Source organism: Emys orbicularis, chromosome 6 (genome assembly GCF_028017835.1).
Source record: "Emys orbicularis isolate rEmyOrb1 chromosome 6, rEmyOrb1.hap1, whole genome shotgun sequence".
Classification (NCBI taxonomy): Eukaryota; Metazoa; Chordata; order Testudines; family Emydidae; genus Emys; species Emys orbicularis.
Window position 1 is genome coordinate 48,406,681 of NC_088688.1, and position 72,089 is coordinate 48,478,769.

Here is a 72,089-nt window from a genome sequence, read left to right on the forward strand (position 1 = left end):
ACGGCTTTAAAGCTGGCCTTGTGGACATCCTCCTTCTCAAACTAGTTATGCAAAACAGGAAGGAATTATAAATGTTTAAAAACACATGCCCTGTTAATTCAGTTACATGCCAAACAGTAAGAGCATTCAGCTGTCACTTCCCAGACTCCTTCCCAAAAACATAGCGTTGCGGAACTGGAGAAGTACAATGCACTGTGAGGACATGTTTTAACATTAAATTTAAAAACCACATTTCTGCTTTTTCTTTCTTTTTTTGTATCTTTTACTCGCTCTCCTTAATTCCGTGTTCGTTTTTCTCTCCCATCCTTTGCAGTTTTTCTCTCTCTTTCTTTCACTGAATAAATAAAGATGTATCTGTAGTGCTTTTGCTTTTGTTTTTAATTACATAGCCCAGATCTCTATCAACTCCTAGGAGAGAGAGATGAAGAGACTGTTTGGTATGGAGTCCCCATAATCCAACTTTAAACCTGACCTAATAGTTCCTTTCCCCCAGCACCTTACACCTACCCCACCAATTCTCAAATACAGCAAACACTGCCTCCAAAAATCCTTACAACCCTTTACCCTAGATGTCTCCACAGTTTAAATGGCTTCTTAAATGCCCCCAGAGATGCTCAGTGGGCATTAGGTGGCTGCTACCCCCCCCCCCCCCTACACACACACACACCCTCACTCTGCAGGGAGTGGATCGGGGACTAAGGGAAAGCTCTTTGCCTCTCTAATCCTGACAGGGGCTGCTGAGAGGCAGAAAACCAACCCACACCCTGCTAGACAGAAGCAGAACAGAAAAAGCCTACTGCAGGGTGCAAAGTAAAGGCCCACAAGGCACCCATGTGGTCACAGCTCCCACCCCCAAAAAATGTATAGGAGGAGCATGGAGATCTAGCTCCCCTGAAGATTCTGGAGAGGGCATTGTGGACACCCCAAAATACCTTAAAGGCAAATACCTGTTGGGAGAAGGGTATTGCTAGAACCTGAGGGGTTTGGTATAAGAGCAGGGTGTTGATCCAGGCAACTAGAAAAGGACTTGAGAGTCCTTTCAAAAGCTGCTATTATTAGTATTAACTTTTGACAGAGGTTTTGGACAGAGGGGCCATGTGGGAGGGGAAAATGGAGCAGAGAAGGGAAAAGCTAATATCCATCAGCTGCTTGATATTCAGAAACATGTAAATGACCAAACAGCACTACATAGTCTCACCATTAAATGTATTCTTTGCTTTGCTCATCCCTACCTCCTATAGACACTCTACCGCTTGCTCTTTTCTAGTCATTCTTCTTCCCTCACACCTCCCCTCAGTATCTCGCTCTGTTTTTCTTCTTCCCATTTCTCTCTCCTTATCCCCCACTGAGTCTGTCTCCTGCCAAAAACACAGCCATTAATATAACAATGCCAAAAAAACACAACAAAAACCAGTCTAAAGCAGTACAGGACAATAAAATTGTGACATTTGACAGTTATTGTGGTATGGTTCAAGTTAAAACATGCATAGATTTTTACTGTTAAATAAACCCATCAAACCACCTTAATTTAATATACAAAATATTTTTAAAAATACAGTTCCCCTCTTTCCTGCATTATTTCTATGCTATATCTTACCACTTGTTCAATTCTCCTAGCCTGCAACAACATTTCATGGATTAACCCCATCAGATCTAACATAAAATGCAGACTGAGGGTGGAGTCCAGGCCCTATTGAAATTAATAGGAGATGGCCACATCTGGAGATGGGACATTGCAGGTGGCCAGAGCTCTGAGGTGGCATTGAGCATTCTCACTCTCTCAGCTGTGGGTGGGGGAAGCTCTGAACTGGTGTTAAGCCCACAGAACTGGCTCCTTAGACAGCTGCCTCTAGGTTCAGTGTAGATCAGTGGTTCTCAACCTATTTACCATCGTGGGCCACATATGCAGCTCTCTATGTGATATGTGGGCCGCATCCACACAATATATAGTCTACCTCTATGGCTCTGAGGAAGTCACATGGGCCGCAGCTGTGTGCTGATTGGGCTGCAAGTGGCCCACAGGCCACCGTTGAGAACCATTGGGTAGATGGTGTGCTGGTGGAGGGACAGAGCATATCAAGGGTGAAAAGGGGTAAGTCAGTTGCAGGGCAGAGCACAGATCTACCAATTACCTGCTGCTGTTCAGTCCCTTGAAGACCACACGCAGCTGGTGTAACCAGAGCAGGAACCAGAACAGATGTGGCTTCAAAATTAGTGAGCCATAATCGCTCCCTGATGGCTCACGCCATCCTGTGCTAAGATCCAGTCCAATAACTGGTTTTGCTTAACAAAACAGAATGTGATCATGTGGACACTATCATTTTACATACCTGTACAGTATTATTATTTATGCAGGGCATGTAGACTTATTCCAGAATATGAATCTGGTCTATGCACAAAGGCACCCTAGTCACATACACACAAACTATTATTTTTGCCAACATACTCTTAATTCCCTTGATAAACTTCTACATTCCTGGGACAGGGAGGCAATACATGGATGCAACATATGCATGCTAAAGTTACTGAACTGACAGCATCTCTCACAATTGTGATTTGCGATACTGATGATTAGAGAATGAATTATTATTAGAGATTATTAAAAATATTGAGCCAGAATGACAGGTTTCAGAGTAGCAGCCGTGTTAGTCTGTATCCGCAAAAATAACAGGAGTACTTGTGGCACCTTAGAGACTAACAAATTTATTAGAGCATAAGCTTTCGTGGGCTACAACCCACTTCTTCGGATGCATATAGGATGCTATATGCATCCGAAGAAGTGGGTTGTAGCCCACGAAAGCTTATGCTCTAATAAATTTGTTAGTCTCTAAGGTGCCACAAGTACTCCTGTTATTTTTATTTGAGCCAGAATGTTATCTCTGGCATCTGTGGATTTACACCAGTGTAGAATCAGACCCATTCCCTCTACTGCCCCACATAAAAAAACAAGGTGGCTCTTATCTCTGTAGCAAGGTCTGTTAAGTTTGCACACTGGTTGTTTGAGTATCGACAATCTGAGTTATCTGTTCCATTTATGCTACTGTACCTTATTGCAAATTGAAACAGCCTGGCTATTTCTGGCTGGAACCCCAGCTCTCATTGGCTGAGCTAACTGACTCTTTGCCCACTTCCTTCTTGTTCTGCTTTGTATTATCAAATGTTTGCACTTCGTTACTGTAGCTTTTCCGAAACTTGGAAATTTTCCTCACTGTTTTGCTTGTATTTGATTGTGTTATTGGCTGCTGGGCTTACCTAGCTATATCTTTAATCTATCTTCGGGAACTATAATGCATCCATCCCCATAGTATCTAGACATTTCTTTACGTGTGTTTCATTTAATCTTCACTCATTTAAGTTAATTGTATCAATTCTTTTCAAGATTTCTATTTCCGCTTACATTGCTGGAAGGTCCTAGAATATCACAGGTGGATACAAGGACCTAAATACAATAGAAGAGTCTGATAGTTTTCCTTCTGAATAACACAAATTTGGCTGACTGCGCCTTTTGGTTGTAGCCATGCGGTGCTGCTCATTAAAGTTAGTTGTCCTGCTTCTTTTAGAGAAACTGTCTGACATCTGTCTGTCTGCTATATATTTGGATCTATGATAGTATTGTAGCATATAGATCAATCACTTTTGGAAGAGTGAAAACTGCTAACAATTTCTTACCTATATCCAACAAGACCTGGTCTTCATTTTCACTTGAGGGAACCACAGGATCTCTGAAAGGCTAGAAAAAGGAAATTTGAGCTAGATTTTTAAGATGAATGGTCAAGTTTGAACTTCATTACAAACAGTGCTTGGTGCTTCCAGAATTCTCTTAAAATCTTTTCAGCACCATTTGTTCATTTCATTTATTTCAATAAATACGGAAAATAAAGAACTGCCTACCCCAGGCTTTATGAACCTTTAATGCTGTTATGAGCTGGGTGAAACCTTGTTATGGGTTGAGTTAAAAACCTTGTTCTAACTCAGTGATTCTCAAACTTTTGTACTGGTGACCCCTTTCACATAGCAAGCCTCTGAGTGTGACCCCCATTATAAATTAAAAACACTTTTTAATATATTTAACACCATTATAAATGCTGGAGGCAAAGCGGGGTTTGGGGTGGAGGCTGACAGCTCGTGACACACCCCCCCATAATAACCTAACGACTCCCTGAGGGGTCCCGATCCCCAGTTTGAGAACCCCTGTTCTAACTGATGTGTGAAAATGCCCTTCATTTAAGATAGCTGTAAGAGACAGTTAAGGGACCACACCTAAAACAAGGCCTAATAGAATCTACTCAGAAATGGGCAGGAGGCTCCACTGAGTATCATGACCAGGTGCATGCGTGCAAGCCAAGTCAGAACACCCAGAAACTGAGAAGAGATGGAATAGTGAGGGAGGCAGAGGCAAAAAGCAAGAAAGCCAAGCAGTGGCCTGTGAGCAGAGTGTGACCCTGGAAACAGCAAGAGACAGAACTTTTGGGTCTAAGGAGCTTGGGGCTGTAAAATAAGACATTACACTCCTTTTGTTCTTGCTTCCCCCTGCATTCAGAAAAGCAGGACTTTGTACATCCCTTGGAAATAACTGCATCAAAGAGAATACCAGACTCCACCAACTGGAACATCCCCTGAACTTCGACTAGCAAGCTGAGGTGAAAAGAGGCAACCATACATTAAAAATACAATTGCCTAAAAGATAAAACTAGCAGCCTCTCCTCCAAACAAAAAATAACCAATGAGAGATAAAAATCAAACCCAGACAATACCCCACCTCTCCACAAGCACTAATGTTCGTGGCGACCCTCCCTCCTCAAGAGCTCAGGCTTTATTGTGCCTTGAAGGGTCAACAAATACAGACAGTTTTGGAGCAGAGTGGGATAAAAGTTTAAAACGAGAGGGTTCCAGCTCAAAGATCTCTAATGACCAAAGCTGTGAACTTATCATATAGGGAGAGGCAGTCTCAGGCTATTTACAGCTTTATAGGTCAGAACTAATGCCTCTAACTCTGTCCAGAAATCAACCGGCAGCCAATGCAGATGAGGGATCACTAGTGTCACATGCTCCCAGCAACATAGGTGGGTTGCTGCATTCTGCCTCAACTTCAGGTTCCAGGTTGATTTAACATGTAGCCGTATGTAGCTGCAGTAATCTAATCTGAAGGTGACAAAGGCATGGATTATGGTAGTATGGTCTGTGTCCACAAAAAATGGTCAGCCTCCTGGCCAGACGTAGAAAATCAACAAGGCCTGCTACACAGAATCATCATAGAACTGGAAGGGACCTCGAGAGGTCATCTAGTCTAGTCCCCCGCACTCAAAGAAGGACTAAGTATTATAATCATCTATACCCAACTGTAGCTCCAACACCACCCCCAGATTGCAAATTCTATTGACAAACGACAGGCACAGGCCCTAATGAAAGGGGAAGATATTATTCCACCCATATCTTCCAGTTGCTTCTCAACCTACAAATATCACTTCAACCTTGTACATTCTGAGCCTCAGCCAGCTAGCGCTCGTCCACACCCAAATCTCAATTTTGTAAACTAGAAAAAGTAAAACTGAGACCAAGGATGTCTAAGGGCACAACCTGATACATACATATAAAGCATGATATAAAACAGACATCAAATACAGCTGACTAATCAAAATGGGATTACATGCAAGCATCATAGCTTCTCTTTCTGCTATCAAGTGTAAAACATCCTATTTTACGTTAAATTCATGTAAAAATAATTCCAAGCAGGATCAATATTTTTTATGCCAGAATTTCTCATGGTCAGTCTCTAACAGGCTCTGTGTATGATCCTGCAAATATTGCTAATGAGCGTTTCCCCATGTTATCTCCCAGGCTCAAGATTACCTAAAATATAACCTCACCTTCCTGGACTTCCACTGCCTCCTCAGCTCCACTCCTCGTGAACAATGGAACTCTCTATCTCAAGGAGGAAGCTAGTGCATGTAGGAGATGGGGCTTCACCTCAGCTGGTCCCAAGCTGTAGAACACACTCCCATAGGAATGACCACAATCATCATGACTTTCCAATTCAGATGTAAGCCTCATTTCTTTGACCTGGCTTTCCAGCCCACCAACACATGACAGATTCATTGAAGTAAATCATAAACATACATATACATAACTTTTCCCTGGGGCAGGAATGGAAAGGAAATGTCACTTGGCAGGTATTAGTCACCTTATTTATTTTTTTAACTATGGAAGATGTTCAGATACCACAACGTAAGGTGCAGTAGGAGAACTTAGACAGAGGCTAGTTATTCAGACAAGGATAAAGCTGTACCTTCACATCTTCACTTCCAGGTGCTGGTTCATCAGATGCCAAGTTCATGGGATCTGTAAAAGCGAGATTTCTTATCAACTTCTAGTGATAAACAATGGAAGTTTACTCTTTTTTCAACTAGAAGAGGAAAAAAATAATGAACAAGCAAGCAAGCAACACAGAACAATGTACTTTTGTAGCATACACATCCCCCAAACTAGCATACCAGTGGGCAGAATACTAGATGGTGTACAACAAGCTGTTATGTTATTATGGACCAATTGTAAACAGGCTCTTGAGCTTAAAGGGACAGGCAGTGAAAATACATGTTGATTCATAAACGAGGCTGCTGATTTGTCCCCACAATAGCACAGATCAGAAGCTGTGCCTTAAACTATGGGAGATCCCAACTGCTGTGCACTGTCCTAAAGACATGCCATGCATTTTAAAAATTAGCCCCTGCATTTTCAAGAAAAATAGATTAAAAACTTCATTTCTGTCGCTCTCTTTTATATGGTTTCTTCTCCAGACAATTGGAAAGGACACAGCGAACACAAAAACATGTTCAAACTCTGCAGGATCTGCCCAAGCACCGACATTTACGAAATAGCAAACAGAGCAGAAGTAATCTGCATGTAAATGAGCACAGCAAGCATCTGCAGGGCTTCCTAGAACTGTTAGCTACTGTCACATTTGTTGGTTAACATAAAATAAACCCTCCCATTTTCACAATTTTTCCTTATATTTAGTTTTATTTCTTGTATATTGAGGCTTGTAAATCAAGATTCAGGTCTGCCCTCAGATACAGACTCAGCCTATATCTTAATAGACTTTAAGGTCAGAAGGGACCATCATGATCCCCTAGTCTGACCTCCTACACATTACAGGCCACAAAACCTCACCCACTCACTCCTGTAATAGACCCCTAACCTCTGGCTGAGTCACTGAAGTCCTCAAATCATGATTTAAAGACTTCAAGCTACAGAGAATCCACCATTTACACTAGTTTAAACCTGCAAGTGACCCGTGCCAGATGCAGCAGAGGAAGACAAAAAAAACCCAGGGTCTCTGCCCATCTGACCGGGGGGAAATTCCTGACCCCATATATGGTGTTTAGTTAGACCCTGAGCACATGGGCAAGACCCTCCAGCCAGACACAGATATGCAGCTGCATTTTCAGTTTACCTTTGAAAAATCAGCTACTGCACATGAATTTAACCATAACTTAATAATTAAAAAGCATGTATATCTTAGTATTTTAGGGGATATCATTCATAGATCTTTGATGCTTGCAATACCTTTTCCCATCCTGAACTCTGTGCAGAGCCCAGGGAGAGGTTACAAACCAATAACATTGTACCAATCCATCCCCTCACAAGAACAGCTGCCTGGTATCCAAGTCCAGCCGCAGACTCCAGCAACAATAATAAGGTCTAATCCTGCAATCCTTATTCAAATTAAACTATCTGGGGATGAAATCCTGGCCCCACTGAAGTCAATAGGAGTTTTGCCATTCTGTACGAGTAAAGACTACACAGGATTGGGTCCATACTGATTAATTTCTTAATCATGATCTTCTGTTGCAACCAGATGTGTGCCTTGCCCTATTCCCCGATCCCATCTAGAGGGTTCCTGCTGAAATGCAGCAGGAATGTGAGAAGATGTGACAGTCCTCGTCTTGCAGAGAGATCAATGTCTTCCACGCTAGGCAGGACCCACTTGGTACACAGTGCACAAGCTCCAAACAACCTGCAGATGGCGCAGAGGTACAAGTTACAAGCACCACAACAGCAGCAGCAATTTCAACTACTGGCTAGTAACTATTAGCACCACCAGTGAGAAAATGCTCTAAACATTAGTACATTTCTACTCCGATTCCTGCCTCAGGCTTCTCATGTGACCTTGAGCAAGTCACTTTACTACTCTGTCTCTCAAATGAGGACAATAATATCTTCCTGCCACACAGAGGTAAGCTCTCTGTTTAGGAGATGCTGAACACTGGTACTGTATCCTGCAATTATTGCATCAAACCTCATGAGTGCCACCAAAGTCTAAAGGCAAGATTCCCAAAAGGTGTTTTTGGACCAGGCAACAATTCTATAAAACAACAAATTCATCCCGATAAAATAGGTGCCATGATAATGTAAAAATTTACCCACAGTATGGAAACAGATCATCCCAGACACTACTATGTAGTAACCGTGGATAAAGAATGACCCTTTAGTGATGGCCATGGTAACTCTGGGTATGTCTACACTGCAGCTGGGAACAAATCTTCCAGCTCAGATACACAGACATATGCTGGCAGGGCTCAAACTAGCGTGCTAAAAATAGTTGTGTGGACATTCCTGTTGGGGCGGAAGCTCGGGCTTGCAAGCCTACCCAACCCCCCAAGCTTCAGAGCCCAAGCCGGAACATACAGTTGCTAGTTTTAGTGCTCTAGCTTGAACTCTGCTAATGCTAGCTCAAGCTCCATTAGCTTGCTCCCAGCTGCAGTGTAGACATACCCTAATTTTAAAAAGCAAGATGGAGAAAAAGAGTTGAACTTTAGAAAGATAACGCCCAGGGAATGCTCCCCTAAATTCCTCTAGACATTTTTCTAATACTACTGGCGTTAGGGTGACCAGATGTCCCGATTTTATAGGGACAGTCCCGAATTTTGGGTCTTTTTCTTATTTAGGTTCCTATTACCCCCACCCCCGTCCCGATTTTTCACACTTGCTGTCTGGTCACCCTAACTGGCGTTCAGTTGACATTACTGTAATTCATTCTTACAATCCTTGGGGAAACTCTGTTTACTATGTAGTAAGTGATTTAATATGTAGACATAAATTGGCTATGGCTCTAAATAATATTCTGCACAATTATTACTTGCCACAAACTTTCAAAATTAGAAAATCACAAGATTTTTTTTATAACATAGGAATGGCTGAAATAATCAAAGTAAAATATATTTGTACTTTATTTTGCATCCTTAATAGAGAACGTGTCATTCTGTGTATTTGAATTTAATTAAGTTGCTATGGGAGATCCACTGTTAAGCTAGCAATATCACCTTACATTGACCCACTGCATTGCCCATCGTGAAATGCAATCAAACTGCTGTATTGCTATAGCAACCTTCAGTAGATAATAGCTCAGAGCTTCTGTTAGCATTATGCTTTAAAGGTCTGTTGATCTTGACTTTAGGCCCACCCAGGAGGAAGTATTACTTATTGGAACAATAGGCGTTTTAAACTCTAAGGGGCATCCCTTTATGAAGTTACTGCAAAGAATTTTGTGCTCTAAGCTCAGCACCTAAATTAACAAAGGTATTTAGTAGAATATTGTAGGAGTTTTATGGATCATTTGTTACATGATTTTTGTTTGTAGCAGCAAAAAATTTAATTTTGTTTCCAACAAAACAATTTTGTTTTGTCTCTTTAGCTCATTAGCAGAAGGTAAAACATGGATCAAAGTTATCAATTATATTAGTGATTTTCAGGTATCTGGATTCAATGACTGTATGAAAAGCAACAAACACACATATAGCTAGAGCTACACATATTCCTTTTTGCCAGCTGATAGAAATAGGAACATCTATGACAATACCAAACTATGAGACGATACAGAAACACTGATTCATTATTATTAGATATTTCTATAGTGGTAGTACCCAAAGGTCCCATTGTCAGGATTCTGCTGGGCACTGTACAAATACACAGGTCTGCAAAAGTCAAGTGATAACAATGTATTTGATCAAGTCATAGGGCTAGTCTACACTACATTATATTTCTAGCAGTATAGCTATGCCCTGCAAAGCTCCTTAATGGTGAGGCAGCTTATACTGGCAAAAGGAATTCTTTTACCACTACAGTTAAACCATCTCCCCGAACAACATAAGCTATACTAGTTAAAGGACTCTTTTGCCAGTATAAGCTGTGTCTATATGATTTTTTCCACACTCCTAACCAACATAGCTATGCTGGCAAAACTTTGTAGTGAAGAACTGGCAATAGGTACTAACGAAGAGTGATGGAACTCTCTTTGCCATTGAATTGTGATGAGCATAAAGTACTCAGCCTGCTAAGGTGATGCGTAATTCCTGTAATGGTTGAGTGCCAGGAGCTGAAGGCACTCAGCACCACACAAAGTTGCTCAGCATCAGCTTGCAGGTTTGAACCCAAAATGAGAGGGTATAGTCAGAAATTAAATGATTCCTGAAGTGCTAAATCAATATTTATTGATATTTGCATGCACCAAGTCAGGCTGCTTGGACAGGCACGAAGAAAAACTACCATGCATGACTTGCATTGCCCAAGCTGCTGCTATGAATTCGCCTGCTGTTAGTGACACACAGCGGAAGGTACAAGATCACATTGACCATTGGCACTCTGAGAAGTCTGCACCCAAGATAATAAAGTTGTTGATAGCACAGTATGTAATTCCGTGTATTATAAACAGTTGCTTATATTTACAAAAGTAGATTTTAGACTGGTAGTGTTAATGCTGATTATTGCTGATGGTGACGTTAGAACTGCCTTTATTATGTTAATTGCCTGTGGGTTGCTGGAGAAGTTGGGCACAAATTCCCAGCAAGAGCTTAATGGTGGCAATCACACTTAAGGAACTCTTAACTATGTAAACTGGAGCTATTGTCTATTAAGGAGGTCACTTCCTCAGTCTATTAACTCACTCGGAATAATTAGGTAATACCTTTGGAATCCAATTCTTATTTACAGCATCATGCAGTGCTTGGCCCTGTAACGTTTATGTAACTGCTTAACTTTATGTCGGCTTCAATGGGACTTCTCACAGGGTACGTCTATACTTACCTCCGGGTTTGGCGGTAAGCAATCGATCTTCTGGGATCGATTTATCGCGTCTTGTCTAGACGCGATAAATTGATCCCGGAAGTGCTCGCCGTCGACACCAGTACTCCTGCTCCACGAGAGGAGTACGCGGAGTCGACGGGGGAGCCTGCCTGCCGCGTGTGGACCCGCGGTAAGTACCTTGTAGTTCGAACTAAGATACTTCGACTTCAGCTACATTCTTCACGTAGCTGAAGTTGCGTATCTTAGTTCGAACTGGGGGGTTAGTGTGGACCAGCCCACAGTGTATCAAGTTAAGAGCATGTGCATGTTTTACAGGATTAGGGCCTTATCTTGTAGAATTAGCCACTGCATACTAGCCACTTCTTCCAGATAGACACTAATGTGCATGCAACAATGAGATCTTGAATCTGGGATAGTATTCAACTAAATGCCAGATCAGAGTATTATAAAAAAAACACTAAAAGTCTATAACTCTTTTGTTCTAGGACCTTCTTGTCACAAGGTCTGCAAAGCTCAGTATGATCTATCTGGTAAAGAAAAGTAATTATGGTCATGAAACAATATCTTACAATCCTTATACAGGCAAACTTGCAATTGAAATCAATATGGGAGACTCATTTAAAACCATTTGAATTTTGCCACAGTAAAAAGTTCAGGACTGGCCACTAAAACTGTTCATAAAATGCTTAATTCATTCTTCTTTAATTCACTCCTATCTTTATTAACCAGATCTTTTTGACTTTACTGGAACTTCTTGCAAGTTGGCCTGTTTTTATTTCAGCTGAATCCTGCCCTCTTCTGGAATTGTAATGAGGTTGTAATTTAGCTGTTGTAATTTTTTAACATTCTTTTAAAAAGACTTTTTCAATTATTAGAAATTCTCGTGAACATTTTTAGGTTCACACAGGTAAATTAATTATTTCAAATGCATGATTTCATACCTCCCTTATAATGAAATGCCTTATGTATTTTACCATTATCTATTGCACAGATCTCTGATATCATGTATACTAAGCAATCTTCCTAAATAAATATAGGGCACAAGGACACATGCTACCTTACCTAGGACTTTAGAAAGCTATTACAACCAAAGATGAAAAGCTGTACCTTCTGCAGAATCTGTTGAATTGCAGGGCATTTGTCGTCCTTCCACTGTCCCAGCTTGTTTTGAATTAAGACTCTAAAAAACACCAAATTCAAACAACAAAAACTTTCTTGGATACCCATACATATTAATACACCCATATATGTATGCACACACACACACACCCAAGAAAGTCAAATACATACATTAATGTTAATATTAAAAAGTTATACATATATTTTGGGGAGAGAATTTATAAAATATTTTAACCTAAAAATATTTGGGGAAAATTTACTTTGTGTTGTGTAACATATCAGATTTAAGATTTGTACTGTATGTAGCACATCCTTTCTCTGGAAAAAAATGTTTGCATTTATATAGCTCTTCATATATTAAAAGTTCTGTACTTATTAACCCCCATAACTGTCCTGTAAGGTACAAGAATTTTACAGCTGAAGAAACTAAGATGGAAAGGTGAAGTGACTTCCCCAAGGCTACACAATGAATGAGTAGGTGAGCCAGGATTCAAACTCAGAACCTCCTTAACTCTTAGTTCTGTGCTCATTCCTTCATACCATGGAAATCTATATAAAGATGGTACTGAATTGAATTGTGTGTGTCATATAGTCAGTTTGAATTTGTATCCTATGATGCTAAACAATTAAATAAAGGCTTAACAGGGCCGTCCCTAGCCATTTTGGTGCCCTATGCAGCCTCCCCCCCCACGGGGGGGGCATCCCTAGGCCTCCGCAGGGGGTGGCCAGGCCTCCACATGGGGGGGGCAGGAGCAGGCTTGGGAGGCAGGGGGGAAACCACCCACCAGCAAGAGCCGGCGGAGCGGAGCGGGTTGGGGCTGGGTTGCTCCACTTCCTGCCACATAGGGAGTGCAGGGCAGGCCCAACCCCTGCTGCAGTCCTCAGGGGAAGGAGTGGAGTGGGGGTGGGGCTGGGGCGGAGCAGGGGCGGGAAGAGGCGGGGCGGGGTAGAGGCTTTGGGGAAGGAGTGGAGTGGAGGCGGGGCTGGGGCAGAGCAAGGGTGGGAAGAGGCAGGTTCTGGGGTGGAGCAGGGGCAGGGGCCATTGGGAAGAGGCAGAGCAGGGGTGGGGTCAGCTTTCCTGGGCGGCTCAGCCAGCTGGGGGATCGGGCTGGCCGCTGGAACAGCACGCAGCTGCGTAGGGCACCAGGAAATCTGGGGCAATTTGGTGCCCCAAATTTCCTGGTGCCCTATGCAGCTGCGTACTTTGCATATGGGTAAGGACAGCCCTAGGCTTAACAAATATACAAAGTTACCTGTTTCCAAGTATTTTCTAAGCTATAAGAGCATTAGCCAGTAAATCACATGCATACTGCACTGCCACCAGAAAGATCAAGGACTCAAAATAGCTCCCACATAATTTAGAGCAAGCAGCCTAAGGACTACTCAAATTTACATCAGCTACAGGAGTCACATAGGGACTAGCCCACTAGATGAGGCTGAGCTGGACCGCTTTAAAATTGGCCCAGATTTTAAATAGTATTTAGGTATTGCTGCACTCAGCATTGGCAATGCCTAACTGATTTAGGAGCCCAGATCTCATTTTCAAAAATGAGATAGGCACTTAGGAGCCTAAATCCCATTAACTGTCAACCCAAGTCTGAGTTTTTCCTATTCCTGCAGCTAAAGAACAGAAACAGCAACTCAGCTTAGCTCCTCCTTGGGATACCACTGGATTTTTCTGATACTAGGCAACAAAAGGCCTTCCCTATGCAGAGCCTTTAGAAACAATGATCTAATGCATCATCTCTCCCTTCTCCGTTTTACTGTTTAAATTTGGTCACTAAAAACAAGATTTGTTCTCTCCACTGATGTTTCATAGAGTCCTCTTTCCCCACACTGATTGCATTCACTAATGTATCAACAGCAGATACACTCAAACATAGCAGATGTGTGCAGTCAGACATTTTTAAAGGGAGTAGGGCTACTCAGCCTGCAGGACATCCATTGTCCCTCATGATGAAAACTCAACCCCGTCCTGGACTCCCTAACAAAAAGAGCTTCCTTTTGAGCCCCACCACTCAGGTTTCCCCTACTCCCTACATTCGGTGTCAAAAAAGGGAATTGTTTATAATGTAATCACAACATCTAAAAATTGGGAGCAGTATCAATACAGTCATTTCCACAGGGATAAGATGGTTCTGAGAACGGGTCCATTGTTCATTCCAAAACTGTACTCCATTCTCCACCATCTCAGGAAATCTCTCTTCCATTACTCTGCCCAACATCAGTCCATTCACTAAAAGGAGACAGAATGGCATGAACTAGTTCTAGCAATTGAGGTCAAGTAAGCCTCAAAGCTATCAGCAGCCATTTCATGTACAGGAAAACATACAAAACCAAAGGACGTTTGCCACCACAATGGATTAAAGCCCATTCTGCTCTGCCCGCGTCTGCTTCCTGGGTCATAGTTATACACTTTGTCTGTGGAGCGATATATAAAGCATCCATGTGCTCATTTATCCATACATTCTCAAGACACTATATGTTAGATATGCAATCTTCAGCCTGTGGTAGAAGTGTTGAATGCTGTAAATTCTACATCTATTTCAATATAAGTAGCTACGTTGAAATGTTCACTGCCCGTTTCCCTCCTCAGCTTTCAAAGCTGTCAAAATCCCATTATGAGGACTGGTGGTCCTGACTGTGACAAAGAAAGAAACATGTGTTTTTACCCTGTACTTTCCTTAGCCTAAGTTAGCTAGATCAGACCCACCCACTTGGGGTGACAATTTCTCAAATGGAGTTCATTACAATTTGATTTCCTAAGCTCGGTCTAATTATTTAAATAAAAAGATTGTGTGCTTTGGTATAGTGGCTTGTTTCTGCTATCTAGGTTTCACTAAGCCTACCATTAAAAATCTTCCATCACTGAAAGGATGATCTCTAGTGGTTTTTCCCAATGAGGAGCTAAGCTACAGAACAGGTCTGCGTCTGTCTCTTCAGGAAGAGGGAAAACCTACGTGGATGACTGGCAGAATGTTTTACTGATCATAACAATCGTAGAATTTTGCAACCTTTAATCTAAGAATATTTGCCATGGGCACTTTCAATATGGCACATCAATTAGCATTTTCTCCATTCCTCCTCCCCCCCCAAGTGCTGCAAAAAACACAGGGTTTGACGAGTGCAAGGGATATAAACAATATTACAATCCTTGTCATGGTTTTGTTTTTGCCTTAGGAAATCAGGATACCTGTGTGAAAGTTGTTGTACCCAAGTTAGAGCTATGAATCTGGGACCAGTTTTTATATTGGAAAGCCTAGAAATCTAGGGAATGACTAAATAGGAATGTCTGTGTTATAAATCAAACGCACAAAACTGGTGTGCAAAGGTCAAAGCATCTCATGTAGCTCATTGTTAGTTTAAAAACCTATAACCATTTTGATAAATGCTTAAAAATAATTGAACAAACAACAGAAAAACAAAACATGGAAAAGAAAAGCAAAAACAGAAGGGAAATTTAAGAACAAGAAAGGGGGAAACAATAAATAATAATAATTTTATGTAACCTTTTAAGCCAATAATTTGATATAGACAAAGGCCAAATTTAGGAAAGCAGTTAAGAACATGTCTAACTTTAAACACATGAATATTCCCATTGAAGTCAATTACACTACTCACCATGCTTAAAGTTACACTTGTGCTTACGTACCTCACTGAATCAAGACTAAAGTGACCAAAATATCATACAACAAATACAATATAAATGTCAGCTCTTTGGAGCAGGAACTATCTTTCCTCTCTGTGTTTGTACAATGTTTAGCGTACAATGGGGTCCTGCTCCATGACTGGGGCTCCTTGCTGCTATAAATAACAACAACAACTTAAAAAAAAATACCTCCCACTACAACACAAGTGGAAAAGGCAAGATTAAAAACCAGAGAGAAAGGGTTTTACAAGAAAGGTATTTACCATAGGGCCATTCTAAAACATCTCTGGAAATACAAGAGATTTATCAAGTACTCCTTTAACATTTTTTCTACACTTCAGTTTCATGCGTGAAAACAATCACTTTAGCACAGATGAAAAGCTAATGCCAATAATCCTTTGTCTACAAGACCAACACACTTACCATCCCTAAAACCTGCACGGTTTAAACTAAGGCCTGGTCTACACTAGGCGTTTATGTCGAATTTAGCGCCGTTACATCGAATTAACCCTGCACCCGTCCACACCACGAGGCTATTTAGTTCGACATAGAGGTCTCTTAAATTCGACTTCTGTACTCCTCCCCAACGAGGGGAGTAGCGCTAAATTCGACATGGCCATATCGACTTAGTCTTGGTGTGGATGGAAATCGACGCTAATAGCTCCGGGAGCTATCCCACAGTGCACCACTCTGTTGACGCTCTGGACAGCAGTCCGAGCTTGGATGCTCTGACCAGCCACACAGGAAAAGCCCCGGGAAAATTTGAATTCTTTTTCCTGTCTGGGCAGTTTGAATCTCATTTCCTGTTTGGACATCGTGGCGAGCTCAGCAGCACTGGCAACGATGCAGAGCTCTCCAGCAAAGATGGCCGTGCAATCCCAGAATAGAAAGAGGGCCCCAGCATGGACTGATCGGGAAGTTTTGGATCTGATCGCTGTGTGGGGCGATGAGTCCGTGCTTTCCGAGCTGCGCTCCAAAAGACGGAACACAAAGATCTATGAGAAGATCTCTAAAGCCATGGCAGAGAGAGGATACAGCCGGGATGCAACGCAGTGCCGCGTGAAAATCAAGGAGCTGAGACAAGGCTACCAGAAGACCAAAGAGGCAAACGGACGCTCCGGATCCCAGCCCCACACATCCCGTTTCTACGAGGCACTGCATTCCATCTTAGGTGCGGCCGCCACCACTACCCCACCACTGACCGTGGACTCTGAGGATGGGATATTGTCCACGGCCGGTTCCTCGGACATGTTAGCGGACGGGGAAGATGAGGAAGGAGATGAGGAGGACGAGGCAGTCGACAGTGCTTACCAAGCTGATTTCCCCGACAGCCAGGAGCTCTTCATCACCCTTACAGAGATCCCCTACCAACCGTCCCCAGCATTTAACCCGGACACAGATTCAGGGGAAGGATCAAGCAGTAAGTGTTTTAAACATCTAAACATTTATTTTTAACAGAACTGGAATATTAATGATAAGAACAATGTGTTTTTCATGATTTGTGTGCCCTAGGCGATTAACGTTTCAGTCCCAACTATTTAAAAAAAATCAAACAATGTCCGGTTGTCCATGATTCTGCTGCCCAAGCCGCTCCACTCTTTAGTCCCTGCCAGTGCAGCTATATTAAAATGCGGTCTATATGACCTGGGATAGAGCTGAAATCCTCCAGGGACATCTCAACGAAGCTCTCCTGGAGGTAATTTGAAAGCCTGTTCATCAGGTTCCTGGGGAGAGCGGCCTTATTGGGTCCTCCGAAGTAGGAGACGTTTCCGCGCCAGGAGATCCTCAAGTACTCCGGGATCATAGCCTTGCACAGCATGGCTGCATAGGGCCCTGGTCTTTGCTGGCTTTCCCAAAGCATCCTTTCCTTATCGCTGTCCGAGATCCTCATTATTGTTATGTCGCTCATGATGACCTGCTTTGAATTAGGTAGGGGACTGTTAGTATTGGGACTGCTTGCCCGTTCCTTTACAGAACTGTAACCGCCGGTTTACAGCCACGCGGTGGAGGCGGGAGAGGGGCAGCATACAGGGATCTTTCCCTGGGACAGCCGCGAGGGGGTGGGACAGGGGCAGAGTTCATGCTTGGCCGATTGCTGGCAGCAGAGACTGGCATTGCTTTCAATGTGAAAGGAGGCCAGTGGTACTACTAAAGTTTTAAGCAGCCACAAGTCTACGGCTTACCATGTCTGCCTGCTACAGAAATTCCGGTGTCCTGCCCCGCTTCCCAGATCGGCAGTGCAAGACCCCAGGCACTGAAGGCGAGGTCCGAAAATTCGACCTAGTCCTGAGTGCGCATGTGATAGGTGCAGTGCATGGTCTTGTTCACAGAGAAAGACTATGTTCTTTGCTCACAACTACATTTATCTTTTGGAGGAATTCACTACCTTTTTCTCATTCCCACAGCCACATCTGCGACTGTCTCCCAACCCAGCCTGGCATCACACTCCCAGAGGCTAGCGCACATTAGGCGGAGGAAGAAGAAGACGCGAGAGGACATGTTCTCAGAACTAATGGGCTGCTCCCGAGCCCAGGCAGCCCAGCAGAACCATTGGAGGGAGAATTTGTCCCAAATGCACCGGACACACATGGAACGTGAGGAGAGGTGGCGGCAGGAAGACCAGCAGGCGACTCAGAAGCTGCTTGGACTTATGAGGGAGCAAACGGACACGCTCCGGCGCCTTGTTGATGTTCTGCAGGAACGGAGGCAGGAGGACAGAGCCCCGCTGCAGTCTATCAGTAACCGCCCTCCCCCGCCACCAAGTCCCATACCCCCCTCGCCCAAAGTCCAAAGAAGGAGGGGCGGCAGAGTCCGTGAAAACTCTCACTCCACCCCTGCAGATTGCTCAAGTACCAGAAGGCTCTCATTCCCCAAAATTTGAAAAGTCCTTTCCTGCCCGCCTCACCCAAGCCCCTGTCCAAGTTTCACCCCCCAGTTTCATGTGTGGTTGTTAATAAAAAATATGTTTCTGTTCATTACTGTTTCAATCATGTTCTTTTGGAGGAGAGTCTGTCTGAAGGGGGGGAAGGGGCTTGGTAATTGGACAGGACAGTCACCTTTAGCAGGGTACAGAGGCGGGGGCAGGTCCAGCAGCAGGGCACATACACAGTGCAGTGACTAGTTACCCTGGTCAGTCTGGGAGGTGGTTTTCATGTTCTGTGCGTGGAGGGTGGGGGGGTTGCTCTGTGACTTTGTGGCGGGGGAGGGCAGTTACAGATCTTATGCAGCGGTCCTTGTCCTGGATCACAGAGCCACGCAGCAGGGGATCTGTAACCCTCCTCCCCCTGCCATAAAGTCACATAGCCCCCACATACACGCAGTCCCGCTCAGGAGGGCTGGCAGGCTCCGTTGAAACAACCAGTCCGCCCCTGCGAATCCTGTCATTCCTGGAGTTTAGAAGGATCATTTGCATCAGTACACTACACCCGCTCCCCACCACAGTCTGCGTCCCAGGTTTAAAACATTCCCTCGAAAACAGTAATAAAGACAACGGTGTTCATTAAGAAAATAAAACTGAATTTATTTTTTTGGAAGGAGGTGAAGGGGGTATGTAACTGGAGAGGATAGTCAACATTAACTGGGTAAAGAAACGGGGGCAGGTTCAGCTTCTCTGTACAGAAACTTAAAAGTCACTGGTTACCCTGCTCACTCTGGAACCTTGCTTTCAAAGCCTCCCGGATGCACAGCGCGTCCCGCTGGGCTCTTCTAATCGCCCGGCTGTCTGGCTGGGCGTAATCAGATGCCAGGCTATTTGCCTCAACCTCCCACCCCGCCATAAAGGTCTCCCCCTTGCTCTCACAGAGATTGTGGAGCACACAGCAAGCTGCTATAACAATGGGGATATTGGTTTCACTGAGATCACAGCGAGTCAGTAAGCTTCTCCATCTCCCCTTGAGACGGCCAAAAGCACACTCCACCACCATTCTGCACTTGCTCAGCCGGTAGTTGAACAGTTCTTTTTCAGTGTCCAGGGCGCCAGTATAGGGCTTCATGAGCCAGGGCATTAGCGGGTAGGCTGGGTCCCCAAGGATCACTGTAGGCATCTCCACATCCCCAAGAGTTATTTTGTGGTCCGGGAAGTAAATACCTTCCTGCAGCCGTCTAAACAGACCAGAGTTCCTGAAGACGCGAGCGTCATGAACCTTGCCCGGCCATCCGACGTTGATGTTTGTAAAACGTCCCCGATGGTCCACCAGTGCTTGCAGCACCATTGAAAAGTAGCCCTTTCTGTTAATGTACTGGCTGGCCTGGTGCTGCGGTCCCAGGATAGGGATGTGAGTTCCATCTATAGCCCCACCGCAGTTTGGGAATCCCATCGCGGCGAAGCCATCTATGATGACCTCCACGTTTCCCAGGGTCACTACCTTTGAGAGCAGTACCTTGACGATTGCCTTGGCTACTTGCATCACAACAACCCCCACGGTAGATTTGCCCACGCCAAAGTGGTTCGCGACTGACCGGTAGCTGTCCGGCGTTGCAAGCTTCCAGAGGGCTATGGCCACTCGTTTCTGGACAGTCAGGGCTGCTCGCATCCGGGTGTCATTGCGCTTCAGGGCAGGGGACAGCAACTCACAAAGTTCAAGGAAAGTCCCCTTCCGCATGCGAAAGTTTCGCAGCCACTGGGATTCGTCCCAGACCTGCAGCACTATGCGGTCCCACCAGTCCGTGCTTGTTTCCCGTGCCCAGAATCGCCGTTCCACAACATCCACATGACCCATTGTCACCGTGATGTCCTCGGCGCTGTGTCCCGTGCTTTCTGACAGGCCTGTGCTACTCTCAGACTTCAGGCCCTCACCGCGGTGCCGTAGCCTCCTCGCCTGGTTTATCTGCATCTGCCTCTGGTAAAGGTGGATGATAACCTGCGAGGCGTTGACAAAGGCCACAACTGCAGCGACGGTCGCAGCGGGATCCATGCTCGCAGTGCTGTGGCGTCCGCGCTGTCACTGACCGGAAAAGTGCGCAAACTGATTTCCCGCCGGCGCTTTCAGGGAGGGAGGGAGGGCGGTAGTGACGGACGGATGACGACAATTACCCAAAAGCACCCTCAACCCTTTTTTTTTACCCAGAAGGCATTGGCGGCTCGACCCAGAATTCCAATGGGCAGCGGGGACGGCGGGAACTGTGGGATAGCTGCCCACAGTGCACCGCTTCCAATGTCGACGCTTTCCCCGTTAGTGTGGACTCACAAAGTCGAATTACTGTCCTTAGTGTGGACACACAAGTTCGACTTTGCAATATCGATTCCACATATTCGATTTAAGTGAAATCGAACTACCCTCGTAGTGTAGACATACCCTAAGAAAGAGTGCTACCCAAAAAAAAAAACATATTGAGTATGAATAGCAAATGGTGCAAATTGTCAAAAAAAATATATGTTTCTATGCATTCTGCTAATTTGGCACCTACCTTGTAAAGAAAGGTTCTATCCCAGAAGTATTTCCTGAAGAGCTTAATGTCAGACTCCAGCAAACGTTCTGCGGTGTGATTAAATGTCAGTGTCAGAGTTCCTGATGAATGAACAAACTGTAGGAAAGCACACTCACTGATCTCAGCTCTAGAAATGTCAAACGAATGACTGCCCTGAAAACTGAAACAACACACTATTTAAATCAAAACATATGCTCTGTGCACAGGTTTAATGAAAATATCAACACAGAGAACTTTCTGTTGTCATTGGTGCACAGCACTTCAAAATTCTAACACTGTACAAAAAAAAATATCTAAGGCAGAAAATATAAAACATCCATGAAAAACATATCTGGGCAAACAAATAGTTACCAGTGAATCCATTCACCATAAGAAAATTCTGTTGTTTCAAGCCATCAAGATGAAAAAATGGTTACATTAGGAATAATGGCAGCAAAATAAAACAGCAACACTAAACAACATCTAGTTTTCCCTACTATTGTAAAATAGAAATAGTACCTTTTCCTGTTAATGTTGCCATATATAGTAGCGTGAAGGAACTGGCAGGCTTACTAGCCGATTACAGTGAAAAACAGACAGTGTCTCAAGGGAGCGCTGCACTGTTTGGATGTTACAAACAAATGAGACATTCATAACAAAATGTACTGTACCAGCTTTGTAAGTCATTTTCTCATGCAAATTAAAGTAGGCATAATACTCACACCAACTGTATGTTGTGCAGAGCCATAAACAAAAGAGCTCCATTCCAAAACAAAAATGTAACTGAATTCTTGCATGTATTTATTTTCTGTTCACTTGTGGCTTTTCATTTCTAATGGGGACTTTCTGATGGTGGAATATGATTATTTGGTAGTGCAGGACAATTACAAATACAATGGAGGTCCTAAACGCCATACATCTAAAACTTCAGATAATTAAGGTCCCTGGAAGCTTCAGTCCTGCAAGTTACTGGTCAGAGATGAAGCTCCCTGGCAACTCCAGAAACTTAGCCCTGCCTGGGTTGATACTCAGCTCCTTCATTTATCCAAAACTCTGTCTTACAGATGTTTCAGAGTCCTCCAAGACCTTGGTAAAAGTGGGGTTCAATTGTACTTTTTAAAACAAATTTCCTTGCCCTGGTTCCTGTCAGCACTTTAGATTATTAAAACAAAAACCTGTAAAAAGTTACTTTGATTTTCACCATTTAAACAGTGTGTGTACTTTTTCACTGCTCCTTTGCATCTCCAAAACTTGGACAATGAAAATAAACTTGCACTTTTGAGAGCAGTCGCTTTCGTTTTCTAGTTCTGGTGCACTAGCGCTAGACCAGTGTAGCAATGCTTGAATTGGGCTGCAAACACTACAGGGGGATGAATGTTTAAAGTTACTCAAAAAGCGGTTTTCAATTTACCTTCCCATTTCATGAAGCATTTCTACGAATAATAGATTTTTATAACACACTTTTCCCCACCAAAACCTGTAATTGGGACTTAGTAAACAATTTTGCTGATGCACAAAAATGAATAAAACACAACTCCCTCCTTTTTGCCACATTGGTACCGCAGGACTAACAATAGTAAAAATATATTTTTGTCATTAAATTAAGCAGATTTAACTCTGACTATACAGAAGGAGCAGCTCAGAGGAGTAAAAAAATGTGCCATTTCTACATCACTTTTCAGACTAGAAAAGTATATTAAAGGTTATAAACACTCAGATAACCATAGAAAAATAACTACATGCTACTGTACAATTTTGTGTTGAGGTCCCACAAATCCAAAATAAACAGTGATATTTTTAAAATATTAATTCTTAAAGCAACAGACTTAAGTCAGATGCCAAACCTAAACTATTTACTCCAAAAAGGACAAATAAAATAAATCCCTCATGTATTTATCTAATCAAGCCAGAGTTTAAACCAAATTTAGATTCGTATGTTTGCCATTATATTACTGTTTAAAATGTTACCAATTTTGCCACACACCTAGAATGGAAGACATATATGAAACCTTATTTTTAACAAGAAATACAAGGTTTCACACCTAAAACCACAACGCTGACAACAACCAACAGAACAGAAATAAACATTCAGTTTAAACTGTTTTGAAATAAACATTTTGCTCTTCAGTTTTAATGGCTAATAGTTTAATAGAGGTAATAGGCCATTACACTCACTTCATGAAGATTTCAACAAGTCTGGAGTGTCCATTCTGTGAAGCCAAATCTAATGGTGTTGCTCCAGCTTCATTAGGTAAAGCTAATGCCAATGGCCCACCAGGCTGAGATAACAGGAATTGCGAGAGTTTAACCAAGCCCAATCTTACTGTGAGATGAAGCAGCGTTTCTTTGCGATTAGACTCTAAAAAACACATATGTTTATTTGTTAGTAAGCATCATATAAATCTTTTTAAAGTCGGTGCAAATACAAAATACATATAGTCCAAAGATCCACTTATTCCAAAAGTTAAAGAAAATGCTAGGAGTCTGTATTTTCTACATCTCAACTCTCTCTGTGTACAGCACCTAGCACAACGGGGCCCTGATTGCTAACTGGGCCCTCTAGGCTCTACTATGCTACAACTTATAAAGAACAAGGCAGCTTTCCAGCTGCTTTGCGTTGCCTCAACAGCACAAAACAGCCACAGCTGGGACCAAGAATCTAAAGCAGTTTCTTTACAAGGCATGTGATTTATCCAGTAAGGCTGTTTATAAGTACAGCAAAAGATTCTTAATGATGCAGACATGCAGGTAAAATGTACAGGATGCATTTCTTTCATTTCTCTTTTCAACATGGTGGCTTCACCTGCCTGTTTTTCCTCTCACCTGCCTCTTTGTTCTCTGCTTTTTAACATGTAAACATCAAGGTCAATGGAGGGTGAAGCTTAAAAGATAACAGTGAACAAGATGGACTGAGTCTCTTTCTGTCACGTCCTACCCTCACACTTCATAAAGAAAATGCTCGGGCAGCAAATAAATAAATAAATAAAAAGTGGGCCTGCAGCTCAGATTTTTCTTCCATTCTGTTCTACACAGGTTTTTAGAGTGCACCTATAACTGTAGTATCTGAGTTCCTTCCAGCAATGTGACTACACATCTGTCACATGCTGGTTGTTCTCTGATCCTCTACCCAGAGGGAGAAGCATGTGTAGTGGAGATACTGGTAGGTTGGTTTTGGTTTTGGTTACATATACCTGTTGCTATGTGTTTGCGGGGGGAGGGCAAGATCAAACCAATATGCCTTGCACTGGGAGCAGGAAGTGGTGAGGTTTGTGAGGGAGGGAGTTCATTCCGCAGTCTCGGCCTGAAGAAGTTTCGGTCTCTGGCACAGATGAGCTTTACTCTTATTCTTGAGAGTTCCATTATGCCAGAGGAGTGAAGCTGACGATCACAGTCTTCATCCTAGAGCTTTAACTGGTATGCTGGGCCAAGCCATGGAGCACTTTAAAGATAAGGACTGAGAGACCCTGAACTTGATTCAAAATTCTATGGGAAGCCAGTGTAGAGAGTAGAGGACAGGTGTGATGTGCTCACAGTAGCATGTGTTGTTGAGGAGACATGCTGCAACATGTTGTACTAGTTGATGTTTCCTAACTGCTGAAGGTTTCATGCCCAGGTATAGCATATTGCTGTAGTCTAGACGAGAGGTGAAGAAGGCATGAATAACTGAGGCCAGGTCTTCATCCAACAGGGTGGGACTGCGTGTCCTATACAACTGGAGATGGTAGGGCGGCAGGGAGGAATAGCTCAGTGGTTTGAGCATTGGCCTGCTAAACCCAGGGTTGTGAGCTCAATCCTTGAGGGGGGCATTTAAGGATCTGGGACAAAAATTTGTCTGGGGATTGGACTAGATGACCTCCTGAGGTCCCTTCCAACCCTGATATTCTATGATTCTATGAAAGCTCTACTCACAGAGAGCTCAGCAGAGCAAGGAATCCAAGACTACAGATTGAACTGATCAATTGTGAACCTTCAATCAAAGGAGACTGCACCTATGCCTGCAAACTCCTCAAAATATTTTCCTCTGACCAGCATCTTGCATTCTGATTTCAACACGGAGTTAAATGAACAGCTAGAACTATTAATATGTTTGATATTTCAATTTAGTCAGTCTATAGTCCTCATAACAACAATCATCAAAGTCCGAAGGAACAAAAATCTCATTTTGGACCCACTGGTTTATACAATTCAATTTCAACATTATCTCATCAAGTATATCCATTTTTCTGAAATAAATAGGATGAAATTCAATAAGGACAAATGCAAAGTACTCCACTTAGAAAGGAACAATCAGTTGCACACATACAAAATGGGAAATGACTGCCTAGGAAGGAGTACTGCGGAAAGGGATCTGGGGGTTATAGTGGACCACAAACTAAATATGAGTCAACAATGTAACGCTGTTGCAAAAAAAGCGATCATCATTCTGGGATGTTGTGACGTTATTGATTTGAACTCGGACTATATAGAACATGGTTGCAACCAAAGTCCTGTAGTGGCACCACATCTTGTATAAAAGGGGTCAAATGAGGTGTCTAAGACAAGGTTATGGTTTGCTGGTTATAATTATGCTGTCTATATGTGTGTATCAATTTTGTAGCTGAAGTTATGAATATTGGCTCTATATTGTCTGTATTTCAAACTTATGCTATGCTTCTGGGAAACATCCCAGACAAGTTGGTGTTAGCTCTGCCTAGCCTGCTTGATGGCCCATTAAGGACCATCAGCTATACAATTGACCCATTGAGAGAAGGCAGATACGCCTTGCAACTCAGCAAAGTATGCAGGGACTTGCCCATGTGACTCCAGACTCCATTTTGCTGTAATTTTCCACAGTAAGGCCTGATCTACACTATGAGTTTAATTCGAATTTAGCAGCGTTAAATCGAATTAACCCTACACCCATCCACACAACGAAGCCATTTATTTCGAAATAAAGGGCTCTTAAAATCGATTTCTGTACTCCTCCCCGACGAGCGGAGTAGCGCCAAAATCGATATTGTCATTTCGAATTAGGGTTAGTGTGGCCGCAATTCGATGGTATTGGCCTCCGGGAGCTATCCCACAGTGCACCATTGTGACCGCTCTGGACAGCAATCTGAACTCGGATGCACTGGCCAGGTAGACAGGAAAAGCCCCGTGTACATTTGAATTTCATTTCCTGTTTGCCCAGCACAGGAGAGCACAGGTGACCACAGAGAGCTCATCAGCACAGATAACCATGCAGGCCGATAATCGAAAAAGAGCACCAGCATGGACCGTACGGGAGGTACTGGATCTGATCGCTATATGGGGAGAGGATTCAGTGCTAGCAGAACTTCGTTCGAAAAGACAAAATGCCAAAACTTTTGAAAAAATCTCCAAGGGCATGATGGAGAGAGGCCACAATAGGGACTCAGAGTAGTGCCGTGTGAAAGTCAAGGAGCTCAGACAAGCCTATCAGAAAACAAAGGAGGCAAACGGTCGCTCTGGGTCAGAGCCGCAGACATGCCGCTTCTACGCTGAGCTGCATGCAATTCTAGGGGGGGCCGCCACCACTACCCCACCTCTGACCGTGGATTCCGAGGTGGGGGTAATCTCAACAGCCACACCTGAGGATTCTGCAGATGGGGAAGAGGAGGAGGAGAGGAAGAGGAGGACGACGATCTTGCGGAGAGCACACAGCCCTACATTCTCCCCAACAGCCAGGATCTTTTTCTCAGCCTCACTGAAGTACCCTCCCAAGCCTCCCAAGCCAGTACCCAAGACCATGACCCCATGGAAGGGACCTCAGGTGAGTTTACCTTTTAAAATATAAAACATGGTTTAAAAGCAAGCGTTTTTTAATGATTAATTTGCCCTGAGGACTTGAGATGCATTCGCGGCCAGTACAGCTACTGGAAAAGTCTGTTAACGTGTCTGGGGATGGAGCAGAAATCCTCCAGGGACATCTCCATGAAGCTCTCCTGGAGGTACTCCAAAAGCCTTTCCACAAGGTTTCTGGGCAGTGCAGCCTTATTCCGTCCTCCATGGTAGGACACTTGACCACGCCATGCTAGTAGCAAGTAATCTGGTATCATTGCATGACAAAGCCTGGCAGCGTATGGTCCCAGTGTTTGCTGGCATTCAAGCAACATCTGTTCTTTATCTCGCTGTGTAATCCTCAGGAGAGTGATATCGCTCATGGTAACCTGGTTGAAATACGGGAATTTAATTAAGGGGACAGAGGTGGCCGTTCCTACTGGGCTGTTTGCCTGTGGCTGAAAAGAAATCCTTCCCTGCAGTTAGCCAAGCGTTGGGGGGAGGGGGGGAATAGGCGCTGAGCTTTTCACCTTTGGCTAGCAGGGATCTTCCCTGATACCAGCCACGCGGTGGGGGGAGGGGTACAGCGATCATCCCAGAGAATTGGATGGGGGGGTTTAGTTTGTTTTCTGCTGCTGAAGGTTAACAGGAAAACCGCAGCAGTCAACGGGCTTTGCTTGGTATGTGGGAAAGGAGGGCGCAGAAGCCGAAAGACAATGGCTTACCATGGCCGCATGCAAGCCGAATTCTGTTGCCCGGACCTGCGTCTGTGATCTCTAACACCAAAGCCACAGGCACTCAATATTAAGATGGAAAATGCGACCTTGTACTGAAATCACATGTGCTATGTAATGTGAATAGTATTTTTCACCGTGAAAGAGTATAAGCATTGTTCTGTAAAATGTATCTTTTTTAAAACTTCTCTCCTTTTTTCCATCCCTCCAGCAGCTGCAAATTTTTCAAGCCTCCCTCCTCCGTCCCGAAGGCTATCTCAGATAAGGCGGTGGAGAAAGAGGACGCGAGACGAGATGTTCTCGGAAATAATGGAATGCACCCGCAATGAAAGAGCTCATTTGAATGAGTGGAAGGACATGGTATCTAAGTACAGGAAAGATGCCAGTGAACGTGAGGTCATGAGGGACGCTCGAGATGAGAGGTGGCAGGCTGCAACGCTGGGGCTGCTGCGTGATCAAACGGACATGCTCTGGCGTCTGGTGGAGCTTCAGGAACGGCAGCAGGATAACAGAGTGCCGCTGCAGCCGCTGTATAACCTCCCTCCCCCCTCACCATGTTCCATAGCCTCCTCACCCAGACGTGTAAGAATGCAGGGGGGGAGGCTCCGTGCACCCTCCCACTCCACCCCAGTGGACAGCCCAACCAAAAGGCTGTCATTATATTGAATTTTTTCAGTGGCCTTTTACTTCCCTCCTATTCTCCTCCCAAACCTCATCCGGGTTACCTTGTCGGTTCTCTCCCTATGTTTATAATCAATTAATAACGAATACATGATTTTTAAATGATAGTGACTTTATTTCCTTTAAAAGCAAGCTGTGATTTAAGGGGGGAGGGTGGTTTGCTTACAGGGAATGAGTCAATCAAGGGGGCGGGTTTTCAAAAAACAGAACTTTCACACCGTAGCCTGGCCAGTCATGAAACTGGTTTTCAAAGCTTCTCTGATGCGCAGCGCTTCCTGGTGTGATCTTCTAATTGCCCTGGTGTCTGGCTGCGCATAATCAGCAGCCAGGCGATTTGCCTCAGCCTCCCACCCCACCATAAAGGTCTCCCCCTTACTCTCACAGAGATTGTGGAGCACACAGCAAGCAGCAATAACAATGGGGATATTGGTTTGGCTGAGGTCTGACCGAGTCAGTAACGAGTGCCAGCGACCTTTTAAACGGCCAAATGCACATTCTACCACCATTCTGCACTTGCTCAGCCTGCAGTTGAACAGCTCCTGACTCCTGTCCAGGCTGCCTGTGTATGGCTTCATGAGCCATGGCATTAAGGGGTAGGCTGGGTCCCCAAGGATAACTATAGGCATTTCAACATCCCCAACGGTTATTTTCTGGTCTGGGAAGTAAGTCCCTTGTTGCAGCCGTTTAAACAGAGTAGTGTTCCTGAAGACGCAAGCGTCATGAACCCTTCCCAGCCAGCCCACGTTGATGTTGGTGAAACGTCCCTTGTGATCCACAAGTGCTTGCAGCACCATTGAAAAGTACCCCTTGCGGTTTATGTACTGGGTACCCTGGTGCTCCGGTGCCAAGATAGGGATATGGGTTCCATCTATCACCCCACCACAGTTAGGGAATCCCATTGCAGCAAAGCCATCCACTATGACCTGCACATTTCCCAGAGTCACTACCTTTCGTAGCAGCAGCTCAGTGATTGCTTTAGCTACTTGCATCACAGCAGCCCCCACAGTAGACTTGCCCTCTCCAAATTGATTCCCGACTGACCGGTAGCTGTCTGGCGTTGCAAGCTTCCACAGGGCTATCGCCACTCGCTTCTCAACTGTGAGGGCTGCTCTCATCTTGGTATTCTGGCGCTTCAGGGCAGGGGAAAGCAAGTCACAAAGTTCCATGAAAGTGCCCTTACGCATGCGAAAGTTTCGCAGCAACTGGGAATCATCCCACACCTGCAACACTATGCGGTCCCACCAGTCTGTGCTTGTTTCCCGAGCCCAGAATCGGCGTTCCACGGCTATAACCTGCCCCATTAACAGCATGATCTCCAAAGCACCGGGGCCCACGGTTTGATAGAATTCCATGTCCATGTCCTCATCACTCTCGCCGCCGCGCTGCCGTAGCCTACTCCTCGCCGCCTGGTTTTGCAGGTTCTGGTTCAGCATAAACTGCACGATAATGCGCGAAGTGTTTACAATGTTCGTGACTGCTGTCTTGAGCTGAGCAGGCTCCATGCTTGCCGTGGTATGGCGTCTGCACTGTTCACCCAGGAAAAAGGCGCGAAACGGTTGTCTGCCGTTGCTTCCCTGGAGAGGGGAGAGGATGTACCCAGAACCACCCGCGACAATGTTTTTGGCCCCATCAGGCATTGGGATCTCAACCCAGAATTCCAATGGGCGGAGGAGACTGCGGGAACTATGGGATAGCTACCCACAGTGCAACACTCCGGAAATCGACGCTAGCCCCGGTACATGGACGCACACCGCCGAATTAATGTGCTTAGTGTGGCCGCATACATTCGACTTTATACAATCTGTTTCCAAAATTCGAATTATATAAATTCGGATTAATCCCGTAGTGTAGACATACCCTAAGAACAAAGAGGTGTTCTTATACCTGGAAAAGACTATAAAAAGGCTGATGCCTCGTCTCCATCTGGTCTTCAATCCTGCTTCTTACCTCTGGAGGGACTTTGCTACAAATGGAAGCTCTACACAAAGGACTGAATGACCCATCCCAGCTGGGGATGTACTCCAGAGACTTGATTTAAACCTGCAGTTTATTTCATCACTGCTACAAGCCTGAACCAAGAACTTTGCCATTACTGTATGTAATCAATTCCATTTAACCAATTTTAACTCTCATCTATATCTTTTTCCTTTTATGAATAAACCTTTAGATTTTAGATTCTAAAGAACTGGCAACAGCGTGATTTGTGAGTAAAATCTAATTTGTATATTGACCTGGGTCTGGGGCTTGGTCCTTTGGGATTGAGAGAACCTTGTTTCTTTTACTGGGGTATTGGTTTTCATAATCATTTGTCCCCATAACGAGTGGCACTGGTGGTGATACTGGGAAACTGGAGTGTCTAAGGGAATTGCTTGTGTGACTTGTGGTTAGCCAGTGGGGTGAGACCAAAGTCCTCTTAGTCTGGCTGGTTTGGTTTGCCTTAGAGGTGGAAAAACCCCAGCCTTGGGCTGTAACTGCCCTGTTTAAGCAATTTGTCCTGAATTGGCACTCTCAGTTGGGTCCCGCCAGAACCAGCATCGTTACAGATGTATTAGCAGGAGTGTTATAAGCAAGACACAAGAAGTAATTCTTCCGCTCTACTCCACGCTGATTAGGCCTCAACTGGAGTATTGTGTCCAGTTCTGGGCACCACATTTCAGGAAGAATGTGGACAAATTGGAGAGAGTCCAGAGAAGAGCAACAAAAATGATTAAAGGTCTAGAAAACATGACCTATGAGGAAAGATTGAAAAAAAACTGGGTTTGTTTAGTCTGGAAAAGAGAAGACTGAGAGGGGACAGGATAACAGTTTTCAAGTATGTAAAAGGTTGTTACAAGGAGGAGGAAGAAAAATTGTTTTTCTTAACCTCCGAGGATAGCACAAGAAGCAATGGGCTTAAATTGCAGCAAGGGAGGTTCAGGTTGGACATTCAGAAAACCTTCCTGTCAGGGTGGTTAAGCACTGGAATAAATTGCCTAGGGAGGTTGGGGAATCTCCATCATTGGAGATTTTTAAGAGCAGGTTGGACAAACACCTGTCAGGAATGGTCTAGATAATACTTAGTCCTGCCATGAATGCAGGAGACAGGACTAGATGACCTCTCGAGGTCCCTTCCAGTTCTATGATTCTGCTCAATTTGCACAGTCATTTAGAATATGTTACCGTTCCACCAATGACAATGGAAAGGTGTGATCTGTGATTGGTCTTTGTGTGTGTGTGCGTGCGTATGTGAGTGTAAATAATCCATTAACAAAGAGCAGCAGAGGTTTGTAAAATTTATGCCCCACCACAATAGTTACAACAAATAGAGTGACAGAAAGATGACTCAAAAGAGAGAGACAGGGTAGCTGGTCAAAGAAGCAAATAATTATATTACCCAAGAATATTGCTGAATCAACCAGTGCAATCACTGTAACAACAGACAACTACAGTGGCTCAAAATTGAGCATGTGACAGATTCTACCATCAATACAGTGAATAGTCCCTTGCCCTATGAAGACACCTTTTATAACTTACCATAGGCATTGTGGTAACTTATTTATTTGTATCTTCAAGACATACAAAAATATGTTTTATATTATAAGGTACTTATTACTTGAAAATCACATGATAATTCGTCCGGTCAAACTGCATGACTGGCTCAACATTAATCATGCTCTACCACTTAAAGAAAACACTTTGAACAACGCACCTGGCTCTGTAACAAAAACTCAGCCCACTATAATTGCACGAGGGGGAGGAAAAATGAAATATAAAAAAAATCATCCCTTACGTTAAGTTTAAGGTAAACTAGGTAGTTACTACTATTTGTGTGGGAGTTTTCAAAAGTGACCATTGCACTTGGGTGTCCCAACTTTTGGGTGATCCACCCCGAGACACCTTGTGCCTGATTTTCCACAATACTGAGCTCCTTTAAAAGTCCTCAAAAATCTAGGTACTCGGAATCAGGGCCGGCTCCAGGCACCAGCCCACCAAGCTTGTGCTTGGGGCGGCACCTGGAGGGGGGCGGCGCGGCGCTCCGGCCGCCGGGGAGAGCGGGGCCACGGCCGGGCTCGCCGCCCTCCCCCCGGCGCTCTGGCCGCCCTCCCCCCCCAACCCGGCGCCCTCCCCCCGGCCGCCGGGGGGAGAGTGGAGCCCCCGCCGGGGCTCGCCGCCCTCCCCCCAGGGCTCCGGCCGCCCTCCCCCCCCCCCACGGGGGGGGGGGGGCGGTCGGAGGCTTTTTTGCCTGGGGCGGCAAAAAAGCCAGAGCCGGCTCTGCTCGGAATTGATTAACTAATCACTTGTGAAAAGTTAGGGACGACAACAAATACTGCCCAGAACAAAGAGGAAATGAGTCTTTCCACCCCATATCATCTAAGCACATCTCAGAGGACTTGAGAATGGCCATGGCCATAGGGTGACCAGATGTCCTGATTTTATAGGGACAGTCCCGATTTTTGGGTTTTTTTCTTATATAAGTCTCCTATTACCCCCCCACCCCGATTTTTCACACTTGCTGTCTGGTCACCCTACATGGCCACCTCTAGTCTATTTTTTTTTCTGCCTTGAAAAATAATCATGCTTAAATGGGCACGATCCTGTTTTATCAGTATATTTTAATAGGTTTAATAATCCTGGATTTTCATGGCTTCTTAAAAGCTGAAAGATAATCTGCTTCCATACCAAGGGTCAAATTCTGACTGCTCAGTGCTCAAAGGTTCACTCCAAAACTCTCACAAAGTGACAGCAGCATGGGCAGAACTTGAGGAAGTTTTGAAAATTTACAGACTGGCAAAAGGAAAAATGAAAAGAGAAAGAAAAATGAAAAAGTAGGTGGGACAAAAAAACAAACAAACTTGGGCATCATTCATTCGATTGCATTCAGTTGCAAAAAGGAGAGAGAGAGAGAGAGAGAAAGACAAGACTAGGGAAAGTTTAAATTAAAAAATGGAAAGATCTGAAAAGGCAAAAGCTTTTTGGAAAAGTTTTCAGTTTTGAGAAAAGGCCATTTTTCATTAAAGAACTATTCCCCCTCCCCTTCAAGGTCTGAATGAAAGATTTCAACCATTTCTAAGCATAACAGTATGGCAGTGGTTTAATAAAGGCCTAGATGCTGCAAAAAAAGGTGGTGTTGGGGAGGGGATTTGCCAGCTAGACCTTGTTTTGCATCAGATCTTGATTCTGCTGCCAAAACACTGTGTTTGGGTGATAAAAATCTGAGCCAAACAATCTGTTTTAAACATTAAATAAATCCTTTTGTTCTTACTGCACCTGAATCCCTTCCTCTGTCCAAAACAATAAAAGAACAAAACAAATATTTCTCTCTGACAGAAATGACTAAGCTCTTTCTGGGCTATGAACCTCATTCATTTCCTGGAAGGAGACTGAAAACTCCAGACTTGTAACTTGAAGAGAAGACGGAGACACCACAACAGGCCGACAGTTTTTCAGTTTTTCCTGGCTCCATCTTCCTATGAACTCCTATGCATTGTCAGGCCTTTATATTAGATAAGAGATTGTTTATAAAATGTTCTTCAGTATACCGCAGTCCTGAGAAACTTACACACATACTTATCTTTACACACTGTGAATAGTCATGTGAGTTGACTTCAGTGTGACTAATCACAACTGGGCACGTAAGTCTTTGCAGGATCAGAGCCTTAGTTAGTGCCATGTGATTAGACTGGATGACCTCTGCTTGTCCAATACCACAACCCCCCCTACAATAACCTTGCGACCCCTCCACAACTTTTTTTGGGGTCAGGATCCCTATAGTTACAACACTATGAAATTTCAGATTTAAATAGCTGAAATCATGAAAATTACCATTTTAAAAATCCTATGACCATGAAATGACCAAAATGGACCGTGAATTTGGTAGGGCCCTAATGATAATAGAGGCACAGCACAGAATCTCCCACATGCAGTCACCAGGGGATTTCACACACAGGCCAAATCTGCCCTAGAAACTTTTCTCAATATAGCAATGTCAGTTACAGGTACAAATTTTTTGTGACATTCCTATCCCAGCAAACCCCACTAGTGTAGCTACACTTATACCAACATAAAAGTTCTTTTGCCTGTATAGTTTATTTCACTCAGGGAACAGAGATATGCTATACCAGCAAAAGTACTTGTTTGTTGCATCTACACTAGGAGGGTTTGCTACTATGCCAGCAAACCTTCTCTAGTGTAGCCACAGCTCCAATTATGTTTGCTTGTTTCAGCAATTCCAAGAAGTTGTGAGGCAACACAAGGGGTCTGTTAGCAGAATGATATTTCCCTTCCATTTCTATAGTAGCCAAACACACTCAAAAGTTGTCTAGCTTATTATTGTTGCTGTTATTGTCTACTGAGCACTGAAAATGTGCCTAATGCATCCGAAGAAGTGGGTTGTAGCCCACGAAAGCTTATGCTCTAATAAATTTGTTAGTCTCTAAGGTGCCACAAGTACTCCTGTTACTAATGCAGAGAGTTTAGGATCTCAAAAACAAATACCAAGAAGACAATAGAAACTGCCATAATGGAGCAGACCCAAGGCCCATCCAGTTCAATAACCCATCTCCATCAGAGGTCAGTACCAGATGTTGCTGAGGAAGATTGAAGAAACCTTCTAATCACCAGTAGTCAGAGATTGGCTTAATCACTGAAATATGAAGCCTGTTTCAAAACTTGTTAGCACTAGCAACTGTAACTTTTAATATTTTTGTTATCTCTACAAATGTCCAATCCCTTTTTGAACAGCCCTTTAAAATCTGAGATGGGGTGGGGAATGGAGTGGGGGATACCAGAAATCTCTTCCATGCTAACTAAGTTATGCATCCAGTATTTCCCCAAATCCTTGAAGGAGAACACATGAGTTTTGCCAATTCCCCCACCTTTCTTTCTCAAAATACCAAATTTTAACGCAAATTAAGTGAGAAAGTCATATACACAAATGTTTTGTACAATTTAGGGCAAGGATACAATGTGGATAAGCTGGGTGTGAACAGCTGAGACTTATCAGGAATGGCTACTATCACGGGAAGTACTAGTAAAGAGAATTACGCCAGTAAACAAAGAAAAATAGATAAAGTCTAAAATGTCACAAAATAATGAACACTGTTCAGAAAAACAGATGATAAATGCAGTGGGTTTGAATTCTCTACCAGCTTCTCCTACAAGAGCTATTCCGAAGAAATAATTATGACATATTTATGAAATAGGAAATCAATGTTGTTTATGCTAGAAAATTAAATATGAGCATAAGCTACTTCCTTTGCTATATCTATAATTAATTTTCAAGGTGAATAATATTCATGAAAATTCAGAAACAGAAAATTCTGTTGCTTCTACTAATGGTTCCAAACTTTAAAGAACATTATCTACCTTGAAAAGTATTATGGTTTGGGACAAAGGAAGTAGCAAATGTTCTTATTTCATTAATAGCACAGTTACAGTCATCCAGACAATCTTAACTCCAGCCTGTAGCAAACCTCTGAAAACATCCATCCATCACCCAGGGGTGTGCAAACTGTATGGGTGAGTCCCACAGCCTGTTCCCCATAAATCCTACCCCACCAACAAAATTAGGGAACACGCTGTGCAGGGATCCTTGCAGAGATTTCCTCGCCTGGCCCAGACCTCTCCCACAGGTTTTTGCCCATGGGACGGGTCAATTTGGGCTGATAGGTTTTTTTCAGCAATTTCTACAGAGCCCTTAATCTCTATTCTGCTCTACAGGGGTTTTCTATAAAGGGAATAAAAAGTACCTATCACAGGAAGTATTTTAAAATATGAATTCTAGAGCTGCTTGAAAAAAATCCAATTTTTTTGAAAAAAATTGATAAAAAAGGGAAACATTTTCTCATTTTTTGGCCAGTTCTAACAAATTCTGTGCCTTAATCCACATTAGTGATTAGCATCCTGCAGAGTTTCTTTTTCAGAAATTAAGGCTACATTTTTTTGTTTTGTTTTGTTTTGTTTTTAAAGGGTATTTGAATGCATGGAGTCTCCTTTAGCTCTGGTTGCAACAGTGAAGCAGAACATCACGACCCCTCATGTATTATGTATGTGGGTAGCTGGTGACATTGCTTTCTGTGTGTGCAAACAGCCACTTATTTCAATAATAATTTATGCTTCCTGAAAGGTTCATGCTTTTATTAACTGTTCCTTTTTTCAAGTTTAAATAATGCGGCTAACAAGTTCTGACCTGTGTGACTGTATTAAATTCCTGGATTGTTTAGAACACTCAGTGGCCAATTCAATTCCTCCCTTTATCCAGCCCATTTTATACACTTACAAAGGGATTACAAGAACTGGTTCCTAATACCAAAACTCTTATGAATAAATTATTCTTTTGACTGTATTTCCATGAAACCATATGTCTCTAAATACTCATTAAAAAAAATGAGGTCCAAAAACACCATAAGGTAGAATAATTTCCTCCATCAATGTCATTCTAAAGTCATTTTCTTTGAATAAACACTCTGGGAATCGATAACAGCAGCCCTTTGAAAACTAACAATTCAAACAAACAGCTCTTTTGTCTGATAAATGTGTGGTCCTAACGTAGGTACAGTACTCTTACAGTAACTGATAAGCAACCAATTAGTGAACAAATCATGTATATTAGTAGTTCTCAGCCTGGGATAAGAGGAAGTTAAGATATTAGTTATATAAGAATTTTTAAAAAGAAACAAAATAAAACCATACACATAGAAAGAGAGGAAAAGGATATAGTGAAGGGAAGAGGGAAAAAACATGCAGTGTAGACAAAGAAGTTGACAGAAATAAAGTCAATCAGCTTATATGCCATGTGTGCAGGGGACTGGACTAGAAGACCTCTCAAGGTCCCTTCCAGTCCTATGATTCTATGCGCGCACACACACACACACACACACACACACACACACACACACACACACACAATGCTGCTCAGTAATTTGTAAACTTGTCAAGTAGTGTGAGAGAGATGCTCCCTGACAACTTAGATTACACGCTCTTTGGGACAAGGACTACCTTTTGGTTGGGTGTTCACACAGAGTTTAGCACAATGGGACCCTGATCCATGTTTGGAGCGGGGTTCCCAGGCACAAATGAAATGCAAATAATGAATAATAAGGGACCCATTCAGACATTTTTCATTGGCGCATATGCTAAAAAGGGTCAAGAATAAGAGCTCATATAGGTTATGAAAAAGCAACCCAGTATGACTACAACAATGTAACTAATACAAATGCCCATGATGTAGAGACACTGCAACAGTACAAACAGGAATTGCACTGGTGCAATTCACACCAGTAAGTTAGCAGAGCAAGTATCAGAGGGGTAGCCGTGTTAGTCTGAATCTGTAAAAAGCAACAGAGGGTCCTGTGGCACCTTTAAGACTAACAGAAGTATTGGGAGCATAAGCTTTCGTGGGTAAGAACCTCACTTCTTCAGATGCAAGTAATGGAAATCTCCAGAGGCAGGTATAAATCAGTGTGGAGATAACGAGGTTAGTTCAATCAGGGAGGGTGAGGTGCTCTGCTAGCAGTAGAGGTGTGAACACCAAGGGAGGAGAAACTGCTTCTGTAGTTGGATAGCCATTCACAGTCTTTGTTTAATCCTGATCTGATGGTGTCAAATTTGCAAATGAACTGGAGCTCAGCAGTTTCTCTTTGGAGTCTGGTCCTGAAGTTTTTTTGCTGTAAGATGGCTACCTTAACATCTGCTATTGTGTGGCCAGGGAGGTTAAAGTGTTCTCCTACAGGTTTTTGTATATTGCCATTCCTGATATCTGACTTGTGTCCATTTATCCTCTTGCGTAGTGACTGTCCAGTTTGGCCAATGTACATAGCAGAGGGGCATTGCTGGCACATGATGGCATATATAACATTGGTGGACGTGCAGGTGAATGAGCCGGTGATGTTGTAGCTGATCTGGTTAGGTCCTGTGATAGTGCTGCTGGTGTAGATATGTGGGCAGAGTTGGCATCGAGGTTTGTTGCATGGGTTGGTTCCTGAGTTAGAGTTGTTATGGTGCGGTGCGTGGTTGCTGGTGAGAATATGCTTAAGGTTGGCAGGTTGTCTGTGGGCGAGGACAGGCCTGCCTCCCAAGGTCTGTGAAAGTGAGGGGTCATTGTCCAGGATGGGTTGTAGATCACTGATGATGCGTTGGAGAGGTTTAAGCTGAGGGCTGTAGGTGATGGCCAGTGGAGTTCTGTTGGTTTCTTTTTTGGGCCTGTCTTGTAGCAGGAGGCTTCTGGGTACACGTCTGGCTCTGTTGATTTGTTCCTTTATTTCATTGTGTGGGTATCGTAGTTTTGAGAATGCTTGGTGAAGATCTTGTAGGTGTTGGTCTCTGTCTGAGGGGTTGGAGCAGATGCGGTTGTACCTCAGTGCTTGGCTGTAAACGATGGATCGTGTGGTGTGTCCGGGGTGGAAGCTGGAGGCATGAAGGTAGGCATAGCGGTCGGTGGGTTTTCGGTATAGGGTGGTGTTAACGTGGCCATTGCTTATTTGTATTGTGGTGTCCAGGAAGTGGACCTCCCGTGTAGATTGGTCCAGGCTGAGGTTGATGGTGGGGTGGAAGCTGTTGAAATCATGGTGGAATTCTTCCAGGGTCTCCTTCCCATGGGTCCAGATGATGAAGATGTCATCAATGTAGCGTAGGTAGAGAAGGGGCGTGAGTGGACGAGAGCTGAGGAAGCGTTGTTCCAGGTCAGCCATAAAGATGTTGGCATATTGTGGGGCCATGCGGGTGCCCATAGCGGTGCCACTGGTCTGGAGGTATATATTGTCACCAAATTTGAAATAATTGTGCGTGAGGATAAAGTCGCAGAGCTCGGCAATAAGTTGTGCTGTGTCATCATCAGGGATACTGTTCCTGACAGCTTGTATTCCCCCACCGACCGCTATGCCTACCTTCATGCCTCCAGCTTCCACCCCGGACACACCACACGATCCATCGTTTACAGCCAAGCACTGAGGTACAACCGCATCTGCTCCAACCCCTCAGACAGAGACCAACACCTACAAGATCTTCACCAAGCATTCTCAAAACTACGATACCCACACAATGAAATAAAGGAACAAATCAACAGAGCCAGACGTGTACCCAGAAGCCTCCTGCTACAAGACAGGCCCAAAAAAGAAACCAACAGAACTCCACTGGCCATCACCTACAGCCCTCAGCTTAAACCTCTCCAACGCATCATCAGTGATCTACAACCCATCCTGGACAATGACCCCTCACTTTCACAGACCTTGGGAGGCAGGCCTGTCCTCGCCCACAGACAACCTGCCAACCTTAAGCATATTCTCACCAGCAACCACGCACCGCACCATAACAACTCTAACTCAGGAACCAACCCATGCAACAAACCTCGATGCCAACTCTGCCCACATATCTACACCAGCAGCACTATCACAGGACCTAACCAGATCAGCTACAACATCACCGGCTCATTCACCTGCACGTCCACCAATGTTATATATGCCATCATGTGCCAGCAATGCCCCTCTGCTATGTACATTGGCCAAACTGGACAGTCACTACGCAAGAGGATAAATGGACACAAGTCAGATATCAGGAATGGCAATATACAAAAACCTGTAGGAGAACACTTTAACCTCCCTGGCCACACAATAGCAGATGTTAAGGTAGCCATCTTACAGCAAAAAAACTTCAGGACCAGACTCCAAAGAGAAACTGCTGAGCTCCAGTTCATTTGCAAATTTGACACCATCAGATCAGGATTAAACAAAGACTGTGAATGGCTATCCAACTACAGAAGCAGTTTCTCCTCCCTTGGTGTTCACACCTCTACTGCTAGCAGAGCACCTCACCCTCCCTGATTGAACTAACCTCGTTATCTCCACACTGATTTATACCTGCCTCTGGAGATTTCCATTACTTGCATCTGAAGAAGTGAGGTTCTTACCCACGAAAGCTTATGCTCCCAATACTTCTGTTAGTCTTAAAGGTGCCACAGGACCCTCTGTTGCTTTTTAGCAGAGCAAGTCACTTTGATGCAAGGTCCAACTTACCATTGCAGTGCACCTACGATGTGGGGTTTGAATAGGGTTACCATCCGTCCGTATTTCCCCGGACATGTCCGGCTTTTGCGTCTTTAAATAGCCATCCAGGAGGAATTGGTAACAAGGTTAAAAGGTCCGGGATTTTTCCCTCTCCCCTCCCTCCCTCCCTTCCATGCAGAGTGCGGCATGGTGACTGGGTGGCTGGGCCTGACAGAGCCGCTCCCATTGGCCTCCAGCAGCCAGAGCCCCTCCCCTGCTCCCCCCCTGCTGCCTGCAGCCCGGTGTAACGACACAAACAGCCCCACCAGCAGCGTGTTTTGCCTACACGTGGAGCCAGCATCTGACCGGCATGGGCATGGTAAGGGGAGTCCCGGGGGGCAGTCAGGGAGCAGGGGGAGGGTTGGATGGGCCTGTCTTGGGGTGGGGGTGTGAATATGGGCTGGGGGGACGGCGGGTTATATTCTTTTGTGGTGCCCGAGCTCCAGCAATATCCAGGGCCGGGGGCCCTGCTCCAGCAATATTTGGAGCTGGATCTCTCCCCCGGCCCTGCCTGGAGCGGGCCCCGGCCTCCACCTGCCACCCCCCTCCATGCGTCCCCCCCCCCACCCCGTGGGTCCCCCCCGTCCCTGCCCGGAAGAAAGCAGCACGCGCCTCTCCCCTGCCTGCTTGTGCTGCCCAAGTAGCACATTCCTACGCTCCCGGCAGCAACTGCTGTCTGCTGCCCCAGGGTCCTAGTGCCCCCCATCCACGAATGGCAAGGCAGGCTGCCCTTACCCTGCCCTTTCACCCTAGCCCTGAGCCTCTCCAACGCCCCAAACCCCTCATCCCCAGCCCCAGCCCTCATCCCCCCGCACCCTAATCCTCTGCCCCAGCCCTGAGCCCCCTCCTGCATCATGAACCCCTCATCCTCAGCCTCAACCCTCATCCCCCTGCACCCTAATCCTCTGCTCCATCCGTGAGCCCCCTCCTGCATCATGAACCCCTCATCCTCAGACCCAACCCTCATCCCCCTGCACCCTAATCCTCTGCTCCATCCCTGAGCCCCCTCCTGCATCATGAACCCCTCATCCTCAGACCCACAGCCCTCACCCCTGCACCCCCTCCTATCCCCAAACCCCCTCCCAAACACCCCCTCCTGCCCGCAAACTCCCTCCCAAAGCCTGCACCCACTCCCTTTGCACCGCCTCCCACCCCCAAACTCCATCCCAGAGCCTGCACCCCTCACCCCCTCCTGAACACCCACCCCCTGCCCCAGCCCAGAGCCTGCACCCAGCACCCAAACTCTATCCCAGAGCCTGCACCCCTCCTGCACCCTAATCCTCAGCCCAGGACCTGCACCCCAGACCTCCTCCCCCCACCCAACCCCCCTCCCAGAGCCTTAGGCAGCTGGGGGGGCAGGTTCTGGGCACCACAAAATTTCTACAAACCTGCCACCCAGGGACAGGTAGGTTCCTAGGGGGGCAGTTAGGGTGGGGGGTTCTCAGGAGGGGGCAGTCAGGGGACAAGAAGCAGGGGGGGTTGGGGGTTCTGAGGGGGGCAGTCAGGGGGTGGGAAGTGGGAGGGAGTGGATGGGGGCGGGGTGGGGGCGGGGCTAGGGCAGGGCTCCCCCCCCCCAGTGTCCTCTTTTTTGATTGTGGAAATATGGTAACCCTAGGTTTGAAGCGCTGTAGCTACACTGGTGTACATACCCTGGTGCAAAAAAACAAACAAGAGACAGCTGTATAGAATAGTGGCACTGTGAGAAAAGCTGTTCAGAATACTGCAAATCAAAAGGGATCAACAGGAGTAATCAGAGTTCGTTTTCCTGAGTGAATAGATATATTCTCTTCTTGACTCATGTATGTCATTCCTATTAGTGTTAGCTAGGGTTACCATTCGTCCGGATTCTCCCGGACATGTCCAGTTTTTTGAGTTTAAAAATAGCTGTAAATGTCCAGATTTCTCCCCCCTCTCCCCCCCCCCCCAATGCAGAGCGCGGCACGGCTGACAGGGCAGCCAGCCGGATCGAGCCACTCGCACGGGGCTCCGGCAGCCAGAGCCCCTCCTCCGCTTCCCCCCTCCTCTCCCCTGCAGCTTCAGATCACTCCCCTCCTCTCTCTTACCCCCTCCCCCTCCCTGCATTCGCAGATCGCCGGCCATTCGCATCGGGCCTCCAGCAGTCTGGAGCTCCTACCCCTGCTCCCCCTCCCCTGCTGCCCAGCGCACCGCTCAGCAACACTATGCAAGGGTGGGAACCGGGCTATGCGCTCCGTGGGGGAGTAAGGGGGCCAGGGGGTCGGAGAAGGGGCAGGGGGGTTCTGGAGGGGGCAGTCAAGAGACAGGGAGCAGGGAGGTTGGATGGGTCAGGAGTTTGGGGGGGCTGTCAGGGGCGGGGGTGTGGATAAGGTTTTGGGCAGTCAGGGGACAGGTAGGGGGTAGGGTCCTAGGGGGGCAGTTAGGATGGGGGGGGGGTCTCAGGAGGGGGCAGTCAGGGGACAAGGAGCAGGGAGGCTTAGGTAGGGGTGGGGTCCTGGGGGGCAGTTAGGGGCAGGGGTCCCAGGAGGGGGCAGTCAGGGGACAAGGAGCGGGGGAGGGTTGGGGGTTCTGAGGGGGGCAGTCAGGGGGCGGGAAGTGGGAGGGGCGGGGCTAGGGTGGGGCTCCCACCGTCCTCTTTTTTGATTGTTGAAATATGGTAACCCTAGTGTTAGCAAGAGATCTGCACACATGGAGAGAAGAATGTACCCTATCATGCCAAATAAATACAATTAAAGCCCTTGCAGTACTATGTGTGCTACATTCCTGACTATAGAAGTGAGGGTCCTCACCAATTGTGCTACCAATTGTGGGGAGTTTTATTCTGGAACCAGCAACAAGAGAATCACTGCTAACTTTAACAACCTTGACACAGGTATAAGGTGAGAGGTGGTTTCACAAATAGATAAGTACCACATTAGAGACTATCACCACTGCCTTGAAATGCACCCAGAAGCAAACGGGAAGTCAGTACCAAACTTTAAGTATGGCTGTTATGTGCTCAGAACAGTTCCTTCACCCTGCATAGGTGGGAGGTATCCTGCACATGCTGATGATTCCATCTGGTCTTCAAGGGGGATGGACTAGCTATTGACCATTAGTTACTGGCTAAGACAGAATCGCAGGTTACAGGGAAAATCTAAAACATAGAAAATATCCACACAACACAACTGATGATGAAACACATTTGGGGCAAAGTGATCCCATATTTCAAACAATTACATTTAATGCAGTAGTTGGGACACATTTCCCAACTTTATCACTGCATTTGAGGCTTGTCAGTCTAAAACAAAGTGGAAAGCAAGTGCAAAAGGTATGAAAAGAAAAGGTAAAGTGAAGCCCTTTCAGACTCTTCTGGTAGTGAGTAGTGCAATATGCAATGAAAGGAGCATTTTAAGTGACCTTGCTGGACAATAACTAAAAATTAAAGAAACAGTCCAGTGATATTTAGATGGAAGCTGCTATTTTCACAGGAGTGCCTAATACTGGCTGAGACAGTCTCATGACCCTATGACTTTAAGACTCAGTAGGCCTAGTAGAAGTAAGTGAAGCTGCAGCACGTTTAGTGTGGGAAGATGCCACGCAAGTGTCCCAGTGCAGCCCTGGCTTTCTACCTCCGGATATAGCTATGTCTACTGATACTTTAGACATGGGCCTCACTAGGACCCCAAACTGAAACCCACTGAAGTAATGAGAAGATTCCCATTGCCATCTGTGGCCTTGGATCAAGCCCTTGATTAGAAACTATGCTCAACCACAATGTAGTTTAGTTATGTGAACCAATGTTTACTACACATGAGAAGGAAACAACTGAACATACTCTTTTTTTATTGCCTAAGCCAGCAACTCTCCATACATGTGTGCACTAATTCAATGCACCACACAAGCCACTCTACCTTTAAAAAAAACAAAAAACAAAAAAAAAAAAACCTCTTCAGATATATCCCTAATATCAAATTTTGTAGGGAAAAATAATCCTATGAATTAAACCCATTTTTTAAAACAGATTTCCAAACTCCTGAAAAACCTTTTTTCAAAAAGTACACTCCAGAGCAGTATGAAATCCACTATTATCTATAGACATAGTGGAACTAGAAAAATCTTGACACAATTCTCACCCAATAAATAGAATGGGGTGAAACTCAGTTGTTTGGTTTCCCAAATGTCTTTTTTCAGCTTAGGTTCACATGGGGTTGCTTGTCCTCAAATTTTGAACAATTTCAAGTACTCAAAACAAAACTCAGCCAAATGTACCAGACTGTCAGTGGAAAACACGTGAAGCCATCAAGTTTCACATGGCTTACAAGCAAAGCTATAAATCAGCTGGGTCTAAAGAAAAAGTTCATGCTCCTCAGCAAACCTAACCCCAGTTGTGTATTTGTAATGAAACCTGAAACCGACGTTTCACCTGATTTCATTAGAAAAGTTTTAGTAATACTGCTCAAATAAAGTACCGTGGCTATTTTTCATTCTACGTTCTTTCAGCACACAACCAGCCACTAAAAAATCCCATGCTTCCCTAGCAGAACATATTAATATATTAATGATGAGTCCATCTTGTACCGGGGTGGCCCTGAAACCTATGGAATACTTATTCTTCAAGGGGTTAATGCAATCCTAAGTGAGGCATCACTATGGATTGTACTGTGGTAAACAATATGCATAGTCACTAGTTAGAGTTCCTGTACTGAGACATTCTTTTGCCTGTTTCATGACATAATTTTTTTACATCTTCTTTTGTTGGTGTAACTTGTTTTTTCTTCTTCTTCTTTTTTTTTTTTAATATTTCATCAGTTTGGAATCAAGGTGGAGACACTTCATTATTATAATCCTTGGTTTTTTTGAAGCACCAAATTTGTCGTCAGTTGTAGACAGGCATTATTCATCAAAAGGACTAAATTCACAGTGAGAGTCAAGGTACAAAAGGTTCTTTGACAGACTGAATTACAATAACAACGTGATGCTACAGGAACAAAATGAAGCCTTGATTTCCTTTATGATGGGGAACTTACGTTTCAGAGAACAGTAAAATAAACCACAGGGATGTGGAATCTGCTATGAAAGGTCACAAACACTAGTATGCATTGTACAGGTACAGGCAAATTACAGTTAAAAGCTTTTAAATCAAAAATCCTACCGTCTTCAGAACAATTTCCAAGGACGTTCCATGTAGGTGGCAGCTCTTCATGAGCTATGGCCAGCATCATATCATGATCCAGTGACTGCAAATCTTCCACAGTTAGCCCAAACTTACTGAGTAGTGTCTGGTGACTAGTAGAAGTGACGCAGTCAAAGTGGCTAACCAGAAAATGAGATAACTTGCAAGACAGATTCTGTTTGTAAGTGACAGAACAGCAGCCCAGGGTCACAGGTGAATATCCCTTCGTGTACATGACCACAGAGACTGAAACTGTTTCTTGGCATCCATGGCCTGAAATATAACGCAGATTAATCATTAACACATTAGCTACTTTTAGAATATATATTGCTCTTCCCTCATCTCTTTTTTAACCTAAGAAATACTTTGAAAATGTATCTGAAATTGCTGTATTTTACTTCCCTCCATTTACATCCAGTTGTTAAAGGGAATCTATCAATCACTTTTGGTCACAAATTTAAAACTGACTATACTGTTAACAAATGTCCTCCCAGGTTTCAGAGTAGCAGCCGTGTTAGTCTGTATCCGCAAAAAGAACAGGAGTACTTGTGGCACCTTAGAGACTAACAAATTTATTAGAGCATAAGCTTTCGTGGGCTACAACCCACTTCTTCGGATGCATATAGAGTGAAACATATATTGAGGAGATATATATACACACACATACAGAGAGCATGAACAGGTGGGAGTTGTCTTACCAACTCTGAGAGGCCAATTAAGTAAGAGAAAAAAAACTTTTGAAGTGATAATCAAGATGGCTCAGTACAGACAGTTTGTACTGAGCCATCTTGATTATCACTTCAAAAGTTTTTTTTCTCTTACTTAATTGGCCTCTCAGAGTTGGTAAGACAACTCCCACCTGTTCATGCTCTCTGTATGTGTGTGTATATATATCTCCTCAATATATGTTTCACTCTATATGCATCCGAAGAAGTGGGTTGTAGCCCACGAAAGCTTATGCTCTAATAAATTTGTTAGTCTCTAAGGTGCCATAAATGTCCTCCCAGTTATACTGATGTATTTGGTTTCAAAACCAGCCTTTCCAGTCCTGGGTACTTTAAGATGGTCTGCTTAAAAACACATGTCAGGTTACAGTAAGTGCTGAATGACCCAATTCAAAAGCATGAGGTGGCTTAGGGCATTTCAGCACCTACAGTAATTTAAGAGGAAAAAAAAGATGTGAAATGGGAAATTTAAATTATCTGAGTCCTAGAATTCCTTTGACAGTCTTGGTTCTACCCTGGAGAGTCCTCAGTATTCATCAGCAGGACTGAAAGTGGGAGACAGGTAGGTGGTCATTGGCAGACCGCATCTGAGCATGGGTGCTAGGTGAACAGATCCCAGCACGCAGATTTTGGGGCCACACACAGCTAGGTACACCTCCAATCCCATACCCAAAGCACATCTGCTAGGTCACAGTGAGCAGGCGTAGGGAGGGGGGGAAACAGAACTGGGAGCAGTGAATGGGCAGAGCAGCAGATGTCACCTGCAGGGTAGCAGCTCTTGGCATGTAAATTAAAGATGCAATAGTCATCTGAATGGAAAATTACAACTTTCAGTGTAAGACCAGTATAGATGGTGAGTCGCCCCCAGTGGCAACTTTTTCTATACCTCCATTCTGCTCCCCTAGCAAGATCAGCCCTTTATTTGTGACTGTTGTCACCGATCCTGGAAGCAGTTTTTTGGGTCGGAAGCAAGAAAAATGATAACAGCAAAGAAAGGGATTCCTGAGGGACAAGGAGTGAGAGCACTGGGATTTATTTTTTTTAACATGGATTTCATACCCACTGACCTCCCCAGAAGCTTTCCACAAATGTATGTCTCTATTTATGCAACCACATTTTTGACAACACTGATTTAAAGCAATTTTAAGTTTTCAATGTATGGCTGGAATTTTCACAGGTGCCCAGCTGTGTTAGGAGCCCACTCTCCTAGACACCTAACTCCCTCAGGCTATTTTGAAAACCCCAGAGTTAGGTTCTAAATGTGAGCTGGCATACTGACATCTTAGAACTATCTCTACAAGAGTTGTGCACTGTTCTTATACATCTCACATGAGTGAACACTGAAACCTTCTGATACTATTTTAAAGGGGAGATTTTAAAACAATGTAGGTATGCATCTAATTTCTGCATACTACTACTACTACAATTGTTCATACAAATCAGTTAACACAAGAAAATGGGCAAGTAAACAAGAAACAGTGATAGCAGTGGTCTTTAAACATAAAATGATACAAAGTACTTTTATTTGGCAACTTTGCTAAGTAAAGTTTTGTTACAATATAAAGACTATTCAACTCTCAATCTTTGTTTTAATCTCCCATTATCTTCTATAGGAATAGGTAGCAGGTTGAGTGTAGTCTATGGCCCTATGTTTTTATTTCTTGTCCACAAACAATTCAAAAACAAATTCATTCCTCTATAAAAAATTAGTTTGATACCATGGAATAAAACATGACATTACATTTCTTCCATTTTATTCCATGATAATCTCTTCCCATTTAATTAATTAAAGAAGCAGTCATGGGAAAGCACAGAATTTTTCCTTTTAATCAACTGCCAGTTTTCAGAATCTAAATCTCCTCTAATTATTGCATAAGTAAATAGGAACAAGTAACAAGCAGAGTCTAATGCACTGGCAGATTGTATTTATATCTGCTTTTTACTAACAAACGGAAAGTTCACAAGTCATTTTTTTTAAAAAAACATCGGTTTCCGTATTATAGCAGCCAAGGGGATAATCTCTTTTTAAGGCAGTAAGTGGGGTGTTAGGCTAGTCCAAGTTCACACCCTTCATTGTGAAGCACCAATATCATACGTTTGCATCCCACTCCCCTTCCACATGTATCATCAGCTTAGGCAATGTTCCAAATACAAGCGTGGATGACTTCCTACTACAAAACTTCAAATCAGAAGAGAGAATTAAGAAGTGATGCTCCCCAGTCCTGCTCTCAGGGATGGTGGCACTAATTGCAAGGTGACTCTAACCCAGGTCTTTATGTAGCACTACATTCATGGGTGCCACACTAATTCCAGAAGTCAAATAAGTATGGGCATTTCTCACCCCACCAGAAACAAGAGGGTTTACTTGCTCACCAACAAGTGTGTTTCCCATTCTTTTTTCTTCCTTCCCCCACAACCCAAAGAAACAAGCACTTAAAATGCAGAGGCAGGTCTAGGCACTTAACCTGAACCCTGCCTCCTTGGATCTACCTCCCATAATATAATCTCTTCACATCATTTGTCAAATGATACAATGCAGGATGGAATTGTCCACAAAACCTCATACCCAGCAAGCCACAGAGCAGCACACATATAATCTAGACCTCGACAAATCCACAATTCTCAGTAAAATCCCCAGAGCAAGCCAAGATTGAAGAACTGGAAGAACTTAACCACTACACCTCTACCCTGATATAACACGAATTTGGATACAACGTGGTAAAGCAGCGCACCGGGGGGGCGGGGCTGCACACTCCGGTGGATCAAAGCAAGTTCGATATAACGCGGTTTCACCTATAACACGGTAAGATTTTTGGGCTCCCGAGGACAGCATTATATCGGGGTAGAGGTGTACATCCTAGGATGGCCCACAGACTGACACAGAGGGGTTCTGCAGGCTTCAGAAGTCCAGGATGTCCAGGTGCAAGAAACCTGGGGTGAGACTTGGCTTGTTTTGTAGATGTCACAGAGGCTTAACCATCAAGTCACATCTGAAGACCATATGCACTGTACTGCTCCCCCACTGCAAACAATATATAGTGTTGCAAAAGGCACAAGAGAGCAGAAGCAAGACTAACCACTCAAACTCATCCCCAAAGTCCACCCCACCACACCATGTTTCCCATTATAAAAACTTAATAAGAAAACACAACTATGTCAAAATATCAGATTTTAGTTCACATCAAAAAAGAAAGTGGGGGTGGGAGAGAGAAATAAAAAATGTGATATAACAACAGTGCTCACCTGGAATGATGGACTGAAGAGCACTATCATTAATTCGTTCAGCAAACGTTATATGTCTCTGAGTGGATCCATTGTAAACAAAGTAACATTCAGCATCTTCTGGGAGGTAAATATCTTTGTCAAACTTTGCACATACAGTCATCTGTCCCTGAAAAAGGAATATAACTTTGTATACACCCAGCAGTGTTCTAACAGCCAATAAGTCTACTAATATATATTTCAGATTTTAAAAGTTTGTTGGTTATTTTTCAGCTCTGCAACATACAGTAGTTCAAATAAAAATCTGCTATTATTCATCCCTGTTCAGAAGGCAATACTATATTTATCAAACTGTAATGGATAGGATTAATTTTAAAAACTTTTTAAACTAATTCCTGTAATCCCAATTCATACCTATAGAAGAATATCAAACTTTTAACCAAGCATAAATAAGTGTGTCAAAATAAGTAGGCCAATCAACCAGTGTATTTTAATATTCATGAGGCCATTCTATTAAAAATATAAAATTTCTCCGTTCTGAAATGTATTTTATGCTAATTTATTTCAGATTTATTTCAAATGAAATGATCTTATTGTTAACACTTGGTTGAAAAAAAAAGCACTAATATATCTCTCTAGTATGATTGTGCAAGATCGAAGAAATACGAGGTCCCAGAGATAGCTGCCCTTTTTGTTTTATTTTTTAAATAATCAATAGAAAGTAACAAGCCAAGAAAAATCCACTGTACAATAGCTTCAAAAAAAGCACAGGAAAGGGATCTGAAAGCAGCAAACAATAACAAATGTCTGCAATTTCTGAGGGAGGAAATTTAGATGAAGTTGTATTTCCTAAAAGAGAAGAACAGCTTGCTTCACAAGGGTTGTTGGTTGCTATGATTACTTTTAATAAGCCACAGACAGAATTGTCTTAACATGTCGCTAACTATGTATTTTATGGAAAACAAATTGCATTAAAACATCACAATCTTTCATACCTCAAATGGATATCTGATCTGCATCTACTCAAAACAGGTTCCTGACTGAGTGAACTAAAAGAGAACTTTTCAAAAGAGTTTCAAAAGATTATGACCATACACCAATATACAATAAAAATATTACATTTATATTGTGCCCTTGATTCACACTTCCTCTGGTGCTTTGTAATCATCACTGAAGAAGCATGCAGTTAAGTATTTGAGGTGTCCCCATAACCATCAGTCCCCCCTCTGCTTGCCACCCCTCTTGATTTTCACTTTAGTTTATTTCTGTGCCTCAGTTGAAAAGCAGAATCCAGAAAGTGCCTCTTAAGGAAGGGCTTCCATGGTACCACACCTCTGACCAAGTCTTCGGAGTGGGCATCATCACCCACTCCTCACTCAGACTTGCCTGAATGCTTTGTTTCCCTTCTCTCTGGAAATGAGTGCACAAGTGTCTTAAATAAAAACAAGTGTATAGAAATTAAAGAAAATTAAAGCAAATAGTGTCAGACTACACATCTCATCTTGTTTAGATACAAGATTTATCCTAAGTTACATCCTAAATGTGAGCAAAGTTTAAAGTCTAGCACACTAAGGCCTGCTCTACACTAAAAAGTTAGGTTAACCTAAGCCACCTTGCATCGACCTTGCATGTGTCTACACTTAAATTTAAATTTTTGAAATGCCTTTTCCTGACTGTCCAGTCAGGGGAGCACACCTAGCAGCTCTCCATTGCTGTGTATAACTGCCCAGCTAGGGTGACCAGAGGTCCCAATTTTATAGGGACAGTACCGATATCTGGGGCTGTCTCTTATATAGGTGCCTATTACACACACACACACACACACACACACACACACCGATTTTTCACACTTGCTATCTGGTCACCCTATGCCCAGCTGACCATGCCACTACACACTCAAGATGCGCTCTGGCCTGGAGCACACAGGAGAGATTGTATCTTATGGGCCTGAGCCTGTGCAAGCACAGCTACGGATCAGCTGTAGAAACATGGACATCCATGAGCAGATTGCTTGGCGGATGCAGGAAACAGGGTATGGCAGGGATCAGCAGCAGGGCCAAGTGAAAGCCAAGGAACTGCAGCAGGCACATCAGAAGGCCAGGGAGGCCAACAGGCGATCTAGTGCTGAGCTGCAGACCTGCTGTTTTTACAAAGAGCTGCATGCCATACTTGGGGAGACCCCACAACCACCCTGCATACCACCATGGATACTTCTGAGAAGCCCGAGTCTCAGACTCCCTGGCATGAACAGCAAGGACAAGAAAGAGGTGGAAGAGGAAGAGGAGAGGATGGGGGACGGGTGACCGGAGGGGTCCAGCTGCACCGCAAGCCAGGAAATATTTGAGACTCCACCTCAGTCCAGTCGGTCGAGCACAGATGAGCCCGATGCAGGGGAAGGAACCTTGAGTAAGTGTGTACATTTATTTCCTATTGCAGTGACGGTACTCCCAACTTAACAGGACATGGCTATCAACTTTTCATTAATTTACTCCTACTAGAAGAGGTAGCAATACAACAAAGAGAAGTAGTGTTATCTGCTTTTCATTCCCCTATAGAGTTAGGCAAAGGGGGTCATGCGAAGCACTTTGTTTATGTACACAGGGATCTCCCTTGAGTCCTCCTGAGAGACCTCAATTAAATTTTCATGGAGGTGCTCTGCAATCCTCTGCCAAAGGTTTCAAGGGATAGCAGCCCTATTTCTGTCTCCGCAATAGGATGCTTTCCCCATGCCAGTCGGCGATAACTTTGGCAGGCACTGTTGCAGTCAACAGACTAGCAGCATACAGGTGCAGGCAGCTTTGAGATGCCAGCAACAGCTGTGCTTTCTATGTATTTGCTACCTGCATGAGTGAGATATCAACTAAAATCACCACCACCTGTGAAACAATGGTGCAGGTATCCAGAGCCATTGCCCTATATTCATAGTTTCATGCAAACAAGCAATTTCCTCCTCATTTCTCTCACATCTGGCGGACTCTATCCACCCTGGCAGGTGCGATGAGTGGCGCCATGCACAAGCAATCCCAAGCAGAAGTGTCAATCAGCATGTCTTGTATAAAACTTTTGGGGAGCAAAAGTAGAAAGTTCTGAATCTGAACTTTTGCTTTCTGTAGTGCCTATGCGGACAATGGTATCTGTGCATGATTTATCTGTAGGTGCTGCCCTTGTGGCCTGGAGGGGTTCTCCCTCCACACTTGAGCCAGATAAAGAGGGGAAAGACGCAGACTCAGGATGACCTGTTCAGCAAGATCCTGCAACCCAGTGCTGTATCAGAGCATGAACAGAGGGCCTTGAGGCATAGGCGCTGACTCCGTGGGTGTTCTGGGGCTGGAGCACCCACGGGGAAAAATTAGTGAGTGCTCTGCACCCACTGGCAGCCAAGCTCCCTTCCCTCCCCTGCCCCAACTCCTCCTCCCCCACTGAGCGTGCCGTGTCCCCGCTCCTCCACCTACCTCCCAGCACTTCCCACCTGGCCGCCGCCAAACAGCTGTTTTGCAGCGTTAGCCTGCTCCGGGGGTGGGGGGGAGGAGCAAGAACGTGGTGTGCTCAGGGGAGGAGGCGGGAAAGAGGCAGGGCCAGGGCGGGGATTTGGGGAAGGAGTTGGAATAGGGGCAGGGAGGGGGCGGGGTTAGGGTGGGGACTTTGGGGAAGGGGTTGGATTGGGGGCAGGGCCTCATGGAAGGGGCGGAGTTGGGGCGGGGATGAGGGTCGAGGGGGGTCGAGCACCCAGGGGAAAGAGAGGAAGTCGGCACCTATGCCTGGAGGATGAATAGTGCAGACTATGGAGAAGGAAAGAGCAGAGAGGAGAAAGGTCCAGGAGTCCCAGAGGAAGAGGCCAGGGAGCTGCATCAGGACATAATGGGGCTTCTCTGGCAGCAAATGCAGATTCTGCAGACTCTTGTGGACCTACAGATTCAATCTCAGGCTCACCTCCCTTTAAAGCCCATGGAGAACTGCAGTATAGCACCTCTCTACATGCCTCCCTCCAATATTCCACATGGCATCCCTGTCCCAACCACTCCACACTGGGGGACATTAAGAACAACCACAGCTTCACACACACTGACCTGTGAGAGCCACGACTGATGCACGTGTAGCTAAAATAGACATGAATGTTCCTTCCCCTTCTCTAAACTCTGTGATATAAATTTATTAAGGTTTTAATGTATTTGTTTTTAACTTACACAGAATTTTTGAAGTATTTTCATCACTCAATAAAACTCTATTGTTTGAAAAACAATTAATCGCTATTAGTTCCCAACATATGCTGCAGAATGCCTGGTGGTAGTGAAAGCACCCACTTAGCTGTACTGGTATACTTTGACACAACTCATAGGATGAGTGACACATGCAAGGATACAATCATAAATGTACAACAAGCACCACAAAATTAATAGATGCATTGACAGTGTTATATTCATAGATGTGCATCAAGTACCACATAATTCCTAACAGATCCCTAAACTGCAGGGCTAGGTAAAGCATAGTACACTACAACACATTACTGTGGCTCACTGTTAAAGTGCTCTTTCAAAGACTCCCTAAACCATTGAGCCGCTGCATGGCTGTTCAAACTCAGCAGACAGGTGCTCCACCTTCACCCTCTATCCTGTGGCAACTTCTTCCCGTTTGCTTCACAGATATTATGCAGGACATGGCAGGCAGCTATAACCATTGGACTACTTTTCTCAATGAGACCCAGTCTTGTCAGTAAACAACGTCAGCATCCCTTCAATTTACTAAAAGCCAAGTTTCCACAGTGTGATCTCCAATTGCTTCTCCACTGTCAGTGCAGCTCTCATTCTAGTGTCCCTGTGCTGGAGAGCTGAGGTGAGCTCAGCACACAGATCCAGGAATATCCAAAAGTCCTGCAGCCACTGCTCATCATCCCAAACTTGCATTATGATGCAATCCCATCAGTCAGTGCTCATTTCTGCGGCACACCATTATTTACAGCTGCTCCATGAATGTTATCAACAATTTTGAACTGGTTCTTGCAACATCCCACAGCAATCTGCCCTTGAAGAAATCGTCACGCTCCCTGTGGCTCTGCAGATACCCGAGGATCGCACGTCCTGTGCTTGCAATGTTCATGACAATAGTGCAGAGCTGTGCAGACTCCATGCTTCTGTCAGAGATGGCGGACAGCGACAAATCCCACTCGGGTTTGTGGAATTTTTCAAAACAGGCTTGAAAATTATGAGATAGGAATGGCATTATGGGGTGGAGAAAGTAGCATGATTGAAACTTGACCCCGCAATCCCAGTGACCCCACGCGACTCATTTCTGCCCCACCATGCTTTGCCAGAACTTCCCAAAAGTTGGACGGTACCTACCCATGAGGCACCGCACCACGCACTGAAACAAGCACTCCTAGTGAGTATGTGCAGTGCCAACACAAGGAGCAAAGTATGCAAGCAGACAAGCCATGTACTAACTGCAGCAGCTTTATGCCAAAGTAACTTGTGTCACCAAAAGTTTGTAATGTACACATGCCCTACAAACATACGTGTCTGTTCCTACCCTCATGCTGACAGGTACCTCAATCTGCTAGCATATGAGGGCGAGTCTGAAATGTTACTGTGCCTGTGAAGTGCTTTCTCCTACTTTCCTTTGGCTTGTACTCCTTTGTTTATACTCAGCAAACTGTTGATGTTTAGGTGTGAACATCCCACATCCTGTTTTAGCCACGAGCTCCAACTTTGTGACTCACTTCTCTGGATGGGAGGATAGGGACTGAACCAGTCCCTGGCATAACTTAGAGCACCTCAGGAACGGCTCTAAGTTACACCTGAATGCCTATGTTTTCTAAGGGGTGATCCAGTGACATCACTGGAGCACAGGGAGACTCCAGCTGTGTCCCCTTTTCCCTGGCCTCTTTTCCCTGTGCTAGTTCTGTACCACCTGGGGATTCCCCTCAGGCACGGCCAGCTGGCCGGATCTGCCCACTTTGCAGCAGCAGACTGGAACAAGGGGGATGCAGCATGACAGCACTTCAAGTCTTATCAATCTACTCTAATTTTAAAATGCAGTTTATTATTGTACCCAGTGGCCAACATTGTTCTTTTCTTTAAAAACACTTAGGTTAAATAAGGATAGAAGAAAGATATAGGGAACACTAATCATATTATTTGATGCTCAGGATTATTTGATACTCAGAATTTTCACGACTACTCACCAAAACAAAAAGAAGGGGGAAAAAAGGGAAGAAAGAGCAGTGGGCAGCTGATGGATGTAGGATAAGATACTGATTTTTCATGGCCTGTACCTTACTGAGGAAGAATCTGCTTAATACTGTAAGGAAAGATTTTATAGGAAGCAGGCATCTTCGTAGCTACATTGTATCTGGAAAACATTTGGGTTATTCATTTGGAAAATCCTGCAATAAGAAGACTTCACTATGTGTTACTACAGAAAATTCAAGATGCTAGGGAAAGTGAGCTTTTAGAGGAAGAACTGGAGCCCCAGATTTTCTGGTGATGGCTGATTGGCGTGGCATTGGATCCAGGTACTTCACATACGAGTTTCAAACTTCTCTTTCCTCCCTTCACATCCAGATTCTTTCTTCATATCTTCCTGCTTAATAAAACAAAAATCTACTTTTTAGTCTTTATTCTCTCTGGTAAAACCCATGTCTACCATAGCAATTTTGTGTCTTGATTACAGTAAATGTCTCTTCTGCAATAACACCATCCCTCTCCTCTTCCCACCTGATTCTACCCAAAATACTGCTGCTAATATCATTGGAATCTCCCACTGCTCCATCCATGTTATCACCTACTCACCACCTTGAATCCCTTCCATTGCTTTTTATCTCTTACTGCCTCATATACAAGCACCTTTGACTCATCTTCAAACCCTATATAATTATGTCCCTTCTGCATTTCGGTTCATTTCCTTCTTTATTCACCATCTCACTCCATGCTACTTCCAATCCTCTCCTCCTTACTGCTCCCTTGGTCACATCTACTCTTGCCTTTGCACCTTATATCATGTGCCTCCTCTGCACAGCACAGTTGCCCACTTCTTGTCTATCAAACAACTCCTCTTCAACTGGTCTCATCAAGGACTGAATACACCCTCTTTTATCTGCACTGTTGTCCTGTGTTAGACTGTATGCTCTCCAAGTCAGGAACCTTATTGTAGTCTATGTTTTATAAGGTTCATTTACTGTGCTATAGACATGCTTAATATTATTTCCATGTTAGCTTTGATAACTTTGTTAAAGCTAAAGCTATGTTAGTTATACCTTGTGACTAGAAAACATGTGTAATAAAGGAAACTATTGCTGCACTTCAAAATATATTTTATTTTATTTGGGTAATTAGAAATGTCTTCATTTAGTGCAAACTACTTGTGGTACAAAGCTGTTCCTATGTGATGCAATGTCAGTCAGCTAATGGCTATGTTTCTGTTACTTTACAGCATTTGATTAGAAGGTTTCTAAGCTTGTAAGTGGAATCAGTGTGCATGTGTCAGAGCTCTGCAAAACTGGTAGGAAAAGTTTCACATAATGTTTGCCCAATTCATTTCTCATGTGTTCTAAACCTGACTTTTATTTTTTAATATCAGCACTCTTCATACAGTGATTTGAAAACATAATGCACCAGATAACTGCCAATGGGGGCTGTGGGAAGCGGTGCGGGCCAAGGGATGTGCTGGCCGCCACTTCCCGCAGCCCTCATTGGCCTGGGACGGCCAGTGGGAGCTGCCATCGGCCGAACCTGTGGAAGCGGCAGGTAAACAAACCGACCTGGCCCGCCAGGGGGCTTACCCTGGCGAGCCACATGCCAAAGGTTGCCAATCCCTGCTGTAAACCTTAAACTCATGGGCAGATGTGCATCCTGAAAATCAAGGATATTTCAAGGTCTGTTTCAGTCACTATGGTTGAGCAGTTTTCCTTATTGACATATTTATTCTGCACAAAGGGTACATTTTTAAGATATAGAACTGATCTAAAACTACTAGTGTTCTTTTTAGGTACCAAAACCCAAACTTTAAAAAGCCACACAGATCTCTCCTCTACTGAAAAACTGACCAAGTGGCCTGAATACAAAACAGCTTTGATACTGTGGACAGCACAGAACTTCTCTTGGCCAGATTCCTAGGAACTTGCATGGTGCTTAGTAAATTGATCACATACCCTCTTGACACTACTTTCACAAGTTCATTTGTCTATTGACGATTCAAACTCTCTCTTTCCTTTCCCCCTGCCAAGTACGTCTACGTTGTTTCCTGATTAACAGGGAAGAACATGGTACCAGTAGAGCTTCATTGTTCATTTATTCATGCATAAAAATATGTTCAATCAACATATCTAACATGCCCTCCCCACCCCCCAGCACCCACCAAATAAACTTAGTCCCCTGCCTTCTTGTCCTTCAGTCTCTTAGGCAAATGCCTAGGAAAGGGGCCTTGCATCATGCCTGAATACTCAAAATTTAGGCCTGGCAGACCTATGTGGGAAGCAAGCTCCTGACCCAAGGGCCATCCCACAGAAAACACCCTGCCATCATCCTTCATGTTTTTCCATTCAGGTACTATAATCTGAACACCTCAGTTGCCCTGGGAGCACATGGTGAGAGAGGAGGTGTCTCAGACCACCAGGGCCCTAGCCATATGGAATTTCATACAACAAAATCAGAACCCAGAAGTGTACACAGAAGTCAGACAGAAGAATGCAGTTTTAGACAGGGTTCCTGCAAGTAGCCCCAAGAGCAGTCACATTCTGCACAAGCTAGAGCTTCCAGATGGTCCTCAAGCTAATTTCCATACAGAGCATATTGCTGTAGCAATCCAATATGGAAGGCACAAAGGCACAGATCACTGTGACAGTATCTGGATCTAGAGAAAGCTTTCCAAATGCTTAACCAGATGCAAGTGAGAAAAGGCTGTGTTGACCACCAGTGCTACCTGGAATTCCAGAAGGAGCCAGGGATTCAAGCTGACTCATAGCTTACAACCCACTTGGATATACAGTAGACTGAGCAAAATCCTACAGTAGCAGGAGCAGGAACCAACACGGCCACCTCCTCCAGACCTTCTCCAAGCCTCTTAGCATCAGCTCCAACATATCAAGATTCAGCCACAGACCACCTGCTGTCATCCAAAAATTGCTTAATAGAAAAAGCCATAGCATTTAGAGAAGATGGGTGAAATCCTGGCCTTCTTTAAGTGAATGGGGATTTGCCCTGGACTTACAGGGTGACAGGATTTCACCCTATAATTTTAAGCATGTTCTCTCTAAAATAACAAAGAGCATCACCAAGAGTTAGGCTGGATTTCATTGTTTAAATTCAATTAAAATATTACCGCAAACTACTAATAGTTTCTCCAACTGAGTAGGAAGAGTTACATTTTCAAACATACATACACAATGGACAGAGATCTGATCTCAATTCATCGATAATACTGATGTAAATCGGGAGCAATTCCATTGACTTCCCTTCCTTGTGAATGAGAACAAAACCTGGCTCCAGACATACACGTGGCAGAAAATACAGAGGCAAAACAGATTTTCACACAGAACCAAAGACCTTCATAACTTGTGCAAGCAAGTACACAAATGCTCAAAGAGTTTTAAGACACCAAAAGGAATGGACAAAGTGTGGGCTGGGCTAAGTTACTGAGCATTTATAAAGATACGTGCCGAATTCTAAACATTTTAAGTCCATGACTAAGTAATTGTGACATTGATTTCCTCTATTTGGGGCTTAAAAAGCAGAGCACACCTCATATTAGTGAAAATGCAGCCATGGCACTGGAGCCAAAGAAGAGATTAGAAGGATTTATGCATCTAACAGGATTTATAGAGCCAGGCATTCTCTTTCTTTTAATCAAATAGAAAAAACAGGGTTTTCACACATATAGATTGATTTAGGCAGTGTGAGGAGTTGGATTGTAATTTACAGCAGGGATGGGCAAACTGGTTCTTGCCAGCAACGGATTAAGGCAAGTTTCCTGGAACACCAAGTTCTGAGCCTCTGGTTTGGTGGAGGCCTCTGAATTTTCAAACCAGGGAACTCTAAACATCTGCCACCAACAATGTGAGAGCAGCAGCTCATCTCTCAGAATGCTGAGTGAGCTGTTCAGTAGTCAGCTCCCTCTACACACTGATCAGAGAGGTCAGCACAAAGACTCCGCAGTGTTTGGGAACAACGGGGCCTTCTCCTGCTCACATGGGAGGCTGCAGACATGCCCCTGCCCATGAGCAAGGGGGAGGGAGAATAAGGGAAACACACTAGAGCTGGGGAAGAGTAACTGCTTCAGGACTGAGAAGAGAGCACTAGAATTTTCATGGGTCTGGACATCACTTTGTCTTAAATTACCCCGAGTTCTTATTAAGTAAGGAAAAGTTTGAATTTCAGCCTTAATCCTGAACTGAACCAAAAGCTTTTTTTCGTCTTCGGACTGATTTGGTTATATTGTCACCTTCCTTTCTTTTCACTTCACCCTCCTCCTTTGGTTGAAAAAAGTGCAATGCAAAAGAGATATCCACTTTGCTGTATTTGAGTAGGGTTGCTACCTGTCCAGGTTTTCCCAGGATTGCCCCCTTTTTGAGATAGCTGTCCCAAGAAATACATAGGGGTGCTCAGTATATACTGACAGCTGTCTAGTTTTATGGGATCATCCGAGATGTCCCCCTTTTTTTGGACTTCAGGTGTAGCAACCCTTCAGCGTGCACTGCAGGTTGAATCTGCCAAAGGATCGCTGCCGCTGGAGTTGGTTCTGATTAGCTTCATGGGTGGACACTCCTATTCCAAAAGAAGAGTGCCTTCTTCCTATTTACCATAACCTCATGCAACAAATTTGGAAGAAGAGTCACCACAAATGGAGTTAATCAAGAACAGTTCCATGTGTAGATAAACCCTTACTCTGGAAATTAAGCATTTGGTTCCCACTCATATTTGCCTGCACATTTGCCCAGCTGCCTTAACAAATCTAGCCTTTACTATGTAAGGAGACAATTAGACAATAACAATCCTATTGATCTGCCCCTAGCATGAGTCCTCCTAAAACTACCCGACAAATGTTTTCACTGAACTACATGAAAAAAGGATTGTTCTCTTAGGCATAGCTTGAGACATTAGATATAAATTTTGTAGATTTTAAGGAAAGAATTCTCTCAACATTACATGCACCTCTAAAGGTGAGACGAGAACTTGTAAACTTGCAGTGGTATGTTGTAAGGAAGATACATTGGGAGTAGAACGTATTCATTGTTCCAGAAATACAGAACTCAACAACTTGAGGAGAATCCCCATAAGTTCTTAACTGAAGTGGAACTTTTACCCTCCCTGTAAGCTGTAACCAGCCATTAGAATTCAACATAGTCACACACATACTAACCACCGCATTCCATGATTGATTTGTAGGCAGTCTCACTGAAAAGGAATATTTATTTTAGTTATTTAAAGCCAGCCACTAAGGCATCTGTGCACCATCAGTATGCTAAAATAAACCTGGCTTACTGACTGCATTAAGCTTACTTCATTATTTAATCAGGGGACACCTCATTTTATTATTATTATTAATAATAATAATAGATTTATGTGTGTTACACTAGCATACAGAAGCCCTAACCAAGATCAGGACCCCACTGTGCTAGATTCTCTACACGCATACATAGAATTCAAGGCCAGTAGTCACCATTATGATAATCCAGCCTGACTTCCTGCCTAATACAGGCCATACAACTTCACCAAATAATTCCTTCATATGCATAGTATGAGACTGTCCCTGCTGAAGTCTGAAGTCTCCGATTTTTTTTTTTTTAATTGAGCATTACAATACTTCTCCAGCATTATAATGAACCATTTAGGTGAGTCTAAATATTAGGGCTGTCGATTAATCACAGTTAACTCACATTATTACCTCAAAAAAATTAAGTGCAATTAAAAAAATTAATCATGATTAATCGCACTGTAAAACAATAGAATACCAATTGAAATTTATTAAATATTTTTTGATGTTTTTCTACATTTTCAAATATATTGATTTCTATTACAACACAGAATACAAAGTGTACAGTGCTCACTTTACATTATTTTTATTGCAAATATTTGCAATGTAAAAATGGTAAACAAAAGAAGTATGTTTCAATTCACCTCATACAAGTACTGTAGTGAAATCTCTTTATCGTGAAAGTGTAATTTACAAACATAGATTTTTTTTTGTTACATAACTGCACTCAAAAACAAAACAATGTAAAACTTTAGCGCCAACAAGTCCACTCAGTCCTACTTCTTGTTACGCCAATTGTTAAGACAAACAAGTTTGTTTACATTTACAGGAGATACTGCTGACTGCTTCTCATTTACAATGTCACCTGAAAGTGAGAACAGGCATTCGCATGGCACTTTTGTAGCCGGCATTGCAAAGTATATATATGCCAGATATGCTAAACATTCATATGCCCCTTCATGCTTCGGCCACCATTCCAGAGGAGATGCTTCCATGCTGATGATGCTCGTTAAAAAAAAAAAAGTGTTAATTAAATTTGTGACTAAACTCCTTGGGGGAGAATTGTATGTCTCCTGTTCTGTTTTAACCACATTCTGCCATATATTTTATGTTATAGCAGTCTCTGATCATGACCCAGCATATGTTCGTTTTAAGAACACTTTCACAGCGGATTTGACAAAATGCAAAGAAGGTACCAACGTGAGATTTCTAAGGACAGATACAGCACTCGACCCAAGGTTTAAGAATCTGAAGTACCTTCCAAAATCTGAGAGGGACGAGATGTGGAGCATGCTTTCAGAGGTCTTAAAAGAGCAACATTCCAATGCGGAAACTACAGAACCTGAACCACCAAAGAAGAAAATCAACCTTCTGCTAGTGGCATCTGACTCAGATGATGAAAATGAACATGCGTCGGTCCGCTCCGCTTTGGATCGTTATCGAGCAGAACCTGTCATCAGCATGGACACGTCTTCTGGAATGGTGGTTGATGCATGAAGGGACATATGAATCTTTAGCGCATCTGGCACATAAATATCTGGTGATGCCGGCTACAATGGTGCCATGTGAACACCTGTTCTCACTTTCAGGTGACATTGTAAACAAGACGTGGGCACATGGCCGTCCTTAGGATTTATGGGGCCCTACGCAGTATTATTAAACTGATGCACCTATGCCTGACGGCAGCCTAGGCTCGCAGTCTGGGTGGGGGATGGATGAGGCAGCAAGGATACCGAGCCGTCCGGCCCGCCTCACAGTGGTGGAGAGTCACAGTTCCCCGCAGAGACCCCCGTACCCTCTCCCTCACGCAGAATGTGCGGCGCTGGCTCATTCGGCTCTGTGAATACGGCCCCTGCCTAAGGAGACTGCAGTGCATGCTGGGTGTGCGGGAGCCGACCCGCTCTTACCGGCTGTCATGGGTGGTGGGTGAAGCTGCCGCTTGGGGAGGCTAGCTCCCCAGCCCACCTCTTCTGCCTCAGGCCCCACCCCCATTCTGCCCAGACCCCGCCCCTCCCCACTGTCTCCCTCCCCCTCCCTGCTCACCCCCCTTCCAGACAAATCCTTGAACCCAAATGAAGCAAATGACGTTAGAAATAAATTGCAGAATAGTGTGTGTGGGGGGGGTTTCAAAAGAAAATGAAGCATGTTTTCCACTGGATGCCAGAAGGTGAAGACTGGACATGCAGAAGGTACCTAATTAAAAGCACTAAACAGTCACAGGTATTTTGATATACCCTGAAATTTGTCAGAGATTTATTTGCAAAAACTTTGTAGTAAGGGCGAGTCAGCTGCCCTGCTGAATACATTAAATGTTATGTAATACATGATGCAGCTCCTCTATTTTACATTTTCTTAATCAGTATTTCTAAGCAGATTTTATATTTTAAATGTACTCAAACCTTCATAAAGTAATCATTCCAGATTACCTCATATTTAACTCACTGAAACAAAGACATTATTTTAAATTAATCAGTCACAGAGGTTTAGTGTGTTCATAATAATGTTCATTGCTTTTAGAAAAAGGGAACACTAATTTACTTTGTGTGATCTCCAAAATAGACATGTTTATGAAATTTCACCAACTTTAAAAAATATGTTTCTAAAGATTTTAGGCATAACAAAGGACTTTATATCTTACTAAGATACTGATTTTGCTGGAGGGTTCTCTTAAAACTAGTTCATCAAATAGTCAGAAGTAAAGAAAGCTGGACAAACAAGTTTCCGCATCTGAAATGAAAGGGGTGTTGTCCCTTTAAGGGCTAGCCTCCCTTCAACACGGGGGGGGGGGGGGGGGGTGAAGGGAGAAAGGGATGGACAGAAAGGACAGGAAGACTTTGGAAGCAAGTTTTTTGTACTATAGTAATTAAAATTAAAATGTGTATTTTAGATAAGACTGGTCTTTTGAAGGATTTATTTAAAAAACTGTATGTCTGAAGATCCAAGCATTTAAGGCTAAAGATGAATACTCAGATTGTAGATCTAAAAATCTATGCAAGGATTTTTTAGAGATGTGATTTTATAATCTTAAGCAATCTTCTAATGAAATATTTTTAAAGCAAATTTTAAATTAAGGTCCTGTAGACTAACATGTTCTGAGTAAATATTACAGTAATGCACAACTGTTTTTGTCAGTAAATTCAGAAACTGACAATATATGCATAGGGGTTGGCAAATGCCCGTTAAATGGCTTCATTACCACTTGAATGGCTCTTTAACAGTTTCAATGTTGTACTAATAGGTCTGGCAGGCTGGAAGGTTTTTTCACTTTTAAGTTACTAGGTCCCCTCCGAAATAAGAGTCACCGGGCTACAGCAGCTAGCTGTGGGAGCCTGCAGGAAGGGTCAGAACAGGGATAGGAAGAGGCGGGAGGGTAGACGCTAAGACCCAGGGGTGCCCCAAATTTTCAGGTGCCCTACGCAGCTGTGTATGCTGCGAATGCCTAAGGATGGCCCTGCATGGGCAGCATTATCTCCTGCAAATTGTAACCAAACTTGTTTGTCTGAGCAATTGGCTGAAGTAGGACTGAGTGGACTTGTAGGTTCTAAAGTTTTACATTATTTTATTTTTTAATGCAGTTATTTTTTGTACATCATTCTATATTTGTAAGTTTAACTTTCATTATAAAGAGATTGCACAACAGTACTTGTATTAGGTGAATTGAAATATACTATTTCTTTTTTTTTTTTTACAGTGCAAATATTAGTAATCAAAAATAAATATAAAGTGAGCACTGTACACTTTGTATTCTGTGTTGATTTCAGTTACAATATATTTGAAAATGTAGAAAACATCCAAAAATATTTAAATAAATGATATTCTATTATTGTTTAACAGTACGATTAATCACGATTAATTTTTTAATCGTTTGACAGCCTTACTAAATATTTTAAAGCAAATCACTTAAAAAATTTTAGCTCAGTGATTTTTTTGGTCAGATGAGAATTGGTTAAAATGTCAAAATATTTGCTCTGAGCCATCACAAAGACCTCTGTAAAGAAGCTTAGCTGTTACTATCAACAATACCCAAACAAAACCTGAGCCATCAAAAGGAGACAAATACCTGCCACTCCTTGTCCAGGTTAAGTAACAAAGGTCGGTTAACACAAACCAACCATATTGTCTGCTCTAACTAATGGACAAAAATAAAAACATGACATATATATCTTTCGGATCATTTATAATGTTTAGCATGCTCTCCTTTGCTGCTAAAGTTTGGCAAACAATTGCTGGTGATTTGTTCAAAAAGCATGTGATTACCTCTTTGAATGGAATGTAACTGGATACAAGGCTAAGCAGGTATTAAAACAACAACTACACATAAAAAGGAAGAGTATTAAATTAAACACAGACCAGCAAGCCAGAAATTAAGAGGAAAAAGCCCAACGCTTTGTGTAGTCATTGACTTAGGAGCAGAGTATGACTAATATCATCTTACATAAAGTTTAAAAGAGTTTTTTTCCCCATTTCTTTGGCTTAAAAAAGGAAATGAATAAATACAACTAATAGGGCTGTCAATTAATTGCAGTTAATGCATTTGATTAACGCAAAACAAATTAACTAGATTTTTTATAATAGTCATGATTAATAGCCATTTTATTTGTGTTGTTTATAATAGAATGCCAAATTTAAATTGGCATTCTATTATAAACCGTGCAATTAATCGTGACTATTTTTTTAAATCTCATGATTAATTGTGATTATTTTTTAAACGGTTGACACCCCTAATAACGAAGTTCCTCCACATCCAAATTACATGTACAAACATTGTTATCTATATACACAAATACCCTGGAAACAGGGGATGCACTTTAGTATACTAGTGATATAAATTGTACAAGTTTACTCATATGCACTTATTATACAAATTCAAATAGTAATATACAAATGGACATTTGAGTGTATGAATACCACATCCTCAGCTGGTCTAAACTGGCAAAGCTCAACTGAAGTCAACAGAATTACATTGATTTACACCCAGGGCCGGCTCCAGCTTTTAGGCCGCTCCATTCTTCAGCGGCAATTTGGCGGGTCCTTCACTCCCTCTCTTCCTCTTCGGTGGCACTTCGGCAGCAGCTCAAAGAGGAAGAGAGGGACTGAGGGACCCGCCGTCAAATTGCCGCTGGACATGCCGCCCCTTTCCATTGGCCACCCCAAGCACAAGCTTCCTTCGCTGGTGCCTGGAGCCGGCCCTGTTTACACCAGCTAACAATCAAACTCTTGGAGATTATGATGTGAGTGTGTGCACAAGACACTAAGAAGTATGCTCCAAATTTGCACCCCCCTAAAAAAAAATGCCTTGAGCAAGAATTTTATTTACAAGCATATGAGTGGCTCTGAAAATAACACATGAGCTGTACACATCAAGCACTGGATTGAATAAATACTTTTTCACAATGAAGAAGCTTTGCATGAAATTTACATGAAGAATTTCCATAGAAACCTCTTTTTGCAAAAACATAAAACAAGTGAAAAATTCCCCTTTTGCACAAGAAGATGCTGAGGTGGAAGAGTGGTGATAGCTGGCAGCTGAGGCTTAGAGCTGTTCTCACAGTTCATGTCAAAACACTGAGAGAAAGGAGTGAGGAGGATCCTTACAATTCTCAGAGCATAATGTATAGGGTTTCTCTACCTTGATATCAGTATTATCTTGTGTAGGAAAGCATTATCAGAGGAATTTCCTGCTGAAGGCCCATAAAATGCCCTTTGATATGGAATTTCACCAAGTTCACCAGTTTGGTTTTGATTTATTTCACATTAAAAAGAAAAATAAATGTTGCAGTAGCTGTTGCCACCTCTCTCCCATGTCAGTTGCTGAACACCATGTCCAGAGGCCTTTTGAATAAATACTTATTTGCACAGGTAAAGCATGCATTTATGTGCACAGGGATGACGGAGATCCACTCTTTAAGCATGACATGCAGTGACTCATCATGCAAATAGTGAACATAAGAAGCTATATGATTTATGTTTAATAAGCAAGATCAGATTGGCAGCAGCAGCACATCTAGTTCTTACAAAAGAAAACCATAAACCTTATTTCTTCTCAAAATTTATTCTAAAATCATCTTCAGTGAAGTCCACTCATTCACTGGTCCTAGAGATATGTGGAGAGAACTAACATATTCCCACAATAGGTGTGTCAGATCAAGCTGTACTTCATGCTTGCTCAACCCGCCACCCCGCCCAGAAAGTCCTGACACAGGCTCACATGTGCTCATAGAAGTAGAGAGGAACTCACGCACCTAAGAGCTGCAGGATTTAGCCCAGCGGTTCCAAAACATTTTCACAAATATTGCTTCCTGTGACCCCAAACAGCACCGAGGAAGCCATTTAAAAATGGCATCCTCCACTCAGCACGACCTCACACCCGTTCAGTGTGTGTGAGGTTACGCTGCATGGAGTGTGTCATTTTGTAGAGCAAAATAGCGTCTTTCATGCAGTGTGACCTCATTTATACGTTGCATCTGAGGTCACACTGTGTGGAAGATGCCATTTTATAAAATGGCATCCCCCACACACTTTGGATTGCCATGACCCCATCGGGTGATGAAGAGACCCCACTTGAGGTTATGACCCACAGTTTGGGAACCACTAATTTAGCCCTTCATGTGGAAGATTCAATGAGGGAGGAATTAAAATCATAGAAGACTTGAGGAATGTAAAAGACCATTTATTTATGGCACAACCAAATACAACTCCTCTGAAATGGAAGAGATCCAGGACCAGCAAATGTGGCTTTAATATTTTGGCCATGTCTTCATTGCAAAGTTAACTTGAGATATAACAAGTATTGTCTCAACTCACATCCTATCCACACACAAAAACCCTTAACTCAAGTGTGATGGTGCTTTTAACTCGAGTTGGATGGCCTGGCAGGATGTATAGGCCAGTGGTTCTCAAACCATTGGTCAGGTCCCCAAAGTGGGTCATGACTCCATTTTACTGGGGTTGCCAGGGCTGGAGTTAGACTTGCTGGGGCCGAATGCCGAAGCCCAAGGGCTTCAGCCCTGGGTGGCGGGGCTCATAATACAGGGACCCCCCACCTGGAGCCAAAGTCCTTGGGCTTCGACTTTGGCCTCTCCATCCAGGGCGGTGGGGCTTGGGCGGGCTCAGGCTTCAGTCCCCCCTCCTAGGGTCATGTAGTAATAATTGTTGTCAGAAGGGGGTTGCAGTGCAATGATGTTTGAGAATCCCTAGTATAGGCTAAAGCTGTAGTTAGCACAACTTGTCAGCTGCTAACACAACCACTCTGCAACAGTGCACATGCTAGTGTGCTACAAGTCCTCCAAACCCTTCCCACAATTCTCCATGTGCACAGAAAGGACAGACAAGTTCTCCCACAATTCACTGGGAAAGAATTAATAGAGCCACTCAACTTACCACAGTGCAAAAAAGCCATAGGAAAAGCCCCCAGAAGTCTTAGTGCCACACATGAGTGAGTGCAGCACCGGGGTGGACACTGCAGCTCGAGTGTTATTTCTCTGTGCAGCTGCCCTCACTCAAGCCAGGCTAACTTGAGAGAAGTAACTCAAGCACAGATAGCTCCAGTTAACGCTGCAGTGAAGACATTCCCACAGTGTCAAAGGTCTGAGGTTAAAATAAAATTTTTACTGAAAATGCAACAAACAAAAGTAAGACAACAAATGAGATCACTTAATGCTTTCAGGGAAAACAAAGTAGCAGAAGAAAAGCAAACTCCTCCCCACAACCCAACCCCCAAGTTCCCCCTTTGGTCCTGATCCCAACTGTCAAACCCCCATCCCTAATTACCAACTGCTATCCAGCTATTAACTCTCCACAGCACCATCTTCACACAACCTGGGATGCCCTGGCCCTATCCCACTCTATCCCATTTCAACTGGTGTACCCCTTATTCCACCCTGCTCCTTCCAGCTTTGGGCTGCTGCTCCACCTCAGTGCTCAGTCACTCCTTCTGCATGTAGAGCAGTTATGCTGGGAGAGATTTAGTGTGCAAACAAACAAGACAGGAATTTACAATTAATTATGGTTGCACACAAAAAAAGTGGATGCTGTGCCATGCAGCAAGAAGGTAACAAGACCCCTTGCATAGGACTCTGGTGTGGAGACACCCTGAATATTACACTCAAGTCTGGGCATCACATAACCAGCTAAACACTGAAGTCCTTCAGATTTATCACAGCACAGCAATAAAAATTACCAGGATACTGAAGGGATTAATACATAATGGAAGACTGAGGGCTAAGTTCCTAGAGTACAACTTGTACAAGTGTCAAGTAAGGTGATGGCAAGGAAACCTAGTAGTTTATGAGTATTCAAAAGGTGTAATCCTCAAGGATGGAGAGGAGTTATTTATTGTGATACACAGCGATATAACAAGGAGTACTAGGACAAACTTCAGAAACAGGCTGAACATCCAGGAAAACTTAGTGAAAGTAGAACGTGCTAGGACGTGGAACCAGTGGAGCCAATTAGGGAGGGCTGAGGGGAACGAACACCCTCTCCCCAACCCCAAGGTTTTGGGGTTTGCTCAAAGTTCCATATGTCACAGAGACAGGATGGGAGGGCATTGCCTGACCACTTTTAACCAATGGTCCCATTCTAAATCAGAATGCTGCTGCCAGAACGGTTCAAAGCTTTGCTCCAGCTGCATGGTCACAATGCCACAGAAATTTGACCCGGCCACCCCTCCATACAGAGAGGCGGCCAGGCCAAATTTCAGTGAGTGGCATTACATGTGGTGCATGTGTTCACAATGACACTCAATGTATGGTCTAGCTGTACCTCTGCCCAGACCACCAGGCCAAAATGGGATTGCAACCTAGCATACAAGGAGTCTGTTCCTATAGGGCAGAGAACATGGGAGCCCTGGAGGCACCAGCTCATGCACTGTGTGGGTAAGAGAGTGGGGGGTCTCCCTGGCCGAGGGAGACCCGAGGTCCCTGAGGGGGAGGGGACAAGCAGGGACCAGAACAGGGCGCCAGCCAAGGGGCAGGAGGGACCTGAATTTGCCCCCCCATGTAATATTTGAATTGGCATCACTGTGTGGAATAGTCTTTAATGGAAATGGTTGCTCAGAAAACATAAAATGATATTTTTACAACAAGGTAGAAACAAATGTCTTTCATGTTCTGAACAACAGAACATATGACGTATAACAAAGGCCTGGTTAAAAATCACCAACCTACAGGCGATCCCACAGAAGCCACTTCTCCAAATGTAAGACTCATGCCAAGTGATCTCTGTGTCTTACAGACTTGTTTAGGCTGCCTGACCTCTTCAGAAGACCTTTTAAGTCAGCATTATATAAACTCAAAATACAGGCTAATGGCCCAGCCTCAGGGAAGAAACAGCAATCACAAACATTAACACAATTATTAAAGAATAAAAACAGACAAATGCACCCATTAAATCGTTCCGTAATATTCAATGACCAGCTTCTCCCTGTAATCTCTTTTTTAAAAACCCAGCATAAAACAACACTAATCACATTTCTAGCGGTATAAATAGCAGCTAGTCTGAGGGGAAGGGAGCAGGGAGTTTTCAGATTCTCCCACTTGGTGAGGTAATCAATATAGCTGGAGAAGAGGGCAGTCAGGTGGAGCTAACTCCAGTGGAGCTGCTGGCTGGAGATGGCGCTTACCTGGAGGCCTTTGAGGAACTAGCCCAATTTTTCTGTCTGTGATAAACCAGTTTTTAAACATTACACCATTCAGCACACAGTTTGGGGAAAATCTTGTTCATTATTAGAAGTATTACTCAAGATTTCTCCTTTCCTTTCTCGCAACACCAATAAAGGCTAAAACACACCATCTATACTAAATAATACAAAACTTATACAAACATATGTAAGAAACAAAACAGCTACCTCAAGAACCTTATGAATGAGCTGTTGACAACAGCCAGTCAGAAAATGTCCATTAATATGATATTTAATACAAAATGGAGAGGAATTTTGAAAATTCCCCACCTCCCTATTTTTCACCTGTTTTACTGCCGACCATCAGAGACCAATTTTTTTTTTTTTTATTTGCAAAAGGGCCATGAAGAGAAACACGCCATCTGATTTTTACTATTAGCTGAAGCAATGAAGAAGACTTATTAGATAGATTACCGCCTTCAGTTTACTTCATTGTAAATGGATAACCTTGATTATTTATTATTATATAATGTGATGGTTTTAAAGCATCCCCAGTAACGATTAGGGTCCCTATATGCCAGGCACTGTACAAACACATAGGAAGACACAGTCCCTGCCCTGCAGAGATTACAATCTAAAGACCAGATATCAAATAAAAGGGAGGGGAGAGGGATACACCATACAAGCAAGGTGGTCAGGGTGATGAGGGACATGGTTTGTCAGCTCCAATTCCTTCTCTTTTAAAATAGATCCCATTATTCTAAATATATTTCTTCAGCATGTTTTATTTTGGCAGTGACTTTGCATATAAATGTAGGCCAATAACCGTGCGTGCACTTTTGTGTTCACACCAAAGCATCTACCCACTAAGGGCCCAACCCAGCTCACACTGCAGTCAATAGTAACACTCACTGGCTTCAATCAGAGTTGGATCAAGCCCCACAAGTGGGGCTCTATGGATCAGTCAATGTAAATGGGAGATTAACATACATTATAAAAGATCATCACTTTTTAAATAGTGTTTTCATTCGTACAGCTTGAAATCACCGTTAAATATGACAGTTACTTTGGGCTGGTTGAATATCCAAACTATTGGCTAGAATTGTATCTAGACCTAACATAGCTGAGCACAGAAGCAAAAAGGAGCGAGGAGCCTTCCTCAGTCTCCCAGGAGGAAGGCGGCAGGGAGTAGGCAAAGTTATGGCTCTGTCCCCTCAAGTGCTGGCCAACAGAATAGGGTGAACATGTGGGAGGAAGTGTGCTGCACCCCATAAAGTGATCTCACAAGTTACCCTCCCCAGTACAATAGGGCAGATCTGGGTGGAACTGTGACTCTGAGGTGACACTCCGAGGTGACATGCCTATGCTCACCATCCCTTCCTATGGGCTCTGTTCCTTCTAAGAGGGCTCCTCTTACTAATCCAAAACCATTTAATGTCTAATATGAAAACAAGTGTCTAAATGTT

At 43.7% G+C, this 72,089-nt stretch overlaps 1 protein-coding gene across 1 annotated transcript; it reads right to left on the reverse strand.

Moving 5' to 3' along the window:
- Positions 1-1,267: 1,267 nt before the first annotated feature.
- LOC135879846 (rho guanine nucleotide exchange factor 28-like) lies at positions 1,268-50,560 on the reverse strand. The gene is made up of 9 exons (XM_065405886.1): positions 50,537-50,560; positions 49,563-49,710; positions 23,429-23,612; positions 21,254-21,434; positions 12,187-12,259; positions 6,287-6,339; positions 3,670-3,730; positions 2,133-2,283; positions 1,268-1,358 (listed from the first exon to the last, which is right to left on the reverse strand). The coding sequence occupies exons 1-9, from the start codon at positions 50,558-50,560 to the stop codon at positions 1,268-1,270; spliced, it is 966 nt and encodes a 321-aa protein (XP_065261958.1).
- Positions 50,561-72,089: the final 21,529 nt, after the last annotated feature.

Bases quoted from the DNA above. Each gene is read 5' to 3' on its own strand.
- LOC135879846 (XM_065405886.1), bottom strand. From the start codon at position 50,560: ATGCAGATCAGATATCCATTTGAG. The intron at 21,435-23,428 runs GTGAGTGTAATG...GTGTTGTTTCAG, and splicing joins CTTGTTGAAATCTTCATGAA to TTTTCAGGGCAGTCATTCGT. The intron at 1,359-2,132 runs GTAATTGGTAGA...TGTTTTTGGCAG, and splicing joins AAGGGACTGAACAGCAGCAG to GAGACAGACTCAGTGGGGGA.